The 71,833-nt window shown below is 49.8% G+C and overlaps 1 protein-coding gene across 1 annotated transcript; it reads left to right on the top strand.

Annotated features, from left to right (window-relative positions):
* Window positions 1-38,472: 38,472 nt before the first annotated feature.
* LOC144823128 (CCN family member 1-like) lies at window positions 38,473-55,519 on the top strand. The gene is made up of 5 exons (XM_078681330.1): window positions 38,473-38,672; window positions 42,663-42,876; window positions 50,636-50,959; window positions 52,633-52,835; window positions 53,649-55,519. The coding sequence occupies exons 1-5, from the start codon at window positions 38,622-38,624 to the stop codon at window positions 53,949-53,951; spliced, it is 1,095 nt and encodes a 364-aa protein (XP_078537456.1). The 5' UTR covers window positions 38,473-38,621; the 3' UTR covers window positions 53,952-55,519.
* Window positions 55,520-71,833: the final 16,314 nt, after the last annotated feature.

Here is a 71,833-nt window from a genome sequence, read left to right on the forward strand (position 1 = left end):
CAAAGCAATTACCGAATTTCATACGAACCTAGATGATACTATAGCACAGCGTGCTAATAGTCAGAAGAGCTAACCCTCCAACCGGAAGGGAAAGCTAGGCAACCTCACAAAGTATGAGTAGCAAAGTTATAGAGTCAGGATCAGACAGACAGCTACAGACAGCCAAATAGGGAAGGGACCTCAACACGGCTCTCTCCTCAAATCAATCGCCTTGCCTCTCCTAGCAGAATACATTGTAGCACTAATAATTCTACCCTAAATTATAAAGGCCATCCCTAATTTTGTCGCAAACCTCGATCATTCACAGTTCTCATTGCTCCAGAGACGTAGGGTGTTCAGTCACACCACTTCCATTGCACCTGACTTTCCAAAGTTCTTTGTTAGAAACATGTTGTCGTCATCATCCTACAGCAGAGGAAATCATATTATCCTCCTTCCGAAGCTCTCGCTCATATTCGCGATTGTTGCAACAATTTATTAGGACAGTTATCCACAGGAATAAACATTTCCGAGGTCTGCAAAGAAGTTCCACAGTTTATCTCCACCACATAAAAGAAAAGCAAATTAACCCTAACAGTGGATTTAGGCCTTCTCTGCAAAGTGTGCCATTTCCCTAGGAAAAACAGAACAGGTTTTAATCATTGGTTCACATAAATGCTTCATTACTGTTATTCTAATATAAACGCAAATATTCTTAAACATATATTCTATGTATTAAGCATTAAATTAATTTATAAACATATTCTTGTATTCGTTTTTCACTCTTCACATTTCTGGTGCAATTTCTAACATGGTCAAAGGAAGAAAAAAATCTCTTCTCTCTTATACTTAAAAACTCAAAGCCAAGAAAGCGGAGATAAAATTATCTCCCTATTACCTAGCTGTCGCTAACACCAGTTAGCGACAGCTAGTAGGAGATAGCGACCATCTTGGGCCCCGCTTTGCATGTCAGTGACATTTATCACTAATGACATGCAAAGTGGGCGTGCCAAGATGTTAGCGACTGGAAACAGTCGCTAACATCGCTATCTCCTATTACCAACTTTTGGAAATATTTGCGCTAAGCGTGAATATCTCCAAAAGCTAACACCTGCCCCTGAGCAGTTCTTAGCCATGCTATCCAATGGTAGGTGGATAACATGGCTAAGAGCATTAGCTCGGTAATGCATGAATATCGCTGACTTTTCAGCGATATTCATGCATTTCGGCCGATTTTTATCGCTTAGGAGATAAACCTTGATAATTGCAAGGTTCCTAAGCGATAAAAATCGCCGCAGCTCGGCGATAAAAATATTGCCGCTAAGCCAACATAGCGATAATTATCGCTAGTTGTTGGTAATATGCCCCTCAAACTCTTAGCATTATTTCTCATGCTACCTCGTGTGCAGAAAATCATTTGGGGCCTACAAAAATCATTTGTCATTTTCTCTTGCATGTTTTCACGATTCTCTTTCTAAATACCCCATGTTAATATTTTCTCAGGATTGTTTCACAAATTTTGTTTATAATTTACACACAGAGGGAGGTTTAATCTGAGCAGGTTTATTTTGCGAAAATCCCGGAAGAGATGGCACCTCACACTGTGTCCCTCAAGGGCTCTTAAAGGTCTTTGATATAGCTGGGCATTTAGGTTGTTCACGAAGACGCAGATGCAATGGAAGGCAAGCAGGGAAAACCAATAACATCCTTGAAGGAGCCCACTTGATTATGGAACAAAAAGCCTTTAACAACAAGGGGGTCAGTCATTATTTTTGCTCTTCAGTGCCAGGATCATATGGTACCAGACTGTGTGAAGTGACCATCTGGGACAATATGTTGTGCCACTGAAGAGCAAAATTCACAATAGGGCCCCACCCCCTCCACTTTGTACTTTAAAAGGAAAAGGGACAGAGGTGTTCTCTTTCGCTCCACCTTACAAACACTAGAACCTCTGCCGTTAAAACACTTTTCATAGCATGGGAATCGCAGTTTCGCATGGAACTCCAGTTGTCGCCCCAGGCCCCCATGTCCTGCGATAATGACCTTGAACCTAAGCCCATAGTAACACTTCCAGTTCCACGTAACTCGATGAACTGGGTATCCCACTGGTGTCTAAATGTAGGAAGTATTGTTTCAGTCTCAAGTTGCCAAATGTTTACTGTTTTTTGTCATAATTGTTAATGTTTTTCTTCTTTTTGTTTTCAGTGCACATTGTTAAGCATCGGAATAAACTCGGGACTGCACTGAATGCACGTTATAAGAGAGAAAGTGTAATAAAATAAAAAAGATTTGATAATTGTTGAGATCCAAAAGACAGACATGTACTCTGTGCAGAGAGGCTAAATACATCTTGATGGTACAAGTCAATGATTTTTGGCAGTGGTCCCAAGGAAGGAAGAGTACGAAAGACCTGATGATCATGAACAGTAGTCCCAAGAAGAATGGGTACGCTGTACAGAGAAACTGTCAATAGAACTTGGTGGTATGAATTAATGATCTTTGCCAGAGGGGATGACTGACGATCAGATTGAAACTGGCTCCAAGGAAGGAAGAATAAAACAGGGGGTAGGCAAGCACAATTTGGTACTCTTCAATGATAGTTGACAATAGTCCCAGGAAGATATATATACATATATTTGTGAGAAAGTGGCTCTATATATAATGGAACAGAATAAGGTACAGTGTGTGTATAGAGTCCACAAACCCCAGAGGTATAACAGAGGTTAAAGCCAGGTGTGACCTTAGTCTCTAAAGTGGTAGCTTGGTCGAGCAGTAAGGCAGTACCAGAGGACAGTGTAAAGCATTTGTTGTACACACTCAGTTAGCAAAAGGTTTCACATACACAAAGACTGAACTCCAGGCCAATTGTTTTTATATCAAAAGATATAGTTGTTTTATTTCTAGAACCAACAGGCATAAAAAATATACTGTTCTCAATATGTGAGGTCTCAGATGAGTACTTTGCAGAAAGGCAATACACTTTGTAAAGACAATAGATACAGGGGTTGCAGTAGGCAACACAATTCTACACACAATTTAGCATTGAGCTCAATGGATTCCCTTATATAAACACAGGTGATTACTTTGTAGTTTACTTTGGTAATTCCAGGACTGGCTCCTAGGTTCAGTCGTGGGGGTCTAAGCTGGAAACAGTTTAGCAAAAACGTTTTAGGTATTGTGGTGATTTTTCAGGAATAAAAAGCTATTTTAAAAGTTCACACTTAGAAACTTTTCAACAGAAATCTGGCAATGTTATCCAATGGGAGAATAGTCAGGTTGCAGGTAAAGTACGATCTTGTTACTTTTGTGATCCAGTACTGGTCTTCTGGGGCCAGCACTGGGGTCTCAACTCAAAACAGCTAAGTAATTACGTTTCAGTATTTTGTATTATTTTTAAAGAATATTTCTAGTTTTCAAAAGTAGATACTGAGAAGAAATTTCATAGAAAAGCAGACAATGGATTCCTATGGAGAAAATACAAGTTACTAGTAAACCCGCTAGGGATTACTTTTGCGGTTCAGCACTGGGCTACAAGGGACAGTACTGGTTCCTCTCCTGATCACAGGTGAGTATTTCGGAATTCGGATGATTTTATATGAATATTTCAAGTTTTCAAAAGTAGACACCTAGAAGATTTTTCGAGTCAAACAAGTCAATGTTATTCAATGGCAGGTAAGTGAGTTACCGGTTTCCTGGGGAGTACTCGACTGGTGAAGTTGTGGTTCTGGGCATAGACTCAGGGGTCCCCCAGGGTCAGGTAGGTACAGTTGGTTCACCCTCAGCGGCGCAGGGGCGGCCGTGTGCAGAGGTAGTTAGGCCCAATGTTATCCAATGTGGGCAGGGGGGCCGCTGGTTGGTGGCTGCTGGCTAGCAGGCCACACGGCTGTGGGAGCTGGGCTCCTGGTCACTTGCTCAGGGCAAAGGGGGAATCAGGCTAGGACAAAGGCGGCACAGCCAGCGGTACTCGGGCGGCTGGGTGCAGGGTGCTTTTGAGCCGTCGGGCGCTCAATGTTATCCAATGGAAAAGGTCAAAAGGGAACAAAGGCTTCAGGCTCGGTGGCGGAGACTCTCCAGGGGCGACCAGCACGTTGAGAGGTAAGTTGGGATCTTGGAGCACAGGTAGGTACCCCAAAGGGAGGCACAGGGGGCTGTAGGGCGCCAGGTGCAGGGGTGTCAGAAAAGCTTACCCTCAGCTGGTCGCGGTTGGGGGGGGCCCTGGTTCTGAGTGTGCAGGAGTCATCTGGTTCGTCGAGGGGGTTCTTTGAGCACTGAACTTCGGGACCCAGTTGCCGGGGACGTCATCGTGGTCTTGGATCACTCGGGCACGGGCCGTGCTCGGCGGGTGCAGAGTGGGCTGGTCCGGAGCTTCCTGGCTGGCACCAGTGGGGTTGTTGCAGCAGAGCCTCTGCTGATGGGAATCCCAGTCTTTAAGAAGGTCAAGTCAGGCATGTCCTCTGGGTGTCCCAAGGTTGCTGTCCGCAGGAGTCGCCGGGATTTAGGCAGGAGCAGGTTCCACGATCGACAGGCCGGTAGGGCTGGGGCCAAGTCAGTTGTTGGCATCCTGTTGTTAGCAGCTGCGCTGCGGGTCTTCTTCTTCTTGATCTTCTTTCTTCTTTTGGCATCAGGGTCCGAGGAAGGAAGGTTCAGGGAGCCCCTAAATACTGAATTTAGGAGTGTTACAGGTAGGGCAAGGTCAGGGACCAATAGGTCCCTGTCCTAGGGTGGGTACACCCCCTACCCATCTCCTCTCCTGTGGGAGGGGGGCAGGAGCCTAGCTGGGATTGGGCAGGGCTCCCCATCTTCAAGATGGCCGGAGCCCTGGGTTGTGCTTCACCTCATCTCCCCCACCTGAGGGATGGGGTTGGCACAGGCTGGCACAATCCCTTCCTGACGTAGTTTTTCCCGCCAGGCTTCCCGCCAAAGTGGGGGTCAGAACTGGTGGGGGACAGTTGCTGGGTATAGCAAATGGTCTGGAGAAGCTCACAGAGGCGGTATGCCTTTGAAGCTTCCCCCTGCCTATCCTGGCGGAGGAGACCTAGCACCACACCCAGGATGTGCATTGTTGCAGGCCCAGGAGAGCGGGGTGCTCTCCACCTAGGGGTCCAGCAACGTGTCTGCTGTGTGGCAGCTCTGCAGCCTCTCAGCCCAGACGTGGATTGTAGGTTAGGTTTTCAGAGGGCATCTCTAAGATGCCCTCAGGTGCATTTTACATTAAATCCCACACTGGCATCAGTGAGGGTTTAATGTGCTGAGAAGTTTGGTACCAAACTTGTCAGTCTTTAGTGTAGCCACTATGGTGCTGTGGAGTTCTTAATGACAACCTCCCAGCACCATATACTCTTAATGGCACCACTGCACTTACAGTGCCCAGGAATGGCCCTGGGTACTGTAGGGGCACAGGGCTCATGCACCTGTGCCCACACCTCTGGCATAGGGCACCCAGCTAGAGGGGTGACTGAAGTATGCCAGGGCAGTGGGTTCTGTGGGCATGGCACACAGGGTTGTGTGCCATGTCGTCTCTTGGTTTAGCTCTGTACCTAGACACTCAGCCTGGAAAGGCAGTGTGTGGGTGTCAGGGTACAGGCCCTTGAGGGTGGCACAATAAGTGTTGCAGTCCTCAGGTGTCTTCTCTGGTCATCATGCCCTGGGTACCTAGGGTACCATTTACAAGGGGCTGACAGGTGGCCAGAGATGCCAATTGGGGTTTTGTTTCAACACAGCTTTTAGGTAAGGAACACAGGCCCTGGGTACCTGGTTGGCAGGAACCCAGGGCACACTCAGTCTCAGTCAAAGCACATCAGCAGTTCAGACAAAAGTGGGGGCATACCAGTGCAAGAAAGATGGCACTTTCTCACACAACCCCCCCCCCAACGAAAGGTGATGAGACTAACCTTGCCCTAGGGAGTCTTCATTGTCTAAGTGGAAGAACCTGGAAAGTCCATCTGCATTGGCATGGGCAGTCCCTGGTCGGTGTTCCACTTCAAAGTCCATACCCTGTAGGAAGATGGACCAACTCAATAGTTTGGGATTTTTCCCTTTCATCTGCATTTGCCATCTGAGAGGTCTGTGGTCAGTTTGAACCAGGAAGTGAATTCCAAACAAGTAGGGCCTCAACTTCTTCAGGGACCAAACCACAGCAAAGGCCTCCCTCTCAATGGCACTCCAACACTGCTCTCTGGGGAGCAGCCTCCTGCTTATAAAAGCAACAGGTTGGTCTTGGCCTTCCTCATTGATCTCGGAGAGGTCCGCTTCTATCCCCAGCTCTGAGGCATCAGTCTGCACTGTAAACTGCTTGGAGTAGTCTGGTGCTTTTAGAATAGGTGCTGAGCACATTGCTTCTTTCAGGGTATCAGAAGCCTTTTGGCAGCTAACAGTCCAGTTTACTTTCTTGGGCATTTTATTGGATGTGAGTTCTGTGAGGGGAGTCACAGTTGACCCATATCCCTTCACAAACTTCCTGTAGTATCCAGTCAAGCCAAGGAATGCCCCGACTTGGGTCTGGGTGGTTGGAGTTGCCCAATCCATAATGCTCTGGATCTTGGGCTGTAAGGGTTGGACCTGGCCTCCACCAACAAGGTGGCCCAAGTACACCACAGTGCCCTGCCCTATCTGGCATTTGGATGCCTTGATAGTCAGTCCTGCAGATTGCAGGGCCTGTAGAACCTTCCCAAGGTGGATCAGGTGATCCTGCCAGGTGGAGCTAAAAACAGCAATATCATCAATATAAGCTGCACGAAAGGACTGTAATCCAGTCAGGACTTGGTTCACCAACCTCTGGACTGGAAGGTGGCAGAGGCATTCTTTAACCCATAAGGCATTGCAGTGACCTTATAGTGCCCACCAGGGGTGGAAAATGCTGTCTTTTCTTTGGCTCCTGGGGCCATGCCAATCTGCCAGTACCCTGCAGTTAAGTCAAAGGTGCTGAGGAATTTGGCTGCCCCTGGCTTGTCTATCAACTCATCTGCTCTTGGAATGGGGTGAGCATCTGTCTTGGTGACAGGGTTGAGCCCTCTATAGTCCACACAGAACCTCATTTCTCTCTTTCTACCCTGTTGATGAGGTTTCGGGACCAGAACCACTGGGCTAGCCCAGGGGCTCTCAGAGGGTTCAATTACCCCAAGCTCCAGCATCTTGCTGACTTCAGCTTTGATGCTTTCCTTGACTTGGTCTGATTGTTGATAGATTTTGTTTTTGACAGGGTTACTGTCACCAGTGCCACATCATGGGTACACCAGCTGGTCAAACCAGGGGTCAAGGAAAAGCTGCTAGCAAACTGTTGCAAGACTTGCTTGCAGTCAGTCTGCTGTTGGGTAGAGAGGGTGTCTGAAAAGACCACTCCATCCACTGACCCATCTTTTGGGCTGGAAGAGAGGAGATCAGGGAGAGGTTCACTCTCTGCTTCCTGTTCCTCACCTGTCACTATCAGCATGGTGAGGTCAGCCCTGTAATTGTAGAGTTTCAGGCGGTTCACATGGATAACCCTTTTGGGTGTCCTCCTGCTGGTGCCTAGGTCCACTAAGTAAGTGACCTCACTCTTTTTCTCCAGGGTAGGGTAAGGGCCACTCCATCTGTCTTGGAGAGCCCTTGGTGCCACTGGATCCAAAGCCCACACCTGTTGTGCAGGTTGAAATTCAACCAATGCAGCTTTTTGGTCATACCAGTGCTTCTGCAGCTCCTGGCTGGCCTCACGATTCTTGGATGCCTTGTCCATGTACCCAGCCATCCTGGACCTTAGGCCAAGCACATAGTCCACAATGTCTTGCTTGGGTTGTTGAAGAGGCCTCTCCCAACCCCCTTTCGCCAGACAAAGTGGTCCCCTTACAGGATGACCAAGCAGAAGTTCAAAGGTTGAAAACCCCACTCCCTTCTGTGGCACTTCCCTATAAGCGAAAAGCATTCATGGCAACAGGACATCCCATCTTCTTTTGAGTTTTTCAGGGAGTCACATGATCATACCTTTCAATGTCTTGTCTAACCTTTCCACAAGACCATTGGTTTGTGGGTGGTATGGGGTAGTAAATGTGTACTGCACCCCACCCTCCTTCCACATGTGTTTCAGGTAAGCAGACATGAAGTTGGTACCTCTGTCTGAAACCACCTCGTTAGGAAACCCTACCCTGGTGAAGACACCCAGGAGGGCCTTGGCTACTGCAGGAGCTGTAGTAACCCTAAGGGGAATTGTTTCAGGGTATCTAGTAGCATGATCCACTACTACTAGAATGAATTTGTTCCCTGAGGCTGTGGGAGGCTCGAGTGGACCCACAATGTCCACACCTACCCTTTCAAAGGGTACCCCCACCACTGGCAGTGGTATCAGGGGGTCTTTTGGTTTGTCACCTGTCTTGTCACTGGCCTGACAAGTAACACAGGAGCTCACAAACTCCTTCACCTTTTGGTTCATCTGGGGCCAGTAGAAGTGGCTAACTAGCCTTTCCCAAGTTTTGGTTTGCCCCAGGTGTCCAGCTAGGGAGACGTCATGAGCTAAAATTAGGAGGAACTCCCTGTACTTCTGTGGCACTACCACCCTCCTGGTAGCTCCAGGATTGGGGTTTCTTGCCTCAGCATACAGTAATCCCTCTTCCCAATAAGCTCTGTGGGTACCACTGACCTCTCCCTTTGCTTCTGCAACAACTTGCTGCCTCAGGCTTTCAAGAGTGGAGCAGTCTCGCTGACCGTGGCACTGTTCTTCCCTAGTGGGTCCCCCTGGGCCCAGGAGTCCAGCCTGGTAAGGCTCAAGCTCCATGGGCTCAGTCCCTCTAGGGTTTCCAAGTCCTCTCCCTGAGGAGAAGGGCCCTGAGAGGCTTGTTGTGTAGAAGCTGGTTCCCCAGTCTTCTTGCTTTTTCTATTGGTTGGTTGGGCCATACTTTCAGGCTCCAAACCTACTTGTTCACCCTTCTTTTTGCTCTGTGCTCTGGTTTGCACACACACCAGTCTAGGGATACCCAGCATGGCTGCATGGGTTACTTGCTCAACTTCAGCCCAGGCTGAGGTTTCCAGGTCATTTCCAAGCAGACAGTCAGCTGGCAATTGTGGAGAGACCACTACCAGTTTCAGGCCAGTAACCTCCCCCCCACCCTAATATCACCATATCCAGAGGGCGTTGGGTGGTAATGCTGTCAGCATTGGTGACTGGGTAAGTTTTCCCAACTAAGTATTGCTCTGGGGAAACCAGCTTTTCCTTTACCATGGTTGTGTGGCACCTGTATTCCTCAGAGCTTCAACTCTAGTTCGGTAAATGGAGGGGTATTGCAGATACTTGTTACAGTTGGGTGGCCAACCAGCTACATTGACAACCTCCATTTACCCCAAGGAGACTAGACTAGCTTGAGTGTATTCCCAGATTTGCTCTGGACACTCCTCTGATCCCATCTGTAGATTTACTGTCCCTGGAGTAGCTGTATTGGGTGCCTTAGGGGCTTTATTGTAGGGGCAGTTTTTGTCTACAGTTAAATTTCCCAACTTTTTACAGTTGTTACAATAGGCCTTGTTGGGATCGAAGTTCTTCCCCCTATAGGGCTGAGGCACATAGGGAGTACTTTGGGACCCACCCACCTGGACAGGTTTTTGGGACCCTTTGGAAGACTCAGACTTTTTATCTTGGGGATTCTCATTACCTTTCCCCTGGGGAGGTTTTGTAATCACCTTCTTTTGGTCACCCCCAGTGGCTGTCCTGGTCACCCTAGTCTTGACCCAATGGTCTGCCTTCTTTCCCACCTCTTGGGAAGAAATTAGACCTAGGTCTACCAAATACTGATGCAACTTTTCATTTGTGCAAATACTCAAAATGTGTTCCTTCATAAACAAATTATAAAGTCCAGTAAAATCGTGCACATTGTGTCCAGTTAACCAGCCATCCAGTGTCTTTACTGAGTAGTCTACAAAATCTATCCAGGATTGGGTCTGGGTTTTGTGAGCCGCCCTGAACCTAATCCTGTACTCCTCAGTAGTGAGTCCAATTCCGTCAATCAGAGTTTTCTTCATGAGGTCATAAGACCCTGCATCCGGCCCAGAGAGGGTCAGAAGCCTGTCTCTGCCGTTACCAGAGAACAGTTTCCAAAGGAGTGCCCCCCAGAGAGGTTTCTTTAGTCTTCCGATATCACAAGCCCTCTCAAAGGCTGTGAACCACTTGGTGATATCATCACCTTCCTCAAACTTAGGGACAATCCCTTTGGGGATTTTAGGATCATAAGATTGCTCTTTATCCTTATTCTTGGTATTGCTGCCACCAAAGATGGGGGCTAAGCCCATCTCTTTCCTTTCTTTCTCTAGAGTCAGGAGTTTGGACTCTAGGTCTAATCTCTTGGCCAACTTTGCTAGAAAGTTGTCCTCTTCATTGGGGCTCTCCCCATTGTGTTCTCTGGGGCCTAGTCCACCTGTGTGGTCCCCAGGCTCCCAGAAGCTGACTCCTGGAGTTAAGGGTGTAGAGACCCTCACTTCCCTAGAGATGGGGGGGATTGGTATTATCCTCGTCCTCCTCCTCCTCTTCGTCCTCTGAACTGACATCACCCTGTTCAGAGGGGTGGCCTTTTGCATACTCAGCCAGGAGCTCGTGGAGCCCTTGTTTGGTTGTATGCAGGCCCATGGCTATATTTTAAGTTTACATAGGGACCTCAATTCTTTGAAATTCAAGTGCAAGTAAGGTGTGAGGTTGAGCTCCTCAACCAGGTCCATATTATCTCCACTAATAGCTGGGTTCTGTTGAGACATTCTAAACTGACAGTTCTAACCCTCTACCCTAACTATAGTGACTTTTTATTTTTCTGGAATTCTAATGGGACTTAAGCAAGGCCCTATCAGACTTTTAGTATTTTGGAAAAAACAATCTCAGAATTCTAAAGGCAATTTATGAGTTCTGTTGTGTGAGCAGATGGTAACCACGTAGTAAAACAAATGCAAGTGTGTATCCCACCGCTGATCCACCAATGTGAGAAAGAGGCTATATATATACTGGACCAGAATAAGGTACAGTGTGTGTATAGAGTCCACAAACCCCATACGTATAACAGAGATTAAAGCCAGGTGTGACCTTACTCTCTAAAGTGGTAGCTTGGTCGAGCAGTAAGGCAGCACCAGAGGACAGTGTAAAGCATTTGTTGTACACACTCAGTCAGCAAAAGGTTTCACACACTCAAAGACTGAACTCCAGACCAATTGTTTTTATATCAAAAGATATAGTTGTTTTATTTCTAGAACCAACAGGCATCAAAAATATACTGTTCCCAATATGTGAGGTCTCAGATGAGTACTTTGCCGAAAGGCAATAAACTTTGTAAAGACAATAGGTACAGGGATTGCAGTAGGCAACACAATTCTACACATAATTTAGCATTGAGCTCAATGGATTCCCTTATATAAACACAGATGATTACTTTGTAGATTACTTTGGTAATTCCAGGACTGGCTCCTAGGTTCAGTCCTGGGGTCTAAGTTGGAAACAGTTTAGCAAAAACGTTTTAGGTAGTGTGGTGATTTTTCAGGAATAAAAAGCTATTTTAAAAGTTCACACTTAGAAGCTTTTCAACAGAAATCTGGCAATGTCATCCAATGGGAGAAAAGTCAGGTTGCAGGTAAAGTACGATCTCGTTACTTTTGTAATCCAGTACTGGTCTTCTGGGGCCAGCACTGGGGTCTCAACTCAAAACAGGTAAGTAATTACGTTTCAGTATTTGGTATGATTTCTAAAGAATATTTCTAGTTTTCAAAAGTAGACACTTAGAAGAAATTTCATAGAAAAGCAGACAATGGATTCCTTTGGAGAAAATACAAGTTACTAGTAAACCCAATAGGGATTACTTTTGCGTTTCAGCACTGGGCTACAAGGTACATTACTGGCTCCTCTCCTAATCACAGTTTAGTATTTCGGAATTCGGATCTTTTTATATGAATATTTCAAGTTTTCAAAAGTAGACAAGATTTTTCGAGTCAAACCAGTCAATGTTATTCAATGGCAGGTAAGTGAGTTACCGGTTTCCTGGGGATTACTCGACTGGTGAAGTTGTGGTTCTGGGCATAGACTCAGGGGTCCCCCAGGGTCAGGTAGGTACAGTTGGTTCACCCTCAGCTGCGCAGGGGCGGCTGGGTGCAGAGGTAGTTAGGCCCAATGTTATCCAATGGGGGACGGGGGGCCTCGGGTTGGTGGCTGCTGGCTAGCAGGCCACGCGGCTGTGGGAGCTGGGCTCCTGGTCACTTGCTCAGGGCAAAGGGGGAATCAGGCTAGGACAAAGGCGGCACAGCCAGCGGTACTCGGGCGGCTTGGTGCAGGGTGCTTTTGAGCCGTCGGACGCTCAATGGTATCTTGGAAAAGCTTACCCTCAGCTGGTCGGGTTGGGAGGCCTCTGGTTCTGAGTCTGCAGGCGTCGTCTGGTTCGTCGAGGGGGTTCCTTGGGCACTGGACTTCGGGTCTCAGTCACCCGGGGGACGTCCTCGTGGTCTTGGATCACTCGGGCACGGGCCGGGCTCGGCAGGTGCAGTGGGCTGGTCCGGAGCTTCCTGGCTGGCGCCAGGGGGGTTGTTACAGCAGAACTTGTGGGACACCCCCGCGCCGCATGGCCACCAGCTGCTGCGTGTGCCCCTGTGCTGTGCCCTCTGCCTCGCTGCCTGCCTAGCTGCCGGCTGACCCTGCTGTCGTTTGCTCTGTTCTGTTTTGCCATTCATTTGTGCTTGTTTTATTTTTCTTAGTTTCTGCCCGTGTCAAGCGTTCTTTGAGTGTCATTTGTGCTTGTTTTTATCTTTCTTAGTCTTTGCCCGTGTTAAACGTTTTGACTGTAATTTGTGCTTGTTTTCTTAGTTTCTGGCCGTCCTCCGTCCTGTTTCCCGCCTCCCTCGCCGCCCCCCGCTTCCCGCCACCACCGCCGACCCCGCCCCTTTTTTCCTTCTGTTCCCTCCCCGCTCCCGCCTCCCAGCTGCCCCGCCCACCCGCGCACTTGGCCTTAAATGGCGACCGTGCGACACAGGTGAGTGTGACCCACTTGTGGGACACCCCCGCGCCGCACGGCCACCAGCTGCTGCGTGTGCCCCTGTGCTGTGCCCTCTGCCTCGCTGCCTGCCTAGCTGCCGGCTGACCCTGCTGTCGTTTGCTCTGTTCTGTTTTGCCATTCATTTGTGCTTGTTTTATTTTTCTTAGTTTCTGCCCGTGTCAAGCGTTCTTTGAGTGTCATTTGTGCTTGTTTTTATCTTTCTTAGTCTTTGCCCGTGTTAAACGTTTTGACTGTAATTTGTGCTTGTTTTCTTAGTTTCTGGCCGTCCTCCGTCCTGTTTCCCGCCTCCCTCGCCGCCCCCCGCTTCCCGCCACCACCGCCGACCCCGCCCCTTTTTTCCTTCTGTTCCCTCCCCGCTCCCGCCTCCCAGCTGCCCCGCCCACCCGCGCACTTCGCCTTAAATGGCGACCGTGCGAACGCGCAGCGTTGAAGCGCAGCAGGCGCGCCGATTGTGCGCCAAAGACGCGCCAAAGGTAAGCCCGTCTGCGCCCGTCCGCGCCTGGACCGCGCCCAGTGCCAGGACCCCTGGCCCCCACCGACGGAAGCCGACCCGACGCACCTACAACGCCGCCGAACTCCTCGCACTCAACACCAGCGTCATCCCGGGATGTCACCGAGCCACCCCGAAGCACACCCACGGACCCTTCAGCTGCCACGCCTGCAAGTTCACCTGCATCCGGACCTTCCCTGCACCAGCCAAGCCGAACACCAGCAGCAACCACCTCAAGTGCATCCTGCTCAACACCCGCTCCGTCCACAGACACGCCGTAGAACTCTGGAACCTCCTCGACACCACCGCCCCTGACGTTGCCTTCCTCACCGAGACCTGGATGAACGCCTCCTCAGCCCCCGACATCGCCATCGCCATCCCAGAGGGCTACAAGATCGTCCGGAGGGACCGCAACGCCAACCAGACGGGAGGAGGCATCGCCATCATCCACAGAGACACCATCCGCATCACAACCAACACCGACGACACCCTAACCACCGCTGAACACCTGCACTTCCAGATCCACACCAACCCGAACACCACCCTCAGAGGCACCCTGATCTACCGACCCCCGGGGCCACGCACACGATTCAGCGAGGACATCGCCGACTTCGTCAGCCCGCATGCCCTCCCCTCCGCCGACTACATCCTCCTGGGGGACCTCAACTTCCACCTGGAGAACAACAGCGACCGCAACACCATCAGCCTGCTCGACAACCTCGCCAACCTCGGACTCAAGCAGCTGGTGTCCACCCCCACCCACCTCGCCGGACACACACTCGACGCCGTCTTCTCATCCAGCAAAGACGTCACCTTCAGCCACGCAACAGGACTCCACTGGACGGACCACAGCTGCGTCCACTTCACCTTCAGAAGAACGACGATCCACCACCACCAGCAACAGGTTGCCCGAAGAAGCTGGAACAAGATCACAGCCGACCAGCTCACCGCTTCCCTGAGCCAGCACCCTCCCGCCAGCTCAGCGAACCCCAGCCAGGCCGCCGACAACCTCACGAAGTGGATCAACAACTGCGCGGACGAACTCGCCCCTCTGAGAACCCCACCCAGCAGACCCTGCAGCAGAAAAACACCATGGTTCACCGACGAACTCAAGAGCTCCAAGAAGAACTGTCGAGCCCTCGAGAAAGTCTGGAGAAGGGAACCAACTACGGACAACATGACCACCCTCAAGCTCGCCACCCGGAAACACCACCAACTGATCTGCGCCACCATGAAAAATACATACAAGGACCGACTGGACAACAACGCACACAACTGCAAGGAACTCTTCAACATCGTGAAAGAGCTCTCCAACCCCAACGCCGGAAACAATTACATCACCCCGTCGCAAGACCTCTGCAACTCCCTCGCGTCCTACTTCCACAACAAGATCACGGACATACACAACAGCTTCAGCAACCAACCAACGCAAGCCACAACCGCAACAACGCCACCCACCACCACCCTCCGCACCTGGACTCCGATCAGCACCGAAGACACCATCCGCACAATGAACTCCATCCATTCCGGATCTCCGACTGACCCCTGCCCTCACCACATCTTCAACAAGGCCGACGCTGTCATCGCACCCCACCTGCGGGACATCATCAACACCTCCTTCGACACCGCCACCTTCCCTGAGAGCTGGAAGCACGCCGAACTCAGCGCTCTTCTCAAGAAACCCACAGTAGACCCCACCGACCTCAAGAACTACCGTCCCATCTCGCTCCTCCCGTTCCCGGCCAAAGTCATCGAGAAGACCGTCAACAAACAGCTGGCTGCCTTCCTCGAGACGAATGGATCCCTCGACCCCTCACAGTCGGGCTTCCGAGCGAACCACAGCACCGAGACCGCCCTCATCGCTGCCACCGATGACATTCGAACTCTGATGGACAACGGAGAAACAGCGGCCCTCATCCTCCTGGACCTCTCCGCGGCTTTCGACACTGTCTGCCACCGCACCCTAGTACAGCGCCTCGGCAACATCGGAATCCAGGACAAGGCACTGGAATGGATCACCTCCTTCCTCGACGGAAGAACACAGAGAGTCCGCCTACCACCGTACAAGTCAGAGGCCACCAAAGTCATCTGCGGCGTCCCTCAAGGATCCTCACTGAGCCCCACCCTCTTCAACGTCTACATGAGCCCCCTCGCGGCCATCGCACGCCAACACAACCTCAACATAATCTCCTACGCCGACGACACCCAGCTGATCCTCTCCCTGACCAACGACCCCACCACCGCCAGAGCCAACCTGCACGAAGGGACGAGAGATGTAGCCGAATGGATGACGACCAGCCGCCTGAAACTGAACTCGGACAAGACGGAGGTCCTCATCCTGGGTTCCTCGCCCTCCGCCTGGGACGACTCCTGGTGGCCCCCCGCCCTGGGCACCGCACCCAAACCGACGGACCACGCACGCAACCTGGGCTTCATCCTGGACTCCTCCCTCTCCATGACCAGACAAGTAAACGCCGTCTCCTCGTCCTGCTTCAACATCCTGCGCATGCTACGTAAGATCTTCTGGTGGATCCCCACCGAGACGAGGCAGACGGTCACCCAGGCCCTCGTCACCAGCCGACTGGACTACGGCAACGCCCTCTACGCCGGAACCACCGCCAAGCTCCAGAAGAGACTCCAGCGGATCCAGAACGCCTCGGCCAGACTCATCCTCGACATCCCCCGACGCAGCCACATCTCCGGACACCTTAGTGATCTGCACTGGCTCCCGATCAACAAGAGAATCACCTTCCGTCTCCTCACCCACGCGCACAAAGCCCTACACGACCAAGGCCCGAGCAACCTCAACAACCGGATCAACTTCTACACTCCCAAGCGCCTCCTCAGATCAACCAACCACGCCCTCGCCGCCGTCCCCCGCATCCGAAGAGCGACAACAGGAGGAAGGTCCTTCTCCTACCTGGCCGCCAAGACCTGGAACTCACTCCCAACCGACCTGCGCCTGACCCAAGACCACCTCTCCTTCAGGAAGAAGCTCAAGACCTGGCTGTTCGAGCAGTAACGGCACCCCCCTCCCACCCAGCGCCTTGAGACCCTACGGGTGAGTAGTGCGCTCTATAAATGACCTGATTGATTGATTGATTGAACCTCTGCTGATGGGAGTCCCAGTATTTAAGAGGGTCAAAGCAGGCAGGTCCTCTGGGTGTCCCAAGGTTGCTGTCCGCAGGAGTCAATGGGATTTAGGCAGGAGCAGGTTCCAGAATCGACAGGCCGGTAGGGTTGGGGCCAAGTCAGTGAGTGTCGTCCTGTTGTTAGCAGCTGCGCGGCGGGTCTTCTTCTTCTTGATCTTCTTTCTTCTTTTGGTATCGGGATCCGAGGAAGGAAGTTTCAGGGAGCCCCTAAATACTGAATTATGGGGCATTACAGGTAGGGCAAGGGCAGGGACCAATATGTCCCTGTCCTGGGGTGGGTACACCCCCTAGCCTGCTCCTCTCCTGTGGGAGGGGGGCAGGAGCCTAGCTGGGATTGGGCAGGGCTCCCCATATTCAAGATGGCCGGAGCCCGGGGTCATGCTTCACCTCATCTCCCCCACCTGAGGGGTGGGGTTGGCACAGGCCTGGCACTGCCCCCTTCCTGACGTAGTTTTTCCCACCTGTCTTCCCGCCAAAGTGGGGGTCAGAACTGGTGGGGGCCAGTTGCTGGGTACAACAAGTGGTCTGGAGAAGCTCACAGAGGCTGCCCATCCTGTGGGAGGAAACCTAGCACCTTGCCCAGGATGTTGATTGTTGCAGGCCCAGGAGAGCGGGGGGCTCTCCACCCAGGGGTCCTGCAACATGTCTGCTGTGTGGCAGCCTCTGCAGCCACTCAGCCCAGACGTGGATTGTAGGTTAGGTTTTCAGAGGGCATCTCTAATATGCCCTCGGGTGCACTTTACATTAAATCCCACACTGGCATTAGTGCGGATTTAATGTGCTGAGAAGTTTGGTACCAAACTTGTCAGTCTTTAGTGTAGCCACTATGGTGCTGTGGAGTTCTTAATGACAACCTCCAAGCACCATATACTCCTATTGGCATCAATGCACTTACAGTGCCCTGGAATGGCCCTGGGTACTGTAGGGGCACAGGGTTCATGCACCTGTGCCCACACCTCTGGCATAGGGCACCCAGCTAGAGGGGTGACTGAAGTATGCCAGGGCAGTGGGTTCTGTGGGCATGGCACACAGGGTTGTGTGCCATGTCGTCTCTTGGTTTAGTTCTGTACCTAGACACTCAGCCTGCAAAGGCAGTGTGTGGGTGTCAGGTTACAGGGACCCTGAGGGTGGCACAATAAGTGCTGCAGTCCTCAGGGGTCTTCTCTGGTCACCATGCCCTGGGTACCTAGGGTACCATTTACTAGGGGCTGACAGGTGGCCAGAGATGCCAATTGGGTTTTAGTTTCAACACAGCTTTTAGGGAAGGAACACAGGCCCTGGGTACCTGGATGGCAGGAACCCAGTGTGCAGGAACTCAGTGTGTTGGCAGTGTGCTTGCTGGAGTATGGCTGGAAACTAACTGTAGTTATAAGTGATAAGGACTTAGTTGGTGCAGAGTTTAGTGATGTGGTGGTGAAGAAGTAGACTGAATCACAGGAGACTAAGGGCATCCTTTAGACCCCGACTGAGAGTCCGTGGGTTTACCAGAGGGAGCAGAGGCCATGTCCTCTGCCACAGAATGATCTACACGGGAAACAACCTTTACAACACAACTTTTACATCGCACTACCATTAGAACGCAGTCATTACATCGCAACATCCTTTACATCGCATGCCAATATAACGCAACCATTACATCGCATGTCACTACAACGCATACCATTACAACGCATGTCTTTACAACGCAGTCATTACAACGCAGTCATTACAACGCATACCATTACAACGCATAGTACCCTTACACTATCCAACACTTACCCTACTGTTGCACTCACTGGTGTTAGAACAGTAATTTTTACCCCTACACTATCCAACATTTACCCTACTGTTGCACCCCCTGGAGTTAGAATAGTAATTTGTACCCCTATACTATCGAATACTTACCATAAATGTAATGTAATGGTATGCGTTGTTAAGGTAGTATGCGATGTAATGGAATGCGTTGTAAAGGTAGTTTCTTAAAATGCGATGTTGTGTCATGCAATGTAATGGAATGCGTTGTAAAGGATGTTGCAATGTAAAAAATGTGTTGTAAAGTCATGCGTTGTAACGTCATACAACCATTTACCCTAAATAGAGATTCCCACATGTCATACCCAGATATCGGCGCTGCGAAGGGAGCCATGAAAGCAGCGGCTCCCTTCACAACACTAAACGATTGGTAAATGGGCGCCATGTTTGAAGTTTTAATTCTTTTCAGAAAATAAACCCCCAAAGCGGGAGTATGCTTTCTCAGTGCTAAAAACACAAATTGTTTAATGCGCAGGAAATTTCCCTCCTGCGTGTGGCGCGTGGCAGGAAAGAGCACTGGAAATGAGTGGCGATTGCCATGTCCTCAGTAAGGTGGGATGACCATCACTGTGACCTGCCAGATGGGTCACCAGATTAAAGGTTTAGAGTGGCTGAGTTTTCACAGCCTTAGCAGGTGGACACACGGCACTTCCTCCGAGTCTAATGAGAGGGTGACCACGACAAGTCTGGTGGAGCAGGAGCTCAGTGATGCTTTCATTCAGTCAAACCCTAAACAAGGCCCTAAGTCCACCACCGGTGTTTACTGCATTAAGACTTCATCGACAGTGGTCCTATGAGTTATTTGTATTAAGTAGTAACTTTGCAGGAAGCCTCATGGTTAGGAATGTAACTGGTGCTTGATGATTAGTAGCTACTAGTCTCTTGACTCTGCCACCAAAACACTGAGTATCTATTTATTTATTTAAGAAGCTTATAGAGTGCGCAGCTACCCAAAAAGGTCTCCCGGCGATAGAGGCAGACAGTAAGCAGAGATGCTAAATCAAGCAGGAGCCACAGCAACATAACCAGGTGACAAAGAACTCAGTCAGGGCAATTGAAGAGCATGGTTTTTAGGTTCTTACGGAAAGTAAGCAACGAGTTACAGTTCCTGAGAGCTACCGGAAGAGAGTTCCAGAGTTTCGGTCCTAAAAAGGAGAAGAAGCGCCCCTTAATACGAGCTCGACGAACCCTAGGCGTGGTAAAACAGTGCGAGGTTAGCTGATCTCAGAGATCGGGTAGGGGCAGGAGACACCAGATCTTGGATATAGGAAGGGGCAAGACCGTGTCTAGTTCGAAAATGATAGCTGATGAGAATCTCCTGAGAGATCCCTCCCCAAAGAGTTTGCACCTCAAAGTATGTCGGAGTTAATACATTATATTCCTCAAATGACTACTGCCCTCCTAACAAAGTACTGTATCCTCATGAAGCTACAAATATGCCTCCTTGGACAATTCTATTCCTGGGTACTTTCAGCCAGATGTAATGTATTTTTCCAGACCTTAGGAGATTTAGAGATGTCCTGGTCCTATCAAGGTTGTGTCTCGTAGGTTTCCTGCTGGTGACACAGGAATCTTTGCTTCTAAAGCCGCCTTGATTCTTTTGGGGAGGACATGATCAAGCGGGTAAGGCCTGGTTCATGGGAGGTCGAGTGAAGGTTGAGGTCAGCTACAATAATGGCCGAAGTCCCGGTAGAGTGACTACTTAAATTCAGTATTTCTTAAATTAACACATTCAGCAATGTAACTCTGTGAATTCAGCACCTCAGATAGCTCCAAACCTGTTATTTCTCTGCAACGTTTCGCATGGTAGCCTGGGGACAGCAACCGACCAACACCACTTTTTAAAACTTCCTGAAGGTCCCGCCCTGGACCTGTTTTTAAGTCTCTCTGAGGTTTAATGATTTTTTTTAGAGGTAACAAAGATTGCCAAAAAAGAAAGTTCTGAGCAGTTCTTGCCAGTTGCCACTGGTTGCAATTGTAACATTTGGATGTCCGGTTCAAAGTTACCATGGGCTTAATAGTCCTGTGTCTCAATGCCAGATTTCCTGGTCAAGCTTTTCAGGGTCCTAGCACATGCGAATGCCTTGAAATTACAGTACCACCCACCCCCCTTAAAAAAGTTTAAATCCTGATTTCTTTTGCTCAGGTCATTTTGGTAAAGGAACCCCCTTCACCCCTGAGGTGCCGGACCATAGGCATACCTTGCAGTTAGAGAGAGAAGCCAACCTGCACTTTAAAATCTCAGGGCTGGACAGTTGTGGCCATGAAATTCCTTTCCTCACAATATAGCAGCGGTGGCCGGCACAGGTAAGCGCGGTGGGCACGACAGGGGGGAAGCCGACAGACAACTGAATAGGTATTATTTATTTATTTAATTATACCTATTCACGTCGTAACCCCCCCCCCCCCCGCCACCCCGCCCTCGACCCTCCTCACCGCGTTTACATGTGCTGGCTGTCGCGGAAAAATAGTAAGCCCTAACAAAAGGCGCTAGAAACAGTCTGACTGTGCCTGGTTAGGTTTTCACAGTTCCACTGGGATGCTTCAAGACTTTTTTCGGGTGGTGCCACTGGAAAGCCAGTTGGTGACATTAGGGGTTTGTGGTCAGAATTCCTAACCAATAAAGTGAGTATGAGTGACTTCATGTTCTTGAATGGGAGACAGAAGTTACAAAGCTATGGATCTGTAACCCTCCGGCCTATTGGTGGCTGATACCTGCGCAACCAGATAGATCCACTGGAGGTAACTCAAAGTATGACCAAGAATACTCTTCCCGCCCGCAAGTCAGGGAGAGGGTTAACCCTAAGCCCAGGACTATGTGAGTGCAGACTAGTCTGTACAGGGGTGAGTGTTTAGTCCATTGCAAAACAAAGTTGATACTGGTAGGTGAATTGAGCTTGATAGGCGGAGTCTGCACTCCAGAGCTGGCCATGTCTTTTTTGCCGAGTTGGGGTCCGGATGTTGGGGCGTATTGGAGGTCTGAGGCAATCTGTAAGGGTTCTGATGGGGGGGACCTTTTTGCCGGCGAGGGTCACTGGGTCAGCATACACTCTGAGGCGTGCAGACATGGCAGTGAAGGAGTAGGCAGATCTCTGTAGGCTGTAAGCTTGGTCCCAACCTTGGGTGGCCGGGCAGCATGCTGCTACAGAGACCAAGAAGTACCTCCACAGGTCCATGCTGGTCCTTCTTTGACCCCACAGCTTTGAGATATTGGACCTTTGGACAAGCATGCATTAGTGTTTTTTAGGAGCAAGATGGGAGTTCAGCTCCGATCAGATCAAGAGCAAAGTTCAAACTTTTGGAGGCCAGTCAAACGGAGGGGTTCATGCGTTTGCCCACCACAGTGTGGGAAAACAGCCAATCTTTAACGAATAACAATGCTGCTCGGCGTAGGACGCCTTTAATCCCAATATCGATATTTACCAAATAAAGAGACAGGCACTGGAAATCTGGAAAGCAAGAATGGTTTATTGCTTCAATAGAGAACACAACAGGCCTGACACAAGTGAATGTCTTCAGGAGGTGCTCTAACAACATCTCCGCGGTTCCACATTATATACAGTTTTCAGTGCGTTTATTGGTGGTCAAACATCCTTGGAATTCCCGTCCCCAGCAGGTTCTCACAGAGTCCCAACAGTTGGTAGTCCCCCACCCGAGTATTGATTGGTGATTAGTATCACACAGCCGGACATTCCAATGGGGGCTGTAAATACGTGGGATCGGTCAGATCTAAGAGTTATGTAGATGATAAGATCCTGCATCTCTGTGTGCGCAACACGTCCTGTAGTGTGGGGGCAATAAAGTATGTCCGCGAGGCTTGGTTTACAGCCTGGGACCGGATCGAGTGGCCAGGCGCAATTGGGGGTTATCAGAAAGGCCTGCTCGAGCGGGGAGGATGAAAGGGCATGTGGGTTCGGCACGGGAATTGGCTCCGGGGCAGGGTCGCGCTGAGGATGCTTTATGACTCTATCATGTGTGTTTGGGGGCTGCCAGCGCGCGGAGGATGATTGCGAAGTCAGGGAGACGTGTAGGTGACTCGCAAAACGTGAGATGACCGCGGCACCTAAAATGGATGCCGTTTACATGCGGCCGATGGCTCTTGTTAAGCAAGATGGCGTCGGTGATGTCCATGTTTGTCGATTCTACTTTTAACAACAGCCTACAGCGTGGAGCGATGGGTCATTCCAATTCAGCCTTTAACTTTCTATGCTGTTAGTGACTGCGTTTCGCTCTTGCTCGCTTGTGTATCACATAGAACATCGTCAACTTTAGTGCTAGGCCTGGTAGGCCTATCCCTGCTTTCATTTATTTCTTTTTAAATAATTTTTATGACGGGTCGCTTTTTACTTCCTTTTTTTTGCAAACATTTGAAATTCCTTTTAGACATTTCTATATTTCCACGTTTTATTGCTTGTCCACTGATAATTTATGGCATATGTTTGAGAAAAATAAAGGCTTGCCTAGCGAGGACCTCTGGCTTTGCCTGTGCTTGTTTAAGGAGATAATCTACGAGTACTTTGATCTGCTTGGTAAATTTGAAGGCCAATGACCATCAAGGGTTTTAATCCTGGCAAAGGCATAGCAGATAATTCAGAAATGCATAAAATTATGCACAGTTATGGGCACAGGAGGTACCCTTTTGAGTGCAGTCTGGTACTTAATTACCTACAAAAGATAAAGGGGCATATGCATCAACAATCGGTAATACATGTCGGTAATAGCGAAAAATAACGAATCGCTATTAAGGACATGCAAACCACGATGCATCAAACTAATCGGTAAAAATTACCGAATCGGTAATAATCGCTATTAAATAGCGAAAGTACGACAGCGAGAGTAGCAAATACCGAGTTAGCTAATACCGAATCGGTATTAGTGATTCCGGTATTAGCGAAATCGGTAATAGCGAAAACGGAAAAATTACGCGACGCCTCGGAAGCAGGCCGATGACATCACAACCAGGAAGTAGGACAGCCACGCTGCATTCAGTGTTCGGAGTAGCACAGAGGAGGAGGCAGAGCACAGGAGCTGAGGACCCTGACAGAACCAGTAGCAACCAGGACAAGGCAAGCAGGACAAGATGGAGAAGGAGGCCCCCCAGCAGGGAAAGGACACACCCCGAAAGCGAAAACGCAAGTTTTCTGATAAGGAGCTGGAAATCCTAATAGCGTGTGTGACCAGCAACAATGACCGACTGTTTGGGAAGTTGTCGCTGAAGGTGCCAGAGGCAGAAAAACAAAAGATGTGGCTGCGCATCAAGGACAAGGTATATGCCTGCGGAGTCACCCACCGCAGCATCGACGACCTAAAAAAACGCTGGTACGACCTGCGTAAGAGGGCCAAGGAGAAGATAGCGCAGAGGGTCAATGATGCTGCTGGCACAGGAGGGGGCACATCCAATGTGACGCCTAACACAGCCCTGGAGGATCTAGTGGAGTCCACCATAGAACCGGAAGCTGTTGTGGGGGTCACGCGTCTGGACACCTCTGGTGATGCGGAAGGAGGACAAGGTAAGAAGCATGGCAGCGTAACAAAGCAGCGTGTACTAAGTCCCTGCCCAATCCCCCATGCCAGACCCAGTGCACATGTAGCGTTGCCCTAAACACATACCCTCACCACTGTGTTGCACCATGGGAGTTGTAGTCAATACATGAATGGGTGCATGCCAGAGCCCAGAGAAGAATACAGCAGCCAAGGGCCAAATGTCAGTCAGAAAAAGTAATTTAATGTGAGATGCCACAGCTATTGTCACATACTATACCATGATAATAACTATGCACTGTTTCACACACAGATGCATCCCCCATCGATTCAGACGACAGTGCCCGCCTCGTCATCTCAGAGACGCCAGTGTTGTCAGATGCGGAGTGCTCACAGGGAGCTGAAGCCATGTCCTCCCCTTCACCACCACGGCGGACAACACCTCCACCATCCTCGCGGTCCAAGACACCACCACCACCACCACCATCCTCGCGGTCCAAGACACCACCACCACCACCACCACCATCCTCGCGGTCCAAGACACCACCACCACCACCACCATCCTCGCAGTCCAAGACACCACCACCACCACCACCACGCCAGGCTGTCGTCACTCCAACCAGCCAAACTGCAGCACGACAGCGCATCAGGCAGAGGGTTGTGCCCCCGGGTCGGGCTGCTGCAAGACCAGTCGATCTGTCCGAAGGGTACGGAGTTGTGGAGACCCGGATGCTGCGTTTCCAGCGCCTGCAGGGGAGACACATGGGTGCCATGAAACTTTCCATGACCAAACTTTGCAACAAACTAGGCAACATGACTGACGCTGTGCGTGAGCACACCACTGCCGTATCTGCCGGCAACAATGAAATCAAGCTTTGCCTGCAAGAACTGACACGTGCCGTAGTCGCAGGCCAACAAAGTGAGCGCCGGCGTCACAGGCAGATCATGCTGGCAGTGAATACAACTAACAAGGCCATTAATAAGCTGTGCAACAGCACGGCTGTGCTGTCCTGCAGGTCCGTGTCCCTGCAAGTGGACCTAGGTCATTATTGTGGGGATGTGGCAAAGGCCCTTGAGAGGGTGACCACTGCAGTGGAGCAACTGCAGCCTGGGTCAGCCAGTGTCAGCAGTCTGGGAGCGGAAGAGGGGAGTGAGGCAGCCTCCAGTGTCAGCAGCGTCTCCCTGTCGGAGACCAGCGGGAGGAGGCGCAGTGGCCGCAATGCAACTGCCACTGACTCCCATCGTGTAGAAGCCGAGGAGTCACAGGACAAGAGACTGGGGGTACGCGGCAAACGGAAATGAACATGTGGCAAAGTCACACTGTCCTTGGTGAGGTAACCATGGCCAGACTAAAGTGCCGCACTCATCACCCGTTCTGAGAAGGGACATTTTTAGTTTTACTTTAACTGCAGCAGCAGCATGTTTGTGTTACGTATTTCTGCACCAGTCAGGTGTCCATGCCCATTAAACCCTTGCAAATCTGATCCTGTTGTCAAGTCACTCTCTTACCTGTCTCAGAAATGATTCGTGTGATGTATGTCCGCCTCCTTTGCCCTTCAGCTGTGTTGGGCACATGCGCCTGTCGGTGTTGGGGGGGTTGCTGTGCACGTAGTTCATCCTCTCCGTCCACCTCTATGGGTATCCCCCTGCGTGTGGCGATGTTGTGCAGGATGGCACACACAGCAATGATCTGGCAGCAGGTCACTGGGTCGTACTGCAAGGCACCTCCAGTCTTGTGCAGTATTCGGAAGCGGCTCTTGAGGATGCCGAATGTTCGCTCAACCACATTCCTTGTGCTGATGTGTGCTCTGTTTTAGCGCTGCTCTTGCGGTGTAGCTGGGTTGAGATAGGGAGTGAGGATATATTCACGCAATGCGTATGCGCTGTCACCTGCAGGATGGGGAGAGAATGGTAATCTGCATGAATGAAAATATACATGTGGGGATGGAGTGGATGTAGAGTACGATGATGCATCTATATGTACCTAGTAGGTGTCCCTCTCCGAATTCACCGTTGATCAGGCGCCTGTGGAGGCCACAGTGACGGAATATGTAGGCGTCGTGTGTTCTCCCTGGGAATTGGGCTACAAGGTCCGTAATGATGTACTTGGCATTGCACACCACCTGCACATTAATAGAATGATATGACTTCCGGTTGCGGAATATGTATTCGGTGGCTGATGGAGGACAGATGGGGACATGCGTGCAGTCAACACACCCTATGACATGGGGGAATTGTGCCACCTGGTAGAATTCCCGTTTGGTGCGGGTTAGCTGCTAGGGGGTTGTGGGGAAGGTGATGTGACGATTAATTAATGTCAGCATGGCCTCTAGGAACCGGTGGAAGAAGCGTGATAAAGCACTTTGCGACACGCCTCCAGTCTCAGCTATTACCCCTGGAAGCTTCCAGACGCAAGCAGGTGCAGGCAGCATAGGACCTGCACATGGGCTGGTATGGCGTTGGTCCGACTGGTCTCGTGCTGCAGTAATGGTTCCAGGTCTGCTATTAGGCCCATTATCATGGCACGGTTGAGTCTATACTTGTCGTACACCTGATCCTCGGTCTGCCCCAGCAAAGTGATGCGCACCCTGAAGATCCTGTCCTGTATCATCCTCCTGCACTGGGCCTGGGCGTTGATCCTCCTCCTCCTAGCAAGCACGTAGGGGGCAGCCATTTTGGTAGACATGTGGGGTTTCCCAGGGCATTTATGAAGGGTTACTGATTGTCAGCACCTGCTGATGGGGTTAGAATTTTTTTTTCTGTCCTTCAGTTAACTTTACCTCCTGATTGTGATTCCCCTTATTTTGCTCATGCTAAATAGCGATTTTTGGGATTTTCGGTTTTAGCGACTTTTCATGCATACCATTTCGATTCGATAATGGCGATTCGGTATTTCCGAAGTCAGCTTTGGGGTTCGGTAATTCCGATTGTCTGTTTAGCGATTCGGTAATTTACCGCGGGGGATTTTAGCGATTCTTTATTTTTTTCCGAATTATTGTTTGATGCATAGCATTTTCTGGTTTTGCGTTCGGTATCGGCCTGTTTTACCGATTCGGTGTTTTACCGGGAGGTATTTTCATTGATGCATCTGCCGGAAAGTTATGTTAGAGTAACCCCATATATTATTATCTGCTATTTATGAAAAGATATATGCTGTGCTATACACTCAGGTCTGGAGATTTTAGTTTATGGTGTTTTTTGAAATTGTAATTAGCAAATCAGAATCCTTCCATCTCAATGATAGGAGCCAGCCAGTAAAAAGAAAAGTACAGTTGTCTTTAACCAGTCCTTTATCACAAACAAGAAGCATTCTACAAGGTTCCTTTATAGCCTTAGAGTCCGCTGTAGCAGGCTGTACCGGCTTTTAAAACCCCGCTCCTTCGGCTTGGGCCTTTAACAAGGGACTGGGCCGTTAATGGCCAGTAGACCCCGCTACGGAGGGCTCTAAGGCTATTAGAACTTCCGCCCCTAGAGGGAAGCATGCTCTAATTTGTAAAACAAAGGCCTCACGGAGCCCGAGGGGAGCTCTGTTAGGCCTTTTGTTCACAGCAACACCCGTGAACAAACATTGGAATGTTGGAGCTCCGGGCTTCTACCGCCATTAGAAGCCCAGAGCACTCCATTATCTTCAATAGAACGCTCAGCATTCCAATGTTTGGGTTTTGTGGCCTACTGTGACTTCATTCATCAACTGACTCATTGAATGCAAATGTTTGGACACAGACCCATACCTCGTTCTTTCACTCGGATGTCTATGAGAAACGGGTGACTCAGTGCATCTGAAGTGCATTTCCAAATGGCATCACACCCACTGGCACTGCCAAATCCTAGGGTAGAATCAATGGCAGTAGGGTGAAGATGTGTTGTAATCTAAATTGAAACCTCTGCACGGATGTTGATAATTTCTCTCAAATTCCCACAGCACAGAAAGTGTCTAATGCTGGAAGAATGAGAAAACCGGTCTTGGATAGGCCTGTTGAAACTCTTATTAACACAGGTTTTCACCCAGAAGAAAGCATTCAACTCCACCCCAAGGGAAAGAAAAAAGCAGCCACCTGCCATCTCACCCAGCTCTCCTGGCTGACACCCAATGTACCCGGTGCTGCATAGTAACTCCCGCCCTCTCTGCAGTTCCTCAGGTGAACGAGCATGCCAGGGAATGTCAACAAGCTGTCTCAATGCTTTCACGCCCCATACTTCTAGTTCATAGTTTTTCAGTGTGACTAACACTTCTCGACTTGTGGCAACCTATCGCCCTGGGATGAGCTCCCCCAGAACATCCTCAAACAAATCCATCAGGCCCCACTATTGTAATTGTAATTGCATTTATATAGCACTTACTACCCATACTGAGGCATCTAAGTGCTTCTCCAGCGAGTAGCACCCTACTCTGGAATCCGAAAAGGATTAGTGGTGAATTAGTATAAGAAATGTATTTGAATAGTGGACATGTTAGTCTGTTATTTGGATTGAAAAGGATAGTGGAGGGATAGAAGAGGGAAGGGTTTGCATTTATGGACCCACATCCCCTTTGATGTGTGTGAGTGATTCAAAATGATACGTTTTTCAAGGATTTTTTGGCAAGAATTGCCTTAGATATGCAATGAAGACATGTCTTTAATGAAGTGTACCCATAGGTATAAGTAGTGGTGCCTAAAGTACATTCATGTGAGCTGGATCTTTTCCAGATTTTCATATAAGATAAATTTGTATAGAATAAATCTGGATGGATGTCATCTACATAGTTAGTGATTATACGGAAAATCTGGCTTAGATCAGGATCTCTTTTGACATCTGTGTTCTATAGGCTGACAACCACCCGGTTTACCAGGCATTCTTTCTCTTCCTCAGATCCTGACTGCAAGAAATTTGCCTTTTCTCCTTGGCCACCTCCAATTTTTCACCTGATCTCTGATTGTATATTTTTGTTGGCTTTAGAACTGTATGCACTTTACCCCTGCTAACCAAGAGTAGCACACCTGTGTGCCCCCTTTAAACATGTTTTAATTGTCTTGTTCCTAATTGGCACATTTAGCTTGCCTGTAGGTCCCTAGTAAATGATGTAGAAAGTGCACCCACGGCCTGTAAGTTATACGACACTTTTGGACTGTGGCACCTTTTGTGCCATCCACCACAGTGGAGAACAACATGGCTTCAGGCCTAACCTCTGTATCCTGACTGCAGCAATCTAAACCCTGCAGTACAACCTGGTAAAATGAACCTTTTTGAGAGTTAAAAGCCTCCCTTTTTAATATTATTAAGTCACCCCTATGCACGTCTTGAAGGTCACAAGGTAGGGTGCATGGTATTTAAAAGTGAAACATATAGAAAATGAATATTACTATATCCCTACAGTGGCAAGGTCAAAAAAGCTAGTTTTACATTGTCAGGCCTAGCTGTCCTATGTAAAACACTCCATCCCCTTAGAGGAGTATCCGTCCTCCGAATCTAGAGATGTCCACTGACTCTATGAACATATCTTACATTGGCAGAAACCGCCTTCCAGGCGATAAATGCCAATGTATTAAAAGTTTGAAAACAGCTCTGTCAACATGACGGTACCATCCGTCAAATGTTATACCTGTGTTTTTTATCTTTAAAACAAAATGGCAAAGGAGGACGTTGTTTTTGAAAATAAAAAACTCACGACCACCAGACCATGAGAGATGTATCCCATGGTGTGGGAGCCATTTTGTAGTTTTCACTACCCCTTACAGCTATGGTTTACCTGGCGGTGACAGACAGTGAAGCTGACCATTTGACCTCGCACTCTATATCGGGTGAGTGGTCAAATGGCCAAACCTCCGAGGATCCTTACTCCAACGAGCCATCAGAAGTGTATGTCAGCAGTGAAGGCAAAGTAGTCTCCTTCGCTGACAGACTGAAATTTCACCGGACTCTAAATGAGGTTAGGAAGAACTTCAGTTTAGCAAAGAGTGTACTCCGTCGCTACTGCGATGAAGCACCCTCTCCGAGAAACTCTAAATCAGGGCCTGAGTCAAAATGAGAAATCTTTTGCTGGGACCAACCTGGTTGGTATATCCTACTTGTGCTCCATCGCAGTCAGCCTGAAATAGTTCTTAGGTCCTGGTCAACCGCGACCAGAAGACTATTCTTTGCACCTATCACTTTTTTGCCCCTTTTCTGATTAAAACTTTACAAATTCATATCTCTGGTCCCTCTTATTGGATTTTTTTGTCATAATGTTTATTACATTTTATTTTATTTTCCTAATTTGGTTAGGGATTTTTAATGTTTTTCATTGTGACTTTATTACTGTTTTTGTACGGCATACACATTACCCAAAATTAAGCCAGCCTTTCTGTGCCATTGCTACCAGGGGGTTAAGATCAGGTTAAAATTAGTGACTTAAAGGATTCACCCTGATAAGAGTTGTGATTATTCCTTGAGGTGTGGAGTCGCCGACCCCACATAACAATCCAGTATCTCACGCTGACATTTACTCTTCGAGTCTGGCATTTGACCAAGGCATGAAATTCAATTTACATCCAGTAAAGCATAATCTGAGTTTGATTTTTCAGGCAATGCACTGACTATGTAATTGAGTTCAAATAGATGTATTGTATAAAAATGTATCACATGTGGAGAATGTGAAACCTTGGCACGGATTCACTTTACGATGCCTACTGTATTAAGGTCTGTGCCATATCTGCCTTGTCAGAGAATACATTACCTCCTCTCATGATTTACCAAAGTCTTCCCTCTCAGGGGCTGCGTAATGTGTGCCCTCTCAATGTCTCCCCTCTTCTTTACTGCACAGTGGCTGCCCACTCAATGACTTTACCATGTCATTCCTTCCCTCTCAGAGACTTTTCCAATTCCATCATCTTACTGGTTGTTCAATCCCTGCCCTCTGGCAGGCTTTACCAAAGTCTCCCCTCTCAGTGTTTGTGCAATATGTGCCCATTCAGGTGCTTTGCCATGTCTGCCCTCTCCTTGTCGTACTATGTCTGACCTCTCTTAGGTCTGAAGTTGCACTGTACCTTAGGGTGAGGCTGTCTGGCACAGGATGGAGTAGGAAAGATGGAGCCTGCCTCCCTGCCTGGGGGGCATGTTCCGCTGCTGCCGCCAACGGCCAGCCATTGGTCTGAAAAGGGCACCCGACAGTCTTGGCAGAGATGGGCAGAGGCTAGCTGGAAAGTGCTGAAGGCAAGCCTTCAAAGAGGCCTTTATGTACCTGGGAGGGACTGACGAACATCTTGCCACATGAAAGAGTCTTAGAGGTGTCTGACAACAGAGGCAGGGACTATTCTCTAGTGTGCAAAGTGAAATTCAGGAATGGCAGCGCCCATACCCTCCAACCCCTTACTAAGGGCCACTAGAATTATATGGCAGCTGTGGACCAAATTATACAGCAGGGTTTACTAAATTATACGGCAAGGAGATAAATTATTCAGTGCAATATGGCACATTTTGTGATAGTATTACCTCATTATTGTGTCATTTTTATATACTTTAATACTATCTGGGCAAATGTTTCAATTCATTAGTACCAGTCTGACACCCAAATGCAGCAATAAGCAATAGAAAGATGACCAGTCAACCTTTGCATAGAGCTTCGACTGCGCAGCAACATTTGTTGCTGTGTTGTTAATGACTTTTGATTAGGGGTGGGAGGAATGTTTCATTCCGCCCACGGGATTGGCAGAATTTGGTGATGCTGCGTTACTTTTGTACCGCGGAGTCCAGCCAAATTCTGCCTATCGCCACTTGGCATAAAAAAATTCCCGCAAGGCTCCAGAAATGCGAGTTGGCATGCGAGATTTGGCATCCGCTAGCGTGAATTTATAACATGGGCAGTCGTGGACAGCGGTTGCAGTCAGAGGGCTGCTTCTCAAGTAGATTTGCTGAAGTTCGAGTAGATTTTTCTACTCTAACGGTAGCAAAATCAACTTGAATGTCAACACGCGCTTGTGCATTGCATGGTGCCGTTCACACTGATTTTTCAGTGCTGCTCATGCTACTATCACTAATTTACAGTGCAAGCAGCGTGACATGCATATTTTATGCCCATTGGCTAAACTCTGTTGAATCTCTGGGAGTTTTTATGTACCTCCACGGAATTCCGCGAACTGAAATTCTGCAGAGTGAAACTCACCGCTACGATCCGTTTGACCTAAAAACATCTTTGTCGTTGAAAACTTCAAATTGTGCAGCAGATGATAGATTATGTGGCAACTATGGAAAATACATAATTATATGGAAAACGCAGCAGCCGCAGAATCACATCATTCTAGTGTCCTGCCCTCACTACACCCTTATCTAACCTAGAATTCAGTGATGTCCTTGCCAATACCCTCACTGTCCTCTCATCTCCACTGCAAGTCAATGCTAGTCCCCCATATCCCTCACTTCCCCCTCTGCAGCTCTTACCCTCTCACTGCCCCCTTATACCTGACTGCCCACCAGCAGCGGCCTGTGCAGGTAAGAGCAGTGGGACGGTAGAGCCGGGTGGGGGTGGATTTTGACAGACGACGACGAGGGAAAATTAATTATGCTCTCTAATCCCTCACTGCCAGGGTCAGACTATGACTGTGAGGCGCCAAAATAAAAGTGGCCTCATTAGTGAATTAGGTATCGATAAAAGTGGTCCATGTTTGCAAACTGGGGCAGTTTTAAAATTGCACGGTGTGGAAAACTGCATGGATTTGGGCTTCCTTCTGGCAATGTTTGTTTTAATAGCAGGGAAGTCAACAGTGAAAACCAGCAGAGCAGACCATAAAACCGGCCTACAAATAGCCAAAAACCTGCCCTCACTGATCTGTCAGACCAGCCTGTGGGGCACTGCCTGATTGCCCTATGAGCCAATGCAACCCTGCTCACTGCCCCTATAGTCACTCTAACCTTTTCACTGCCACTTATCTCTCACTGCCCCTTTCTTTAAGTAATGTCTGTACCACAGCCTTTTTACCCTCTTACTGCCCCTTATGTGGCATATATTTGAGAGATGCCTGCACCCCATGTGCACCCCCCTCCATTCTAATGCTTCATAGGTGAAAGTGAAGTCCTTCTCTGTGGCACCCCACACCTTCAAGGACAGCGAGGGCACGGGGGTGGAAGGGAACATGACAACGGGCACGACCCCACAGGGGAGGGCGGTGAACAATGACCACTCTATCCATTATAATGTGTAGGTCAGCATCCCCTTAGGAGAAGCTCCTACGACAGACCGTATCCGACAAAGGAAGAGGACAGGGAACCTGTGAGTAAGACAACCTTCACCTCCAAGACATCCTGCACTTGTGAGTCTGTCACGACTGGGGCTCAGTGGCGTCACTAACCACTTGTATCTGAGGTATGCCAGTACCCTGCTAGTGCCAACTCCCTCACACGCTCAGCCCTGACACACCCATCCTTTCATCTGGCCCCTCTGTGACCCACTGATCGCTACATTTTATAGACACCTTCACGTGCCCTTCAGTGGTCCCCACCCCCGCTTCAGCAGTGTCGGGCATCACTCTCTTTCCCCAGTACCTCTGTACCTCCTTACATTTCAAGACGACCCCCTTACATTTCAGGAATACAGACCAGTAGTGCAAAGGTCCCCTGCCTTCACTAGCCTCCTCGCATCATGTCCGCCATTACCATTAATATTTCGTAAGTATTTATTCAGATAGAGTTCTCCAATACTACACTGCTGCCGTCACTTCTGCCTTCACCAACGTTCTGAAGCGAGCGCCCATGTGAACGTTCTAACTTGGAACGGAGCATGACAACGGCAGGGAATGGGGGGGGGGGTAAAATTGTGGGGAGGTAAAGTAGGGAAGAAGCACCGGGGAATGTACTAGGCCTGGTCGAAGCACTACGCTATGCTCGCTTAGTTTGAGAAGTTTCCGCAACTTGGCACTACGCGAACTGCACGTAGCACAGTGCGAACGCGCATAGCGTAGTGCAGCGGTCATTTTTTGCTTGCTCGCGGTCCTCAACGTCAAGTTGGCGACCGCGAGCAAGCAAAATGACATCCTGGCGAGACTTTTTCCTCGTTCGCGATCAGCAACATCAAGTTGCCGATCGCGAGTGTGGAAAATAAACCTCCCTGTGAGATTCTCAACCCGGGGAGGTCTGGTTTCTCATTGCGAGTGGTCACGTATGCTCGCGACCGCTCGCGATGAGAAACTACCAGTCCGTGTTAAGAAAGCTACAGCTCGAGTAAAAATCTCCTCGAGCCGCAGAAAACTACAGCTAGCACTGTGCAAGATGCCGTTTTCAATGATTGCACAGTGCTGGATGCTTGTCCGCACTGTGCAATCATTGAAAACGGCATCTTGCACAGTCTGAACATACTACTACGCAGTTCACGTAGTGCTACGCGTAACTCGCGTAGTGCGAAGTGCACTTCGCACAGCTTTGCGAAGCGCTACTTTGTAAACTACGCCCAGCCCTAGAATGTACCATTCAAATATAGATTACAACACCCTTACACCTCCTAACTCCCAGCTCAGTCTTGCTCTCCGTGGCCATTTTAACAGGCCTAATGCGACCAAGGACAGGGGGCCTCATCCCCTGATCTGGTGGTAATAAATACCAGTGACAATTGGGGCGCAGTGGGCCTCTCACACCTTTAGGGCCCCAGTGCCACTACACCTGCTGCACAACTGATAGCTCTGCTCTTCTCTTCTCTCCACTCCTCCCCAACCACGCCTCCTCCTTCCCTCTTGTGCCTCGCCTCTGCCTTCCTTCTTGTCCCTCACTCTCTGTCACTCACTTCCTTCTCTCTGGCCCCTCGTGCCCCCTCGACACTCTTGGACCTCCTCCTTCACTCCTGCACCCAATCCCCTTTTCCCCAGAATCCTCCATCTTTGGGCCTACGAGCCCCCACCCTCTGGACCCCGAATAGCTGGTTATAAAAGAGCCTTCCTTGTGTACTGAGGGCTGGCCTCCTGCACCTGATGGAAACCATGGATGTGAGTATAGCGCTTCTCTCCGAGACCCACCTCCAAGGAAGCCAGGAGCTCAACATAGCAAACCACAGGGTGTACCGCACAGATCGCACCACTGGAGCCAAGGGCGGAGGAACAGCGGTGATTGTCAGAACGAAAGTGAAGCACCACGAGATCTCTCTACCACCAGTGGGGAGTATTGAAGCAACTGGCATACAGATCCAGACATCTGCAGGCCTGCTACGGCTGATTGCCGCCTACTCACCCCCAGGCAAGCTAAGCCCAAAGGACTTGGATGCTTTATTGGACCCCAGCATCCCAACACTAATTGGAGGCGACCTTAATGCCAAGCACCAGTGCTGGAACTCTCGCACGGGAAACAGCAAAGGACACGCCCTACTTGCCCACTCAAAGAAGGAGGACTTTGTAGGGGCCGGCACGACTCAACCAACATACTATCCAGGCTCTGCACTGCATAAACCGGATGTTCTGGACATCGTCGTCATGAAGAATCTCTCACAGTCTACGGAGCTTGAAACCCTAACAGCGCTGACGTCCGACCACAACCCAGTGTTGATCACAGTTGGAGACGTACTTGAAGACCAGCAACAGGGCACCAGGCACAACTTCAAGAAGGCGGACTGGTGCCTATACAAGAGATGCCTGGAGGAGACACTGGTCCCTGGCCCCCTACGCGGCATTGAAGATATTGACCAGGCGGTTCACCACGACACAGCTTCAATCCACACTGCTATTGAGCGCAGCATTCCTGAGCAGAAACTCCAACGTTGCTCTATCTACGACCTCCCGAAGGGCATCAAGCAGTCAATAGCTGACAAGAACAGAGCCCGCAGAGAGTGGCAAAGGAATCGCACCCCGACCTGCTGAAGAAGTACAATGAGCTGACAAGACAGCTGAAGATGCAAATAAGCCAGCACATAGGTGAAAAATCGGAAGCAGCTACAGCTAACTTGAAGGACTCAGACAACTCTCTCTGGAGAATGACCCGAAGCTTGACTGGGAAGAAGGAACCTAACCCACCGATACAAGGGAAGACTCACTTGGCATGCAGCAACAGGGACAAGGCTGAGGTTTTCACCGACACACTGGAGGCATCCTTCAGGCCTAATCAGGCAAGCAAACTGGCAACCGAAGTCGAGCAAGAGGTCGCTAAGCACCACCGGGAGCACCCACCAGAAACAGAAGCTGCAATCATTAAGAAATGCTCAACGGGCGAATTACTGGCCCTGGTAAATACACTAAAAAATGGCAAGGCACCAGGAAAGGACAGAATAGCCAACCAAGCCATCAAGATGCTCCCAGATACCGCAGTGGATCATCTTGCTGAGATATTCAACGTGTGTATGCAGCAGCAGTATTTCCCTAACGCCTGGAAAGAAGCAAGAGTCGTCGTATTACCCAAGGCTGGGAAACCACTGCGAGATCCTGCAAACTACCGCCCCATAAGTCTGCTATCTGGCCTATCAAAGCTCTTAGAAAAAGTTATCCTTGCCTGTCTCGTGGACTTTGCGACAAGGGAAAACCTCCTTGCCAAAGAAAAGTTTGGGTTCCGGAAAGACCACTCAACCAACCACCAACTCCTCAGAGTTGTGGACATCATTAGCCATGGATTCAACATCAACAAGTCTACTGGAGTAGTCTTTCTGGATGTAGCCAAAGCATTCGACCAAGTATGGCATGAGGGACTGCTTTACAAACTTATCAAGCTCAAGTTTCCAAGCTACCTGGTCAAGCTGCGTTCTAGCTACTTGTCAAAATGGACCTTTCACGTGGCGGTGCGAGAAGAATGCTCAACGCCACGCACAATTCTTGCTGGAGTGCCTCAGGGATCAATCCTAGGACCATTCCTCTTCAACATATTCACAAACGACATCCTCACGGACCTAAAGAAGACTGATCTTGCCCTTTACGCAGATGATGTTGCAGTCATCTCCCAATCTTTCAGCGACAAAGAAGTGGCTAAGAACCTTGAAACATCGCTCTGCAGACTCTCCGAATGGTACAGCGACTGGCAGATCACCCTGAATACAAGCAAAACCACAGTAACACTATTCACCAGGAAGCTGAACAGGAAACATCCACAGATCCTCCTCAATGGGGATGAGATCAAATGGGAAAACAGCAGCTCCTACCTGGGGGTGACTCTGGACTCTAAACTCAGCTGGAGAAACCACATACAGAAGACCTGCCAGAAAGCAGCAGCCAAACTGACTGCATTATATCCACTCCTGAAGACCAAGTTGATGCCCATGCAGAGCAAGGGGCGAGCAATCACTTCAATAATTCGACCAACTATGACATACGCTTCACCAGTTTGGAGTGGCTCCCGCCCGCAGCTTCGGAAAGACCTACAGAGACTACAGAGCAAGGCCTTACGGATTGCAGCAGGTGCTCCTATGTTCACACGAACAGCAGACCTCCACAGAGACCTAGACGTTGAGATGTTGGACGACCATCTCCTCAAACTCAACAGGACGTTCTACAAAGGATTGGATCAAAAAGAGAACCCACTGATCAGGAAACTCGCAGACATCGCTGCAAACCCATTTGACCGCTACCCGTGGCCCATCGAAACGCTAACCTTGTGAAACTGAAACAGCAACGCAGCATTCAAATACTCATCACTGCTTGAAGGCAAACGCCCGGCAGGTACGCAAAACTCACCACTGCCTGACGGCAACCGCCCCAGCAGGCAACTAAAACCCTTTCACTGTCTGACGGCATAATCGCCTCGGCAGGCACCCAAACCTCAACACTATCAGAAGGTACTAGATAGACAAAGACGAGACTCTTTGAGGAAACATGCTGACAATTCTGCAAACTCAATTGACCGCTACCCGCGGCCCATCACTGAGCTGACCCTGTGATACAACCTCAACTGTGACAATGCGTCACACATCAATAAGACAACTTAAACAGCGACAAAAAAAAATTTGAAATGAATGTGGAGTAATGAGGGTACTGCCTCGGTATCCAAAAACTCACCACTGTCAGAAGGAATCTGACAGACGAAAACAAGACACAGACTGAGGGCTGGCACTCTGGGGTTTGGCCATCGCCCCCCCCCCATTCCTTCCCTCTTCCCCTCACCCCGGCCTCCTACCCAAACCCCCCCCCCCCCCACCGCCACCACCGACTCCTCGTCCTTTAGCGGTAACTGCCAGTGTATTGGGGCCTGGCCCCATGAAGTTTAGCCCCCGATTCCTCTTTTAGATCTCACTGCCTCTCGCTACCTCATCTTGTTGGCTGGGGGTGGCCCTTAAGTGTGGCCTTCGCCCCTTATTCCCTCAGGCTCCCCAAGTTCCTGAGCCAATGTGCCTGGTATAAACGCTCTGTGTATTGGGGTCCCCCCCCCGTTGCCCCATCTCCTTCCCCCAGGCCCCCGCCTCCTCTAGCCCCTGCTCACTGACACCCCGTACCCCCGCGGCTGGCCATGAACGCGCCTGTGTATTGGGGGGCTGGCCCGGTGTGTGCGCTCGCTTCTGTTGGGTTTTATGAATGGCCCCATTGAGCGGGCCCCGCCTCCTCCCAGGAATGTCTGCTCAGATGCAGGGGTTGATCTTGGCTGCGCCCGGGCTGGAGCCGTGCCCGGGGCGGGGGGCGGGCAGGGCTGAGGTATGCCAGCCCCTATATATACAGGACAGGCCGAGTGCAGGCTCAGAGCAGGATTCGCTGCGGACCAGGAGACACCCACCGGATTCACGCGGGTACCTGGGCTTATTTTTGGGTTTCATTTTTGAGCATCCGTTCACCGCCTTTCGCTGATTACTATCCGAGGGAGGAACTCGGGCGCGCAGCACTTCACGACAAGCCGCACTTTGACACAAGGATGGACTCTGTGGCCGTGCTGCTTCACCTGCTGGCGGCGTGCATGGCGCTGGTGAGTACTCGGAATTATGCACTATTCCCTGCGTGTGTGTGTGCGCGCGCTCCCGTGGCACGGAGTGCGCCTCCCGTGGGAGACGGGGGCAAGCGTGCACTTGGAGTGACAGGCAAAGGTGCCTACCTGGGAAGGAATGGAGACACATGTATGCCACGTGCGCACACCTGCTTACCTGGGTCATGGAGTTGTAAGTGTGCAATGCGGGCACAGATGTTGGAGCATGTGTGCGCGACGGCCCGAGCTGCCGACTTTGGAGCTGGGGAACGGGGGCATATTATCAAGACAGGCGATACCATTATCGCCGTTTTAGCGGCAGAAAACTGCCGCTAAAACGGCGATAATGGGCTTGATAATATGCTCTATGGAATCCCAATTGAAGCCCATGTTAGATGTCCTTCGCATTTAACATGGGCTTCAATTGGAATTCCATGGAGCATATTATCAAGCCCATCATCGCCGTTTTAGCGGCAGTTTTCTGCCGCTAAAACGGCGATAATGGTATCGCCTGTCTTGATAATATACCCCTGGGTTCCAGTCTGAGTCTCGGCGTCGGCTCAACATCCTGTGTTTCGGGGCACATCACGTAATCTTCCCGCGCCTACTAATAATGAATTTGTCTTTGTGTAATGTAACTGGTGCTCATGTATAGCGCTCCAATATCTTCGGGTCGACTTCGCGCTATATAAAACCGCAAAAAAATAATGGTTCATGGAGGCAAGGGGCGCAACGAATGTGCATTTTTGGGGGACGGAGGTAGTTGTATAAGGGGGAAGTGATGGACCTATGTGTATCTGGGGTAATTGAGAGGCGTGTCTACTTAGGGGTCATACACCCGTGTGTGTGCACCGGGATTATGCACTCGTGTGTAAAGTGTGAACACCTGCGAGGCATAAGGCTTGTATGTGTCGTTTAAGAGTACCTGGGGGCGAAGAAGAGTGTGTGTAGACCTGTGGCTGTCAGAGGCAAGTGTGTACACGTGTGGCACAAAAGGGCTGTGCGCAATTAAATGTGACGGAGATGTGTACCATGCGTGTACTCTCAGAGATACAAAGGTACATCCGTGAATATGAACATGGGCCAGTGAGGCTTGTATTTACTAGCAATGCAGGATAATGTGTGCATGCCTACGGGCTACATGTGTCGTGTGTGTGCATCTACACGTAATTATGTTCATGCGGGCCCTAGACCGTGGGAGAGGGAGACACGTGTGTGTCTATGGGGTTCTCGAAAAATGCATGTGTACATTGGGGTGATGGGGGCGTGTGTCAGCATTAATGCGGTACCTGTGTGTGTGTGTCTGCAGGGTGTATCGAGGTGTGTACCTGAAAGTGATGGAGGCGTGTGTATGTGAGGGAGGGCGAGGGGGAGAGAATGAGACAGAGAGAGCGAGGGACAGAGAGAGAGATTAAAGTGTGCGTCTGGGGTGAAGGGGACGTGTGTCAGCATTAATGCGGTACCTGTGTGTGTGCCTGCAGAGTGTATCGAGATGTGTACCTGAAAGTGATGGAGGCGTGTGTATGTGAGAGAGGGCGAGGGGGAGAGAATGAGACAGAGAGAGCGAGGGAAAGAGAGAGAGAGATGAAAGTGTGCGCCTGTGGTGAAGGGGACGTGTGCATGTGTTGGTGGTGGAGACATGTGTCAAGGGGTCTGGGAGACGTGTACATGAATGGGGGTTATCGAAACATACGTGAGCCTGGGAAGGGAGCGAAGTGCCCGGGACACAGCTTCCAATCCCTTATTGCCAATGGCTTCCAAGCCAACAAAAACAGGCGCCAAATCCGTAGACGCCTTCACACCCAGAAGAGGGGACATTAAATAAAACCCGCGGAAATACAGACAAATTCACATTAGGGAAAGTCACAAATGTGCCCTCACTCTTAAAGGTTGGGACTTGTCCGACCCCACACGTAAACCCTTCTTTCTCCACTTCCCGGCTCTTTCTGCGTCTCCCTATCCGTAAAATCACAAGAAAATCCATGTTACACCACACACAAGTCTAATACTAGAGGAATCAATCAACCGAGGAACGGCCTTTGTGTGCACTCAGCTTGTTTGTACCCTTGCAACACTCACTCTGCAGATTATGTCCCTCCCTGTGGCAGGGGTGATTTTTTTCATTTCTCCTTTCTGTCTGGCTTAGTTTCATCGCGTGCACTTACCTCTCCATGCCGACTCAGTCAGAGCACACTCAGCTACCTGTAAGCCACTGGCAGCTCCACACTCAGAAAACTCTGGGCTGGAAATGCAAGATTGCAGAGGCTCGACTGGTCTGTAGAGGTAATCCACAGACGTCAAGCCAGGCTGCTGCCACTGAATGACCGCTGGGGGTGGCCATAGTCAGTCACGTCTCTTGCTCTCCTGACATATGTCACTGACTGGCTCTGCCCCAGCACAACCTGACTTTTAGTTTTCCTCGTCGATGTTACGTGTTTTACGTTTGGTGCTATATATTATGTCATTATCAACACACAGTGTGCAGTGAAGGGCATGATTCGCTGTACTGAGACTGTTACAATGATACTTCATTAGAGATCATCAATAAACCCCCCACACTTGCCTGATGTGAAGTAGTGTGGCTCACTGGTTAGAGGCAGCAGACCTGTAAGCAGAGAACGGCCCGGGACCAGGGTTCGATTCCCGGCGCGGCAGGTTTCTGGACCAGGGTCAGCGGACTCGATAATTCTCTCGCCTCAGTGCCCACTCTGATCAGCGTTCACACTCGGCAACTCTGGGCATTAGCTTGCCTCATCTTCACTAACGGCCCCACCAGACCGCCGGGGATGCCTGGTCTCACCCTGGAGATACCCATTAAGGGACCATCTCTCAGGGAAGCCAGGAAGGGTTTCGCAGCGGTCGAAGCGCCTTGGGACCCTACGGGTAAGTAGTGCGCTATATAAATGCCTATACATTTGCCACACAGCAGAGGAACACGTCACCCGGAGCTCACCTTGTATACGAAGAGGCTGCTTAAATACTTGTATTACGTCATTTCACAAGCACGCGCTCTTCTGCTTTCTCTGCCTATCACGGTGTAGGGTACAGCAAAAATGCTCACAAAATGATCGTTTTACAACCATTTGTTACTCGTTATTAGTGGGTTAAATAAAAACCCACATGTATGTTTGTCAGTAAACTAACAAGATCGCTAATGGCGTCTGGCTCAAGAGTGCTGGCTCTCCTCAGTGGCGGCTGGAGGCACGGGGCGCTGGAGGCGTGTGTGAGTGTGTTTGCAGGTGGGGACATGGGGGTGCCTGGGAGCGGTGGAGATCGTGTGGATGTGGCGCGCAGGCGTGTGAGTCGGCGGGTGCTGCATTACAGGAGGGGGCAATGGTGACACTTGCGTCATGGTGGGGAATAGAGGTACATGCTCATTAGGGGGGGGCGTGTGCAGGGCAATGGGGACACGTGCATCTACAGCTGATGGAGAGGTTCTGGATTCAGGGGATAGAGCGATCAGGGACCACTGGAAAGAGAGGGGGGACACACCTACGTCATAAACTAATGATGAGAGAACTTGAAGGCTGCCGTGACAGGGGGTCATGGAAGAACAGGGGTGCAAAGGGTGGTGGAGGGCGGAGGTGTTAGAAATAAGACTTGCCTACACCAATAAGAGGTCAGATACAGAAGCAGGCCCTGTGCACTCTTCCCCTTGTCCCACCACGTGGTACAGCCCGCCCCTTCATTAGTACTACAGTTAAACGTTCCCAGATATGCGAATTACACCGCGAGGCAAGAATGTGGCAGGCAGCTACTCTGTAATGTAGGCGAGAGTTAGGGGGTCCAACAAGCGGGAAAGTAGAGAGGACTGCAGCCCTGGTGATGAAGGTGATTGGCTGGATCCGGGAATGACCTTGAGCGGAGCCCCCTGCAGACACACCGAGTGACCTTGGGCAGGTTGCCAGTCGGCCCCCATTGCACTCGTCATTTCAGATGCTCTTGGAAGCTGCTGGCTTTTGACGCCCTCTCTGTCTTTCCTCCCCCCTCTAGGTGTCCTGCGCCTGCCCCAAGGAGTGCACCTGCCCCCCGAGGCCGCCCCGCTGTGCCCCCGGGGTCAGCCTGGTGCTGGACTCGTGTGGCTGCTGCAAGACCTGCGCGGGGCAACTCAACGACGACTGCAGCCGCCTGCGGCCCTGCGACCACCACAAGGGGCTGGAGTGCAACGTGGGCGCCGACCCGCGGGCTGCGCGGGGCATCTGCCGAGGTGAGTCTGGGAGGCGGCCTGCCTCTGTTTTGCGGTCTTTGGGGGGAGGGGTCAGTCGCGTTGGACATACAGTTGATTCCACTGAAGTCTTTCTTCTACCTGATCCTTTCTGCTGGACATCCTCTCGTCTTATAACGTGGAGGGCTGGGGTTATACCATTTAGAGGCGGGCGAGGGGGGAGCCAGGCGTGGTGTCCACGTGCTGAATACCGCACACCAACAGACGGGGGTTGAGGTTCACTGTCAGCGATGTCTGTTGTCCCAGATCTCAAAGGGTCTAGAGTGAGTGCGTCGAGAAGCTGTTTATAGACCCCGACGTAGGAGCATCTCAGGACACCAGCACTCCTCTACCCCGAGCCTGCAGACACCAGCACTGCCCTAGCCAGAGCCTGCAGACACCAGCACTGCCCTAGCCAGAGCCTGCAGACACCAGCACTGCCCTAGCCAGAGCCTGCAGACACCAGCACTGCCCTAGCCAGAGCCTGCAGACACCAGCACTCCTCTGCCCCGAGCCTGCAGACACCAGCACTCCTCTACCCCGAGCCTGCAGACACCAGCACTGCCCTAGCCAGAGCCTGCAGACACCAGCACTGCCCTAGCCAGAACCTGCAGACACCAGCACTCCTCTGCCCCGAGCCTGCAGACACCAGCACTGCCCTAGCCAGAGCCTGCAGACACCAGCACTGCCCTAGCCAGAGCCTGCAGACACCAGCACTCCTCTGCCCCGAGCCTGCAGACACCAGCACTGCCCTAGCCAGAGCCTGCAGACACCAGCACTGCCCTAGCCAGAGCCTGCAGACACCAGCACTGCCCTAGCCAGAGCCTGCAGACACCAGCACTGCCCTAGCCAGATAGATCTATCTATCTATCTATCTATCTATCTATCTATCTATCTATCTATCTATCTATCTATCTATCTATCTATCTATCTATCTATCTATCTATCTATCTATCTATCTATCTATCTATCTATCTATCTATCTATCTATCTATCTATCTATCTATCTATCTATCTATCTATCTATCTATCTATCTATCTATCTATCTATCTACTATATCTATCTATCTATCTATCTATCTATCTATCTATCTATCTATCTATCTATATGTCTGTCTGTCTGTCTGTCTGTCTGCCTGTCAAGAGTGAAGACTAGTAAATCTCTTCTTACCTATAAATACTTATGTTGGCGATATAGTGGTAGTCAGCACAGCATAGTGCTAGTTGACAAGCTGCTGGTGGGTCTCCTGCACTCAGGGTTATGGTAGATCTCCCTGGGCTCGAAGGACACTGAGAGCCATGCGAGTGGGCCTCCATCCAGAGAATGAGCAGCAAGGTCTAAAAGTGGCAGAGGGTGGCGATGACGGGTGATACTGCAAACAGGTATGCAGGACATCTCACCCATCACCAACCCTTTGAAGTTGGTGTTTATTTTTGTCCGCCACAGTCTCAGCACGTTCCTTCTGTTCTCACCACAGCCCTAGCGGGGGTCCTTTCTAGGGGGGCATTATGTGGGATGTTACACAGGAGATCATTGCACCGTCGTGTGAGTGCATGATGAGACTAACTCCACCTGCATAATGATTTTTTCCAGTTTTGTATGGTCCTTCAGAAGGTTCTAGAACAGCCGAGAGGAGATCATGGTACCCAAACTTTGGCCAAAAAAACAAGCGATGGACTTCTCGCTTTCACTTCTTCGACTTCTTGCTGGGTTCGGCCACCTTTTTACCACAGACCAGAACTCAAACACCCTGGGTGGGCACATCTGTGCAGTATTCACTCACAAGCCCACTCAACCTTCAGAAAACATGGCACCCGAAGAATTGGGAGGCATTGGTTGCTTGTTTCGGTTGCACCCTCTCTCCTCTGCTCCAACACATATCCGTACCATTGTTACAAAACTTGTCTGAAAACTGGTGTCCTCAAGTCCCCTCTTACTGCCTACTTAGGAGTAAGAGTCCAGCGTCCAGTCTCTGTGTGAGTGAGGCTTGCATTGCCGCTGCTTGCACAGTGTCCAGTCTCTGTGTGATTGAAGCTTGCATTGCGGCTGCCTGCACAGTGCCCAGTCTCTGTGTGAGTGAAGCTTGCACTGCCGCTGCCTGCACAGTGTCCAGTCTCTGTGTGAGTGAAGCTTGCACTGCCGCTGCCGGCACAGTGTCCAGACTCTGTGTGAGGGAAGCTTGCACTGCCGCTGCCGGCACAGTGTCCAGTCTCTGTGTGATTGAAGCTTGCATTGCCGCTGCCTGCACAGTGCCCAGTCTCTGTGTTAGTGAAGCTTGCACTGCCGCTGCCGGCACAGTGTCCAGTCTCTGTGTGATTGAAGCTTGCATTGTCGCTGCCTGCACAGTGCCCAGTCTCTGTGTGAGTGAAGCTTGCACTGCCGCTGCCTGCACAGTGTCCAGGCTCTGTGTGAGTGAAGCTTGCACTGCCGCTGCCAGCACAGTGTCCAGTCTCTGTGTGATTGAAGCTTGCATTGTCGCTGCCTGCACAGTGTCCAGGCTCTATGTGAGTGAAGCTTGCACTGCCGGCACAGTGTCCAGTCTCTGTGTGATTGAAGCTTGCATTGCCGCTGCCTGCACAGTGCCCAGTCTCTGTGTGAGTGAAGCTTGCACTGCCTCTGCCGGCACAGTGTCCAGACTCTGTGTGAGGGAAGCTTGCACTGCCGCTGCCTGCACAGTGTCCAGTCTCTGTGTGATTGAAGCTTGCATTGCCGCTGCCTGCACAGTGCCCAGTCTCTGTGTGAGTGAAGCTTGCACTGCCGCTGCCTGCACAGTGTCCAGTCTCTGTGTGAGTGAAGCTTGCACTGCCGCTGCCTGCACAGTGTCCAGTCTCTGTGTGAGTGAAGCTTGCACTGCCGCTGCCTGCACAGTGCCTAGACTCTGTGTGAGTGAAGCTTGCACTGCCGCTGCTTGCACAGTGTCCAGTCTCTGTGGGAGTGAAGCTTGCACTGCCGCTGCCTGCACAGTGCCCAGTCTCTGTGTGAGTGAAGCTTGCACTGCCGCTGCCTGCACAGTGTCCAGTCTCTGTGTGAGTGAAGCTTGCACTGCCGCTGCCTGCACAGTGCCCAGACTCTGTGTGAGTGAAGCTTGCACTGCCGCTGCTTGCACAGTGTCCAGTCTCTGTGTGAGTGAAGCTTGCACTGCCGCTGCCTGCACAGTGCCCAGTCTCTGTGTGAGTGAAGCTTGCACTGCCGCTGCCTGCACAGTGTCCAGTCTCTGTGTGAGTGAAGCTTGCACTGCCGCTGCCGGCACAGTGTCCAGTCTCTGTGTGGTTGAAGCTTGCACTGCCGCTGCCTGCACAGTGCCCAGTCTCTGTGTGAGTGAAGCTTGCACTGCCGCTGCCTGCACAGTGTCCAGTCTCTGTGTGAGTGAAGCTTGCACTGCCGCTGCCGGCACAGTGTCCAGACTCTGTGTGAGTGAAGCTTGCACTGCCGCTGCCAACACAGTGTCCAGTGTCTGTGTGAGTGAAGCTTGCATTGCCGCTGCCGGCACAGTGTCCAGACTCTGTGTGAGTGAAGCTTGCACTGCCGCTACCGTCACAGTGTCCAGTCTCTGTGTGAGTGAAGCTTGAATTGCCCCTGCCTGCACTGTGTCCAGTCTCTGTGTGAGTGAATCTTGCACCGCCGCTGCCTGCACAGTATCCAGACTCTGTGTGAGTGAAGCTTGCACTGCCTCACCCTGCACAGTGTCCAGTTTCTGTGTGAGTGAAGCTTGCACTGCCGCTGCCTGCACAGTGTCCAGTCTCTGTGTGAGTGAAGCTTGCACTGCCGCTGCCGGCACCGTGTCCAGTCTCTGTGTGAGTGAAGCTTGCACTGCCGCTGCCGGCACAGTGTCCAGTCTCTGTGTGAGTGAAGCTTGCACTGCCGCTGCCGGCACAGTGTCCAGTCTCTGTGTGAGTGAAGCTTGCACTGCCGCTGCCTGCACAGTGTCCAGTCTCTGTGTGAGTGAAGCTTGCACTGCCGCTGTCGGCACAGTGTCCAGTCTCTGTGTGAGTGAAGCTTGCATTGCCGCTGCCTGCACAGTGCCCAGTCTCTGTGTGAGTGAAGCTTGCATTGCCGCTGCCGGCACAGTGTCCAGACTCTGTGTGAGTGAAGCTTGCACTGCCGCTGCCTGCACAGTGTCCAGTCTCTGTGTGAGTGAAGCTTGCACTGCCGCTGCCTGCACAGTGTCCAGTCTCTGTGTGAGTGAAGCTTGCACTGCCGCTGCCTGCACAGTGTCCAGTCTCTGTGTGAGTGAAGCTTGCACTGTCACTGCCGGCACAGTGTCCAGACTCTGTGTGAGTGAAGCTTGCACTGCCGCTGCCGGCACAGTGTCCAGTCTCTGTGTGAGTGAAGCTTGCATTGCCGCTGCCGGCACAGTGTCCAAACTCTGTGTGAGTGAAGCTTGCACTGCCGCTACCGTCACAGTGTCCAGTCTCTGTGTGAGTGAAGCTTGAATTGCCCCTGCCTGCACTGTGTCCAGTCTCTGTGTGAGTGAATCTTGCACTGCCGCTGCCTGCACAGTATCCAGACTCTGTGTGAGTGAAGCTTGCACTGCCTCAGCCTGCACAGTGTCCAGGCTCTGTGTGAGTGAAGCGTGCACTGCCACTGCCTGCACAGTGTCCAGTCTCTGTGTGAGTGAAGCTTGCACTGCCGCTGCCTGCACAGTGTCCAGTCTCTGTGTGAGTGAAGCTTGCACTGCCGCTGCCTGCACAGTGTCCAGTCTCTGTGTGAGTGAAGCTTGCACTGCCGCTGCCGGCACCGTGTCCAGTCTCTGTGTGAGTGAAGCTTGCCCTGCCGCTGCCGGCATAGTGTCCAGTCTCTGTGTGAGTGAAGCTTGCACTGCCGCTGCCGGCACAGTGTCCAGTCTCTGTGTGAGTGAAGCTTGCACTGCCGCTGCCTGTACAGTGTCCAGTCTCTGTGTGAGCGAAGCTTGCACTGCCGCTGCCTGCACAGTGTCCAGTCTCTATGTGAGTGGAGCTTGCACTGCCGCTTTCTGCACAGTGTCCAGTCTCTGTGTGAGTGAAGCTTGCACTGCCGCTGCCGGCACAGTGTCCAGGCTCTGTGTGAGTGAAGCTTGCACTGCCGCTGCCGGCACAGTGTCCAGTCTCTGTGTGAGGGAAGCTTGCACTGCCGCTGCCGGCACAGTGTCCAGTCACTGTGTGAGTGAAGCTTGCACTGCCGCTGCCGGCACAGTGTCCAGGCTCTGTGTGAGTGAAGCTTGCACTGCCGCATGCCGGCACAGTGTCCAGGCTCTGTGTGAGTGAAGCTTGCACTTGCGCTGCCAGCACAGTGTCCAGTCTCTGTGTGAGTGAAGCTTGCACTACTGCTGGCTGCACATTGTCTGCTCTGTGTACAGCAGGGGCATCGCACTGCTGTTATTTGCACAATGTCTCTTCTCTATATGACTGAAGCACGCACTGATACTGACAGCTCAGTATCTGTTCTGCCTGTGCTGGGTGGTTGCATCACTGCTGCCAGTGCTATAGCTGTTGTGTGTGTGATTGAAGCTTGCACCGCTGCTGCCTTTGCCTATGTGTTGTATGTGGGAGGGACTTTTGCACTACTGTTATCTGCATTGTCTAGCCTGTGTGTGAATGATGCTTGTGCTGCTCCTGTCTGCATAGTGTCTTTTCTGTGAGTGAGGTACACTTGCATTCTTGTATGTGTGTGTGTGTATGTGAGAGAAAGAGAGATGCAGAAGCTTGTACTGCAGCTGCCTGCACTCTGCCGCTAGTTTGTGTGGGGTAAGGTTGCATTTCTGCTCCTTAAGTAGCTGTTCTGTGTGAGAAGGAAGCTTGCACTGTTGCATATGGTAACTGTTATAGCTGTAGTCCGGAACATCAATAATAGAATATCGAGTGACTACAATTTGGTGACCAAAATATTGAAAACCAAAATACTGAGGAGACAAGTTCATATAGATGAGTATAGATTTACTGTTCTTAATGTCACATCTACAAACCTTGAAGAAATATATGTGTGTGTGTGTGTACGCACACAACAATGTGCATATATGTGGAGTTAGGTATAAACAAATCCATAAATGCTTACCTGTCAATATTTTTGAGCCCAATGTTGTGGTCACGATATTGTGGCTGCACCGTATTCTTCTATGCGTGATATTCCGGATCTACGCTACTGTTAGGTTATGAGGAGGCCTTGGACTGCTGCTTCTTAAGTATCTGTCCTGTGTGAGAAGGAAGCTTGCCCTTTTGCTGCCTGCACAGGTTCTGTGCTGTTCTCCAGGGATGCTTGCACTGCTGCTCCCTGAAAAATAATGCAAGTATCTACACAGCCCCAAAAAGTAACCTCGAAACTGTGCACCCCAATGTTACCACATACATGTTCAGCTATGTCATATTGATATTGTCGACATGTTCACGTATGTTCCTGTACATCATGCTATCTAGTGACCTCAGTCTAACCCCCTCAGCAAAACCATCAAACATTCAAATAAACATTCCCACGTGGGCATTCTCCCCCACCCTTTCCCCTCCTTGGCCTTTGGACTTGTGTCGTTTACAGACGCTAGTCGGAGGGGTGCCGAGTGTGGGTACAGTGGCCCAGTTCTAGTGAGAGATGCGTTGTATTTTCTGCTCTGTACCTAGATCGCCCCACCGTCGTCCCGAACCCCTTCCTAGTCCCGGGAGCTGGGGACGTCCGTGGAGCCAGACAAGGTTGCTTCAGTAACGCGATCGGCCCTTCCTCCCCAGGAGACATCCTGTTTTCCAGAGGTTATTTAAAGCCTTGCGTGCCACCCCTCCCCCTGCTGGCAGCATCCAGCTGTCTGGGTTCTAAAGGGGGCAGTGTGTGGGGGCACGGGGGGGGGGCACGCACAGAGAGGAGAGGAGGTCAAGTTCACTGAAACCTTTATTCATGGCCGGGGCCACCCCTTCCCTTTGAAAGTGGAGTCTGCCGAAACATCCTTGGCTGAGTAGGAGTCGGGCTGCTCGGCCAATGAGGAGTCTCTGGCCGGGAGGGCGGGTTGTTTGGACTGACAGAGCACCCCAAGGGTGTTTCCCAGACGTCGAATCAGTCTGACCACGAATCAAGTCTACCCCGTGCCCGCACGCAGTCACCCTGCCCCTCCAAGGGAAGGTGTGAAACTCCCGCTCGAGCACGTGGCGTCTTGGCATGGTGGGGGCGGGGAGAGAGTTATACAGAAAGGTAGACGCCAAAAGAGCAGGAGCAATAAGGAAGAAATGTGCTGATGGAAAAGAATTGATATTATGTGAATAGAATAAAGAGATTTAGATTTTTTTTTTATAGATTGTGCTAAATGTGTTTTTCGTTAAATGTGTTTTCCATAGAGGCTGAGAGGGATTGTGTTTGGTTATTGTAGTTGTTTGCCTTTCCACCACCTTAAAGTATAATTTGGGGGTCCCCTGTTGTCCGAGTTCAACCTCTCAAACTCTTTGGGTGAGTTGGGTTGGGTTCCACATTCACAACAGCTGCCATTTTGTGTGGGAATTGATATGCAATGATGCATCAGAACCTATGCCTATCACAATATTCAAGGAGAGTTAGAGTCCAATCAGGTGTGGGCAGTGTCTCCTTTCTGACATTCTTCAGATGCAGCCATTGGCTAATACTTCAGCCACATGACCACCTCAAAAGTTCTGTTGTGAGAATTCGCTGATCAAGCAAAGTGACTGGAGTGGGCATTTCTGGATTCAAATTGAGTTGGCCTTGGTTGCACTAGGCCCCATGTCACTGTGCTACTGTTTTTGCTGCTTGCTTTGAGACGCACTAAGGGTGGCTTCTCATTTTGTCTCCTTGTAGCCAAACAGGAGGGCCGGAGTTGCGAGTACAATGGACGCATGTACCAGAACGGCGAGAACTTCCAGCCAAGCTGCAAGCACCAGTGTACCTGCATCGATGGGGCCGTCGGCTGCTCCCCACTCTGCCCCCAGGAACTTCCGCTCAACACTCTCAAGTGCCCTCACCCCCGCCTGGTCAGCGTGCCCGGCCAGTGCTGCAAGAAGTTTGTGTGTCTGAAGGGGCCGAAGAAGTTTGGAGTGGTGACAGAGGACGTGCTGGGAAACAAAGTCAACAGCAATGAACTTATCTATGTGGGCAAAGACAGCCACTGGAAGAACATGCCTGGTGAGTGTTCATGGCCTGGCTCCTTATCTAAGCAACACCCCTTCCTGTACAGTCACTTCCTGTCCCATCACTTTCTATTCCATTGCTTCCAGACTCTTCAATTACTGTCTCAAGACTTCCTTTCCCATCACTACTTTTTCCCATCACTTTCTGTCTCCCTGACAGTCTGCTGGTCATCCTACATTTGGTAATGTGGGGAGTCAAGGCTAAAAGGGTTAGATACCTCTTGTGCTTACCGTGATCATCACATGCATAGATTTTGACCTACAATCTACCTGAAAATGTATATATATCTTTTTTTTGTGTAAATCAATGTAATGCAGATGGCTTCTGTGTCTGTTAAATTGGTACACTGAACACAGACTCAGTTGACTTTAGTAAATTCTCTGGTTTCTAAGGAGACAGTAATTATATACCGCTGATCATAGATGGTCCTAAAAACAGAAAAGAACTAAACAAGTTAATTAGTTGTCTTTCCTACTAGAAAGAATTTGCTAAGCCAGGCACTGCTTCCCGGCCAATGTCCCATTGTTCTTTGCCGAATGGCAAGCGCAGGCATGTATGCCTATACCATACAAAACCATGGGATGATTAAGCACTAGGGTTCTCTTTTTAGATTTGACAAAAACTGTATTTGCACCATTCAAGACAAGCGTGTTGTCTCCTACACAGATTTGGAATCCCTTGGATCAGTCTCCTTTAAATATTGGCTTCTTTTGCTCTTGAAGTACGGCCACTGGCTTGAGACATTAACACATATGGTAACGGCGCACAGGAGTTTTTTACATTCATCATTTTCCTATTGGCTTTTTGGGTGTATTTTTCCATCTCCAGTGGTTTTGTGAGAGAAACCATTTTAAATCTAAAATCAGCCGGCAAGCGGCCTGGTAGCACCAGGGAGTGAGCGCTAACAAAAGTATCTAAAAATGGGAGATTCAGCGATATGTGCTTTGAGCTTCCTGTCTTGTTTCCCACCTCATTAGAAAGCTCATTGGGGTATATATTAATGCACTTTTCTTTTGCCATATGTAACATTTTATGTAATGATCACAAAAGAGGTGCCATCAACCAGAAACAAAGTAGCATACAAGAGTAGTCTCACTTTTTGTGTTTCCATGTTGGGGTTGGTAGGTGTGGGAAAGATAGAAAGCAGGACTCATGAGATGAGGAAAGAGGCGGTGGTAGATCTAAAACCAACACCACGCACAAGTTACATGTTTAGCAAATCAGACGGTTATTCAGGAGCTACTGAAGGCGCATTAAAGATGGGGTTGTTTTCCTACCTCAAGAAAGTTGAAATTCCAGCCATAAATCCTTAACTCAGAATTTCCAAGCACGAATTAACAAACCAGTCCTCTATTCCCTGACCAATGACAGCCAGACTCCATGGCTAGCTTCCAGTTAAGACTGGGCAGTGGGAAGGGGTGAGTCACGCTCGCTACTGAAGAGAGCAGTAAAAGCTTTAAGCAAAGCTATAATGCTGTCTGCTCCTGGGTTTTCTGACTCCTGGTTCTTCTCTCCGGTGGCATTGCCCAAGGTTCATTAATGTTTTCTAATGGGGAGTAAGCAGAGGATGGCTTTGAAATTAGTATTTTGCTGTCTATAGGTGGTGATTTGCTATTTCCATTGGCCCCAACACCCAATAGCAATGTTGTCTTGTTTTTATTTTCTAGCTTGGAGACCGCTCTTCGAAAGCCGAAATATTGGGCAGAGAAAATGCCTTACCCAGACGACGGAGTGGTCTTCTTGCTCCAAGACTTGTGGAATGGGGTTGTCTACTCGGGTCACCAACAACAACCCGATGTGTAAACTGGTGAAGGAAACGCGTCTGTGCACTATTCGGCCTTGCAGTCGCCCCAACTTCGCCAAGCTAAAGGTAAGAAGATAATAGATGTTGGGTGCACAAAGTGCATCATGAGCAATGCATATATACTCGAATACAGAGACACTAGAGTGAGGATGGTAGGGCACGCTTCCCACACATGCACAAACCAGGTAATTTATAGTCTGCAGAGGTGCAAACCTAAAGAGACGCACATGCACACAGAGCACAGCCTGCAACAGAACTCGCTTCCTTCATAGACACAAGTGTGAAAAAACATGTACAGTATAAGCAGCAGTGCTAGTCTTCCTCTCAAACAGAATATATACAGCATGGACAGGTATAGGAGAGGCAGCAGCGACAAAGCCTCCTGCACACAGAGAACAGATATTGTGCACATAGCAGTGCAGGTGTCCTTCACACACGTGACACAAAACAGTTACAGCACAGGACTCCATTGCATACAACATGTACAGGGCAAGTAGCAGAGCACACTCCTCCCTCACACACATAATAGATACAATGCGGGCAGAGGCAGTGCAGACAACACAAGCATCAGGCATGCAGGCTTCCGTCAGGCAGGAGACACACAGCCAGGGTTGCAGTTGTGCAATCTTCCATCACACTGAATACACAGAGCAGTTGTGAAGGCTGGCCAAATGCCATCCTCTCTCTGTTGATTCTCAAAGGTGACTAGACAGATCTTGGGTTATATATATTCCCTTAATAATGTATTTACACTTAAACACTGCCTTGTAAGAAAAATAAATTATTTTCAGTTGGGCTCAGAAAAATGTTGCCAAAGATAAATTCTCCAATGACTGTAAAATGAAGAGTTTCATTTAATAATTTCTATTGACCTTTCAGAAGGGCAAAAAGTGCCTGAAAACCCACAAGCCCCGCGAGCCAATACGCTACACCTACGCCGGCTGCAAGAGTGTCCAGCGGTACCAGCCCAACTTCTGCGGCACTTGCATTGATGATCGCTGCTGCGTACCTCAGCAGACCCGCACCGTCAGCGTGCGCTTCCGCTGCCATGATGGCGACACCTTTTCCAAGAACGTCATGACCATCCAGTCGTGCAAGTGCGGCACTGAGTGCGGACACCTGAACGAGGCCTCACAGCCAAACTACCAGCTATATGGAGATATGCACAAGTTCAACGAGTGAGGGGACCAGGGCGGTGTGATGACCTCCGCTAAATACAGCAATGCCCCACACTGGAACGGGACAGTACAGAATCAGGAAGCACCTCTGAGAGTGCCTCAAGGCATGGGGGGGACAGAGAGCGTAAATAATCGAGAACAAAGCGCTAAACTTCAGAGGAAGCCCCTTCCCCAAACTGCTGTAAAAATTATCCTGCCTCCATAGAACAAAGATGTTCGCAAGCCACATCATTTGAAGAGTGGCGATAAGCCACATGACCAACAGGGGTGTCTACTGGACATTCTAAGGCAGTTATGGACATGTGCCCAGGATGGACAAGGGCTGGGGAGGTGGTTGCGTGGTGCGTAGATGAGTAAACATGCCACCCTGTAGCATCGACTTAATTGAGGGTATGATGCGGCACCGTTTACAGTCTCAGCACAGTGCCAACATTGGGCGACGATCAAAATACTCAACAAGTTTAGTTGGCAAGGAAAAGACAAGATGAATATCTTGTTTTTTAAGTCTGCGTCTATGACCAGTGACTAAGTTTGAAGCGTTCCTGTTCAACTTATCAGTTGGTAGGTTGTTGGCTTTAGTTTTCGGCGCCATGCTCCCAGGATATCCAGGCTATTTTAGAACCCGCCTCCGCATGACGCGTTGGATGCTGCCTTTCTCAAGTTGCGCAGATGTTTAGATCGCAAAGTCATCAAGTTTTAAATTAACCTGATATATATAGAAATATATATATATATATAAATATTTTAAATCATTTGAAAATGATGTTTGAAGCTCTTTGAGTTAGTCGAGACGTCAAACGATACTGTTGCCATTCAGAGATGACAGCTATGGTAGAGATAGCAGCCAAGCTGCAGCGGTGGACCGAAACAGAGATTTTCCCTCTTTAGGGGGTTCAGAATGAACTTTATGAAGGTTTGCACAAAATCAGCTTCACAAAGGGAGCTCTTGGCTAAGTTATGGCTTCGTTAAAGGAGCGTTGTTTTTTAACATTTTAAACCATTTGTACCAAATGTTTAAATTAGCCTTTGTGTTATTTTTTACACTGTTCAAAAGTCAAGTGCAAACTGTATATCTAAGTATTTAAATGTATTTTTTCTATATTGTCGTATGTATGTTTATGTTTTGAGAGACTATGTTTTCTAACACAGTGTGAATGAAACATTCAGGTGTTGCAAAGGAGGGATTGGATTTCTGTCTTTGCTCTTGAAAATGAGGTACATTGTTTGAAAGACATTGAAGTCACTGAAATAAACCTTTTAGGAAAGGCAGAATTCAACCACAAGAATGCATGAAAGTCCAGCCAGAGACCCCATGTTACGGTTCCCAGTATGGAGACCAAAAGGATTCATAAGATTCAGCTCATGTACTCTCGCAACTCTCTTCACGTTGGATTTGCAGCTCCCTCTTTAAGTTCCGACCAGTCCAAACTACGCCTATTGCTGACTCCTGCCATCCTCAGCCCATTTGCCTATCCAGAGGTTTCACTCCTTCCCATATTCCTCGCCTCTTAGCCTATCATAGAACCTCACTCCAGCAAGCACTACAATCCTTGTGAATTCAATTGCTATTTGAGCTCTATTTCACAACCCGTTCCTAATGCGCTACCATGGTGTTTGTTTTTTTCCTAAAAAAAGTCCCTTCCCTCCATCATACATTCCATTTTTCCTTTTCCCATGGACTGCCATGGAGCATCATCTCTCTGCCCACAACCTACTCCTCCTCACACAGGTCACATCACTCCTGTCCTCGTGGGTTGCAATGACGTCTATCTACTTCCCACATGCCTATCTTCACGGGTTGCTGTCGTGTATGTCTTCTTCTCATGGTCTTCCATAAAGAATCTGCCCACAACATTTGCTTCCTCACATGAGATCCCATTGTTCCTCTCCTTGTAGCCTGCCTTGGGGTCTCTCTTGTCCTACACCCACCTCCTCACACAGATCCCATCACCCTGCTGCCATGAAATGTACCTACATCACTCATCCCTCACCTTATCTGGGTCGACCGTGGTTTCTCGCTATTTCCTCAGCGAGGTCCTGTCACCCTTCTCCTGAAAGGTTTATTTTAGGACATTCTTAGGGAGAGGAATTTAGGGGCAGCACTCCTAAGCATGGTGAGGGTGGCACCGGAGAAGCAAGATTTAGCAAAACCAGGGCAGACGGTGGCTGAAGCAGCTATGGCCAGTTCAAAAGCCGTGCCACATGCTTTCACGACATATGTGCCCTAAATGTCTCCAATCCTCCTGTTCAGTGTGTTAGAAACCTGTTGGCTCAGAAGAGTATTTATCGAGAAGTAGTGTCTACCATGTCCATTTTGGTTCTAATAAGATGGTATCTATTTGCAGTTTTTAATTATTTAACCATAAATTTATTTTACTGAACATTCTCTCCTTTGTCTTGATTTTTATTTCTATAGTTTTAAACTGGTGTGAGATGGTTTTTACATACACGGTGTATTGAGGTGGCGGGATTAAAAACCTGCGACATTTCATCACTGGTTTTTCACTCCACAGCCATGAGCATGAGATTGGATCCAAGAGCAAATTTTCAGAGTTGTAAAACAATGGAAAGTATACAATCCAGGGGTTGCACATTATTTTAAAAAGGCGCTATGTGAGGCTCGCCCTATGAACGCTCGGAGAGACTTCACTAGCCTCTGTGGGCTTATAGGCACTATGGAGACAACAGTTCTCACCAAGACTCTACACCACAGAGCTCAGTTATTTTCTGATTCAAGACCAGCTGAGGGACCATCGTCAAAACGAAAACAAAGAGAAAGGTTAACTCTATACAGATCTATGTTAAAGCTTCAGACATTGTAGGCAGAAACGTTGTGCAACTCACTATTTTGGTAACAAGGAGGCATGCATTCCAAAGTAGCACAGATGTCCAATAATTACATTTCTTCATAAATCCCTGTGGTCCGAATTAGATTTAGGAAGACGTTTCTGGTTACAAGGATCAGTTCTTGCAGCATCATTGGGTTTGGGTTATTTCCAGAGAGCATTGATGGGGCGTGCAGCTGCAGGACCCTTGCAAAGCGCATTATTCGGGCTTGAGGGGAGGTGGGAGCTGATGACTAGGGAACTATTTATTCCTTCGTGATGTGGCAGAGTTGACCAGTCTTGAATACGCTCAGAACTGAGTGGTACAAGCTGCTTTAGGTCTATCCTACCCACCACTGAAAGCCCTGGGTGTTTCCTTGACTCTCATGGCGTCAACTTTGAACCTTCATGATCATGGCTCGCATTACAGGCCTATTTCCCTCCTCCCGGTGCTGGCTAAAATCACGGAGAAGCATGTGCACGGCGCACTCTCGAGCTTCTTAGAAGCCAACGACCTGCTACACCCCACGCAATCTGGTTTCCGCCCTAATTTAAGTATGGAGACGGCACTCTTGGAGGTGTCAGAGGTCATCAGGGAGACACTGGATTCAGGAGGCAAGGCCATGCTTGTCATGCTTGATCTGTCGGCGGCCTTTGACACCGTCCCCCATGAGGCGCTCCTCGCCAGACTTTATGACATCGGTCTGAGGGGGACGGTGTTCAACTGGTTTACATCTTTTCTTGAGGGTCGCCGACAAATGGTCTGGGCCTCCCCGAGCTCCGCTGAGATGCCGCCATTGGGAGTCGGAGTTCCGCAGGGCTCTGTGTTTAGCCCGACTCTTTTTAACATCTTTATGACCCCTCTGGCGGCACTGGTGGAGTCCTTCGGGGCCCAGATCGTTTCCTACGTTGATGATACCCAGCTGCTTTTCTCGTGTAGGAAAGATCAGGTTTTTGATGGAGAGAGCATTCGGGGCTGTTTAGGGATGGTCTTCAACTGGTTTCAGCAGAACAGCCTCAAAGCTAATTCTAACAAATCGGAGGTGCTGTTCTTTGGTTGTTCCTTAGACCCTGATTGGCGGGCTTGGTGGCCAGTGGATATGTGCCCCCCTGCTCAGGCTTCCCTGGTGGCAAAAAATCTGGGAGTCAAGATTGATAATAATCTGACGCTGAGATCCCATATCCTTGGTCTGACGGGCACTTGCTTTGGCATTCTTAAGATGCTCCGGAAGTTCTTGCCTCTGCTCACAGAAGAGCATAGAAAGATCACTGTGCAAGCCTTAATTGGCTCCAGATTGGACTATGCCAACGTCCTCTATTTAGGTCTCCCGGACTATCTTGTGCAGCGGCTGCAGGTTGTGCAGAACTCTGCGGCTCGCGCTATTTTTGGCCTTCATAGGCGAGCTAGAGCGTCCGGTTTGGTGCAGTCGCTTCACTGGCTGCCCATCCGGAAGCGGATTATGTTCAAAGCATTGACCCTGGCTCACAAAGCGCTTTTTGGCTTTGGAGCAAAGTACTTGCAGCGCAGGCTTGTCTTTTATTGCCCGGTTCGATCTCTGCGGTCGGAATCTTTGTTTCTGGCCGTGGTTCCCCGAGTGACGAAGGCCCGTATCGGGGGGCGCTCCTTTAGTTTGAGGGCCCCTCAGCTTTGGAACACCTTACCTCTGGCCTTGCGACGTACATCTAATCTGCTCTTGTTCAGGAAGGGCCTTAAGACCTGGCTTTTTAACCTTTAGTGTGTCTTTTTGTCTCCTGTTTATGTTTGTTTTTATGGTGTTATGTTTTTTTCACTGAGCTGCCTAAATAAAGCGCCGGGACACTCTTATTGAGTAGCCGTGCGCTATAGAAATAAAATTTAACATAACATAACATAACATAAGTAGTGTGGTCCACCTCAAATTGGTGGTTTCCACTGGGACTGGGAGGAGTTCCGCGAAGTGACCAAAAAACTCCACAGCGCTACACAGAGTTCCGCAAGTGGCAGAGTGCGTTAGGTTGTTCCGTTCGCGCTGATTCTTAGTGGCTGCTGTTTTGTCCCATTCTGGAAATTCTGCAGAAATGGCACCATGCGAAGTGCAAGAAGGCACTGCTTGTTTCTGCCGCTCGAGCAGATTTTCTACTTGAGCGGCAGCTTCCTCAACGCAAACGGATGGATGCTCAATGCGAGTGATCGCGATCATTCGCGACCGCCCACGCTGAGAAATCTCGCTGGGAGGTGGTCTAGCGTTGGATTTTTCTGACTCGGGCTCACCAACTTAATGTTGGCGAGTGAGGAAAAAACTCCACTCCCGGAACTCTGCGTGCTCCGCGGAGTGCGGAAAACTCTGCAAACCCCACAAATGGATCAGGGTTCACCACCCAGGCCTAGTTTCAATTGCAAAATGTAGGGCGTGTTCCCAAGGAATCCAACTTCTCAAGCATTCACAAAATGTTTTAGGCTTCACCACCCTGAGAGTGTGCCCGCCACAGGAGCTGCTGTGGGCATCGTTGTGTCTTTGGCAATGAGTTAGTCCTTTCTATTTTGGGGGGGGGGGGGGGGGGGGGGGGGTTGCAGGGTAAATGGTGATGGGTCACCAACGTCTCTTGCATGCTCCACACCTGGTTAGCAGGCACACAAGGGTGCATTTCCCATAACACAGGACTTCGGTGTTGCTGTCACTGGCGCTGTCGCTGTGTGTGCTCGTTCACATACATGGAGCAGAACCAAACACGCTCTACACGTCCCGTGGACCACTCAGTGTGCAACCAGAGTGCTTTGAATGATATTCTCCCAGTGACGCAAAGCGGGGCCAAGTTTTGGGTATGTCTATAGCCCTACCCATAGTCCCTGCAAGGCCTGCTGGACTCCTGGATGCCCTCGATGTGCATGTTTGAAAGGCTGTTGTGTATTGAATGTGCTCATTGCAGAAAAGTGTGAGAATCGATACAGCCACACATACAGATAACTTATTTTGGGTGGACAGTGGTATCCGGCAGGGTGGGACTGGGACAATAAATCTACCCAGGCACTAAAATAAAAGTGGCTCCCAATATTGAATGATATAGATAAAAAAAAGTGAACCAGTTTGCAAATTGGGGTAGTTTTGAACTTGTAAAGATGCATTCTATAAGTGGTTTGCAAGGTATGAAAGACTGCATGGATTTAGATTTGTTACAGGCAATGCTTGTGGTAATATCAGGGAAAACAACAGTAAAAATTGATCCAGAAGACGATAAGACAGGCCCACAAACAGCGTAAAATTCGGCCTGTATACTGACCCATACCCTACACGATTGCCCTATGGGCCAGTCCGACCCTGGTATCAGGCGCATCTGGGGCCGCATTACAGAAAGTGCCCTGGGGGCGCAACAGGTGTTTGTGCCCGCTTTGCACTTTGGTATTACTGAAGGGGCCGCAAATTCTTGCGCAGCTCCTTCTGCAATACTGAAAGCACAGGTGCAGATACAGCACCAGCGCTTTGGCAAGAGGGCGCTCCCTCATTGGCATGGGGGCTTGGCCCCATGCCAATGAGGGAATCCGTTTGTCTGTGCAGCTGTGATGCATTAGAGATGCGGGTGCAGAGGCAAAGAAGCTGTCAGGAAGTGCACTGACAGTGAGGCCCCCTGATAGCAGCCCTCTGGAGGGGGTAAGGAGGTCCTATTGACCCTCCCAGACTTCCCCTTGCAGGCTGGTGCAGTCACTGATTGCACCCACCAGCAAGGGGATCTTTAATCCACTTTAAAAGTGCAGACAGGTTGCTGCCTGCACAGTGAAAAATGGTGGCATATTTACAAATAAATGGTGCTGTGCTGCGCTGTAAGCAATTTAACTGTGTCACGCTGCGTCATTTAAAAACGGTGGGATGCGCCATATTTACAAGAATACGGCACACCCGTGGATGCACTGCTGTTGCACACCCGGACAGTTGTCGGAGTGTGGTGGGAGGCGTCGAGGTATGTAGGTTGGGAGGGGAAATTGACAGCCTTGAGCCTGCTCTGGTGCAGCCAAAATCCGCATGAAGTAGGGGCCCTCATGGGCATTACAAAATGAGATGGTGTCATTTGGCACCCAGCAACGGGATATGATATGGCCGGGTCTGAGCACGACAAGTATATACAGCTAAGACATTCCCTTCATAGACACATAGTGAAGGGGGAGCAAGTGCTGGAGGTGGCCCCGCTGGAGGATCTTCTTATTTTATCCCGTTGGAAAGTACAGCAGTGTCCATGTCCTATAGGAAGATAAAGAATAACTCTCCTGACCTCTTGGTTGGTCTGAGGGTGTCCTGGGAGAAGGACATGGGGTCCCTGGATGATGAGGACTAGATGGAAACCATTCAAAGTCCCAGGAAGATAGCCACACGGGCATGATTTAGATTGATCCAACTCACGGTACTCCATAGTGCATACTATTCCAGGGTTCTCTTACATAGAATGAATAGGGGAGATACGCCTTTCTGTCTGAGGGGTTGTGGGCAGGAGGGCACCTTCTTCCACATACTATGGGAGTGCCCCATGATTCAACTGTCCTGGAAAAATGTCCTGTAAGTTATGACTGAGGTCCTGGGTCAGGATTTCAGCACGGATGCCAAGTTCCTCCTTTTGAATGCATCTGGGGAAGAGGTGTGGCCCAGGTACCAGAGGATTTGTTTGGCGATAGTGGCTAAGCGCAATATAGCGCACGCCTGGGGGTTGGGAGTCTCTCCTCGACTGGAAAATAGTTCTTGACTGGTGCCAAAGGGTGGAATGGGTAGTCTACCGAAGAAGAGGCTGCCCTAAGAAACTGAACAAAGTGTGGGGCAAATGGTGTGCATATCGGGGTGAATGACTGTGGGAAATGGGGTGGATGAAGACCACAACAGGGCTGTTGTGGTCATGTTTGTAAATATACCCCTGTCGTAGTCGCTATCTGTAGCTGACCTGTGAGAGAAAAGCATTGCATTAACACCCGTATCCATTGTTTTATGCATTATTTTTGGCTTGTACTCAAAATAGGAAGATCAAAGATTATGGCGCACCCCTGTGTTTTCCCTTTTGCTGGCGCTCAAAAAAGCTGCCTAGTGCCAACACTAACACACTTGTGCCATGGTGCCAGGGTGCCTATGTTGCAGGGATGATTGTTTATGTGCATGACGGGACACCTTTCTGCACATAAACAATATTTAAAGGGGATTTGCTCCTCTTATATGTGCTGCAGAATGCATCATCATTCACAAAGAAGGGGAGATGGTCAAACATAAACTCTACCACCCTTGAACCCCCTAGGTAAAGTTATGCACACACAAAGAGGGTGGCAGGACTAGAACACACGTATAATAATACAAAACAGAGAAAAATTCATCTGTTTTGAAAAACTGCCCTCACTCACACACCGAGGTGTGTGACATGCTTCTTCATCGGGTCTGCTTACAATACGCCCTGGTGTAGCCACACACAGGGTGGAGCATAAGGGAGGGGGTAAAAATAAAAAATGGTACAGAATCACAAGACACAACACGTACAAAAATATGACAAACACTGTGGTCAAGTGCCAATTCTCACCCTGTGACTGGGAATGGTGATACGACAAAAGTGCAGTTAGAGGGAAAGTGCTCTAAAACTGGTTTGGGGATACCAATCAAAACCTTTATTCATAGGTTCCACAACCAGGTTTAAAAGAAGAAAAGGATGGGTCGTGTTTAGAGGAGAAATAAGGTTCTCAAAAACCCCTCCTGTTACTGCTTGTGCCAACATGCAGAATGCATCACACATAGAAAGAACAAAAATGAGGGAAAATAAAACTATTTCTCCTCATTGGGCCAATTTAACGCCATCTAATCAAGTGACTTTAGTTTTGGGCTCTGCCTAATATTTACAAGTCCTCGTAAATCTCAGGCAGCATCAAAAAGCAATGGGTGTTGCTGTGGGAACACCCACAGCAACACCTATTACACTCCTCTTTCACGCAGACATCTGTGTGAAAGGGTACAATACTTACAAAGCGGCGTTAAGCCACACAAAGTGGCTTGACGCTGCTTTGTAAATATTGAGCAGGACATTGACTCACCGGAGTGTCCTAAAAAGTGATGTGGCACAATGCACTTGTAAATATGCCCCACTGAAGAGCTGCTTCAACATTGCTTCGTTTTTCACCTCAATGCGCTGTTTTAATGGTGCACCAGGTGCAAATAGGGAAAGTGCGCCCTATACATAATAGGGCTCCTGGGGTATGCCTCGGAGATACAGACATGCAACAGATTGGAGTCCTTGTTAAACCACCATGGGTGTTATGTGAGTCAACTCATTCATGTGGTCTCATCTGCTCTTACTCCAAGGTGGCTATGATGATTGATGTTCAGTAGAATTAAGGCATTTTCGCTGGTAAATGCACATTATTAATTTTCAGATGATTTCGTTGTTTTATTTCTATTTTTTATATTTGCTACTGTAGCACCAAACAAATGAGCCCGTTACCTGGTACCTTCCCTGTTCAGATTATTAAATGCATTAATTAACGAGAGAAGCCACCTGTGGCCTCTCCTCTGTGGGGTGTATTAATTGCATCCCCAGAAGATGCCCCTCCACAGTGTATTGTTTACATTAACAGGGAAGGGAGTGCACTGTGTGGTCTCCCCCCCCAGAGCATTGTTTACATTAACAGAGAAGGGAGTTCACCGTGTGGTCTCCCCCCCCCCCCCGCAGAGCATTGTTTACATTAACAGAGAAGGGAGGGCAATGTGTGGTCTCCCCCCCCCCCCGCAGAGCATTGTTTACATTAGCAGAGAAGGGAGTGCACTGTGTGGTCTCCCCCCCGTAGAGCATTGTTTACATTGACAGAGAAGGGAGTGCACTGTGTGGTCTCTCCCCCCCCCCCCCGCAGAGCATTGTTTACATTAACAGAGAAGGGAGTGCATTGTGTGGTCTCTCCCCCCCTCAGAACATTGTTTACATTAACAGAGAAGGGAGTGCACTGTGCTGTTTCTCCCCCCACAGTGCATTGTTTGCATTAACAGAGAAAGGAATGCATTGCGTGGTCTCTCCACCCAGAGTGCATTGTTTACATTAACAGAGAAGAGGGGGCATTATGTGGTCTCCGCCCGCAGTGCAATATTTACATTAACAGAGAAGGGAGTGCACTGTGTGGTCTCTCCCCAAAAGTGAATTGTTTACATTAACAAAGAAGGGAGTGCATTGCGTGGTCTCTCCACCCACAATGCATTGTTTACATTAACAGGGAAGGGAGTGCATTGTGCGGTCTCTCCTCCTCAGTGCATTGTTTACATTAACAGGGAAGGGAGTGCACTGTGTGGTCTCTCCCCCCACAGGGCATTGTTTACATTAACAGAGAAAGGAGTGCACTGTGTGGTCTCTCCCCCCCGCAGTGCAATATTTACATTAACAGTGAAGGGAGTGCACTGTGTGGTCTCCCCCCCCCCCGCAGAGCATTGTTTGCATTAATAGAGAAGGGAGTGCACTGTGTGGTCTCTCCCCCCGCAGGGCATCCTTTACATTAACAGAGAAGGGAGTGCACTGTGTGGTCCCCCCCCCCCGCAGTGTATTGTTTACATTAGCAGAGAAGGGAGTGCTTTGTGTGGTCCCCCCCCCCCGCAGTGCATTGTTTACATTAACAGAGAAGGGAGTGCACTGTGTGGTCTCCCCCCGCAGTGTATTGTTTACATTAGCAGAGAAGGGAGTGCATTGTGTGGTCTCTTCCCAAAAGTGCACTGTTTACATTAACAGAGAAGGGGGTGCATTGTGTGGTCTCTCCCCCCGCAGTACATTGTTTACATTAAGAGAGAAGGGAGTGCACTGTGTGGTCTCTCCCCCCCGCAGTGCAATATTTACATTAACCGAGAAGGGAGTGCACTGTGTGGTCTCTCCCCCCGCAGTACATTGTTTACATTAAGAGAGAAGGGAGTGCACTGTGTGGTCTCCCCCCCCGCAGGGCATTGTTTACATTAACAGAGAAGGGAGTGCATTGTGTGGTCTCTCCCCGCAGTGCATTGTTTACATTAACAGAGAAGGGAGTGCACTGTGTGGTCTCCCCCCCCCCCGCAGGGCATTGTTTACATTAACAGAGAAGGGAGTGCATTGTGTGGTCTCTCCCCGCAGTGCATTGTTTACATTAACAGAGAAGGGAGTGCACTGTGTGGTCTCCCCCCCGCAGGGCATTGTTTACATTAACAGAGAAGGGAGTGCACTGTGTGGTCTCCCCCCGCAGTGCAATATTTACAATAACAGAGAAGGGAGAGCAATGTGTGGTCTCTCTCCCCCGCAGTGCAATATTTACATTAGCAGAGAAGGGAGTGCATTGTGTGGTCTCTCCCCCCGCAGTGCATTGTTTATATTAACAGAGAAGGGAGTGCATTGTGTGGTCTCTCCCCCCGCAGAACATTGTTTAAATTAACAGAGAAGAGGGGGCCTTGTTTGGTGTGAGAAGTTGGCCTGATATATGATGTTTCCTATTCTGGAACCACCTTGTATCAGTCCAAACAACCCTTATGGTGTCTGGTTGTAAGTCAACCTTATTAGACAAGCTATCCTAGGGGTAGCATGGACTAAGCAGCCTAAAGGCTTAACTTAAGAGGTCGTGTTAAGCGAGCTGTTTTACCAAATACAACCCTGTAATATCAAATGAAAGGACACCACACAAGTATATAATATAAAAATATATGTATTTATTACTAAAAACAATCCCCAGTATTCTTTATGAATGAAGGGGCACAAGCGTTAAATCAAAAGCACAGTATAACATACAAAGTTGCACAATTTTGGATGAGGCCTAGGGGCCACTCAAACCATATACTAAAAAAATGGTATACGGGATACCAATCGATCAGTGGTTAGGCCTAGGGCCTAGGGAATCGCTGGGAGCAGTCAGGACTAGCAATGCTGAAGTCGGGAAAAGCCCGCTGGATTCGGGTGCAACACGTAAAGTGCGGCTTGCATCAATGTAAAGTCAATGGTGCGTAAAAGTTACAAAGTTAGAGATTAAGGACACTTCCGCTGAACCTAGAGGAACAAAACTTAAGACACAGACCCTAGAGGTGTGTACCAGTGTGGGAACACCGGCGTTGCAATGTTACCTCACCCACAGGAAGTGGGTGCACAGGGTCGAAGTTGAGTCGGGTTTCGTCACGCAGGTTCTTGGTGCTTGGAGCTGAAAGGGCTGCAGGCGCTGTGAAAGAGAAGTGTCCGGGTGAGTCCAAGGGTGGACTCAAGTCGAAAAGTACCTGAAAGCAGAGGGGACAGAGTCTGGGTCACTCAGCAGTGACCAGGGTGGAACCAGGACGGAACCAGGCAATGTCGGGCGCAATCAGGTGGTTGTCGAGGAGCTTCTCTCCGCTGCCACGTGGGCTCTGGGGCATCTGCGATGTCCAGGAGCAGGTCACGATCTGTCCCACGTAGGCTCTCACCGTCGGCGCTGTCGGCTTCAAGATTGGAGCAAACAACACTTAGCAAGAGCAATCCACGCGAAACCGGGAGATTGCTTCTCACTCGAACCAGGAGGGTCAGAGTGGAGGCTCCTTTTCAGGGGAGCTGGTGCAAATCTGGAGCAACCAGAATCGCAAGTTGAATTTCAAGGTTCGTCGGTACAGGGGCCACAAGCCGGCTGGCAAGTGACCGGACCAACGCGTTAAGCCAAATGGAGCAGAAGGGCCCCACGCAGCACTCGTCGAGTGTGGAGGGCTGAACTTCGGTGCAAGAGTGGCTCAGGGTTGGGGCTTCTCAAACCCCGGTGCACAGCTTCAAGGGTCACTCGTGGGCTGCACAGTCAGCGTCTCGTGGTCAATTCAAGATGGCGTGCCCCACGCTTCCGGTCGCCTCCACGGGTCTCAGCTCTGCAGGGACTGTGGATCGGGCTGTTGGAAGGCAGGCAAGCTTGATCCCGTCGATCTCTGTTGCTCGAGTTCCGGCGGGAACTGCAACAAAGCAGACGTCGAAGGCTGGATGGTGCCTGTTTGCACAGGGTGGTCACTCCTTGACCACAAGGGAGATTCTTCAGTCTTCTACGTTGAGTAGGATGTCGAAGGGTCCAGAGTTTCGTTTCTTATGTTTCATCAGGATAATCTGAAGTGCATTGGCACTGCTCCCACTCTTATTCGAATCTGGGGGGCTGGATTACCTGCTAGGTCCCCTCCTATGGGTGGGACCCAGGAAGTGGGTGGATACACCCCCTTCCTTTGATCCTGGCCGCGCTGGGACGGGGGCTGGAGTGCCCCAGAACCGGTTTGGCCGGATTATGCAAGGGGCAGCCTTGTGCTCCCCATGCAGTGTCGGGTTTCTTTCAAACCTCCCTGCTACAATCCACTATCTCCTGTCTGAGGGGGTGTAACACCACCCTGCGACAGGAAACCCTTTGTCCAGGCCCCCTTGGCTGAGTTTCGGTCAGCTGCAGGGGGTCAGACCTGTGTCTGTGGCAGAAGCATCCATTTTGTGGATGTGAGGCTCTTTTAAAATTAACCGCATTTCAGTAAAGTAACATGTCTTCTCCCTCTAGAGGGGTGGAATGCTATCCCCGTCGCCAGAACTGGCGAGGGGATAGTATTCCAGATCGTATGACACCTTACACGACATGTTTTGATAAAGCCAAACCAAAGTTGCTACATAACCGCGAGGATTATAATGCACTTAATAGTATATGGTATGGCATTATCCTGAAACAGCTTAGGGAGTTGTTCCCGACAGCTGCAGACAGGCTCAGCTCATGCTAGAGCTCCATCTCACATTAAACCACGCACTCTGCCTCCAGGATTGATGAGGCCTTCCATAGGAGTGGCTCACAGGTTTATATGTGTCCAGATATAGGTTTAGATATAGGTATACTATACCTAAGCAAGGGGTGATTACACCACCTTGCCCCAGCTGAGTGATCAGCCAGTTGTGTCAATTTAAGAACCAGCCAGGGGTGGCAAAAGATATGCTGCAGCCCCTGGTAGGCCTTGGTGGCACCTATGCCCTGAGCACCTATAGTGCATGGTACAGGGGCTGACAAGGGGTCCATTTCCAATTGTGGTATGTACCTATAGCACATGTATTAATAATTTAGAGAGAGAACAGCAGGCTGGGGGTCTGATTAGCAGGCCCACAGCCTCAGTAGTCGAAAACCAGTGAAGCAAAAAGCAAAAATTTGGGGTGACCATAGGATAGCAGACCCTACTCTCCTACACAACCCCCCCCCCCCCCAAACGCAGGGACATTAAACTAACCTTGACCAGATAAGTCTTCATGTTCTAAGTGGAAGTACCTGGAGAGACCATCTGCATTGCCATGGTCAGTCCCTGGGCGGTGCTCCACTGTAAAGTCCATCCCCTGTAGGGAAATGGACCACCTGAGCAGTTTGGGATTTTCACCCTTCATCTGATTTAGCCACAAGAGGGGCTTATGGTCTGTCTGAACTAGGAGGTGAGTTCCAAACAAGTAGAACCTCAACTTCTTCAGGGCCCAAACCACAGCAAAGGCCTCCCTCTCAATGGCTGACCAGCGTTTCTCCCTGGGGGTCAGCCTTCTGCTAATAAAAGCAATGGGCTGGTCTTGACCATCTTGATTAAGTTGTGAAAGCACAGCTCCCACCCCCAACTCAGAAGCATCTGTCTGTACAATGAACTGTTTGGAGTAGTCAGGACTCTTCAGGATAGGTGCAGAGCACATGGCCTTCTTCAGGTCATCAAATACCTTCTGACAGCTAACTGTCCACTAAACCTTTTTTTGCATCTTCTTGGATGTCAAGTCATTTAATGGTGTCACAATGGACCCATAGTTTTTCACAAACTTTCTGTAATACCCAGTCAGGCCCAAGAAGGCTCTGACTTGTGTCTGGGTAACTGGAGGAGCCCAGTCCTGTATGGTCTGGATTTTGCTCTCCAGTGGTTGAACCTGACCCCCACCTACTAGGTGGCCCAGGTACACAACCTTACTCTGCCCTATCTGGCACTTAGTAGCCTTGATAGTCAGGCCTGCCTTTTGCAGGGCCTCCAGAACCTTCTTCAGGTGGATCAGGTGATCCTCCCAGGTGGAGCTAAAGACAGCAATATCATCTAGATATGCTGCACAAAAGTCATCCAACCCAGCAAGGACTTGATTCACCAACCTTTGGAAGGTGGCAGGTGCATTCTTCAAACCAAAGGGCATCACCACAAACTGATAATGTCCACTGGTGGTAGAGAATGCTGTCTTGGCTTTTGACTCCTCAGCTAGTCTGATTTGCCAGTAGACAGCTGTCAAATCAAATGTGCTCAGAAACTTGGCAGAAGCCAATCTGTCAATGAGCTCATCTGCTCTTGGAATGGGATGTGCATCTGTCCTAGTGACAGCATTGAGGCCTCTGTAGTCCACACACAACCTCATTTCTCTCTTTCCATCTTGGGTACGAGGTTTTGGCACAAGGACTACTGGGCTGGCCCATGGGCTCTCTGATGGCTCAATCACTCCAAGCTCCAACATCTTTTGCACCTCAGCCTTGATACAATCCCTGACATGGTCAGGTTGCCTGTAGATCTTATTCTTGACAGGCAGACTGTCACCAGTGTCCACCTCATGGGTGCACCAGTTTGTCCGGCTGGGTGTGAGTGAAAACAAGTGTCTGTGGGCTTGCAAAACCTGTCTGCAGTCCATCTGTTGCTGGTCAGTGAGGCTGACTGCCAAGGCTACTCCATCAACTGAACCATCATCAGGGTTCTGAGAAAGCAGGTCTGGGAGAGGGTCACTCTCTTCCTCCTGTTCCCCATCTGTGGCCATGAGCAAGCTCATGTCCTCCCTGTCCACAAATGAAATGCTTTCAAACGATTCACATGGAGCACCCTGTGGGGGCTCCTAGGGGTTCCAAAGTCAACCAAGTAGGCGACTTCTCCCTTTTTCTCAATGATAGGGTAGGGTCCAGTCCACTTGTCCTGGAGTGCTGCTGGGGCCACTGGCTCCAACACCCACACCTTCTGCCCTGGCTGGAACTCAACCAGAACAGCCTTTTGGTCATGCCAAGCTTTCTGTAATTCTTGACTGGCCTCCAGGTTTTTGGATGCTCTTTCCATATACTCAGCCATCCTGGAGCGGAGACCAAGTACATAGTCCACTACATCTAGCGTAGGCTTTTTGAGAGGTAACTCCCATCCTTCCTTCACCAAACATAGTGGACCCCTCACAGGGTGGCCAAACAAAAGTTCAAAAGGGCTGTAGCCAACCCCCTTCTGTGGGACCTCTCTGTAAGCAAAGAGCAAGCAGGGTAAAAGAATGTCCCATTTCCGCCTAAGCTTCTCTGGTAATCCTTTTATCATTCCCTTCAGGGTCTTGTTGAATCTCTCCACAAGCCCATTGCACTGTGGGTGATAGGGTGTGGTAAACTTGTAGTTTACTCCACATTCCTTCCACATTGCTTTCAGATAACTAGACATGAAGTTAGTACCTCTGTCTGATAATACCTCCTTTGGAAAGCCCACTCTTGAGAAAACTGCAATGAGGGCTTTTGCCACCACAGGTGCTGTGGTGGTCCTCAGGGGAATTGCTTCTGGGTACCTGGTGGCATGATCCACTACCACCAGTATAAATCTGTTCCCAGATGCTGTTTGAGGATCCATGGGACCCACAATGTCTATTCCAACACGTTCAAAGGGTACCCCCACCACAGGTAGTGGTATTAGGGGGGCCTTTGTTGTGCCACCTGACTTACCACTGGCTTGGCAAGTGACACAGGAGCGAAAAAACTCCTTGACATTTTCTGACATATGAGGCCAGTGAAAGTGTGAAAAAAGCCTGTCCCACGTTTTGTTCTGGCCTAAGTGTCCTGCAAGGGGGATATCATGGGCCAAGGTAAGAAGGAAACCCCTAAACTTCAGAGGTATGACCAACCTCCTGGCTGTACCAGGCTTGGGGTCTCTAGCCTCTGAGTAAAGGAGTCCATCATCCCAATACACAGTATGGGTACCTTGGGCATCCCCTGCAGCCTCAGCAGCAGCCTGCTGTCTGAGGGGTTCAAGTGAAGGGCAATCTAATTGAGCCTGCCTCAGGTCTGCCCTTGAGGGTCCCCCTGTCCCCAGAAACTCAACCTGGTCAGGTTCAAGTTCCTCAGAGACAGTCTCCTCTTGGACTGCAGAATCAGTTTCCTGTGAAACCTGATCCTCAACCTGGGGCAAGGTGGAAGGCTCAGCCTTTCCTCTCTTGCTCCTTCTCTTGGGTTGTGGTTGGTCTATTGTTTCCAGATCCACCACTGGTTCAGGAAGGCACTTCTTAGCCTGAGACCTTGTCACTGCAAGGACATGAGCTGAAATCCCTAGCATTTCTGCATGAGTCCTGTACTCCACTTCTGACCAAACTGAGCTTTCAAGATCATTGCCTAACAGACAGTCTACTGGGAGGTCTGCACTCACAACAACTTTCTTTAGGCCATTTACCCCTCCCCAGGAGAAGTTCACAACTGCCACACTATGGGAAGTAGTGGAGTTGCTTGCATTGGTCACTAGGTAACTTTCACCTAGTACAATCTGTCCAGGGTCCACAAAGTCAGGTGTCACCATTGTGACACTTGCACATGTGTCCCTGTAGGCCTGAGCCAGTTTCTCATTGATTAAAGGCGTCTGCCTATATTTGCCCAGGTTACTGGGACTCACTGTAGTGGACAAAGCTAGGTCCACATCATATAGGAGAACTGCCTGAGTAGGGATTCTGACTAGGCCAGATCCTACTTCAGTACCCAGGGTTAACCCTACTACACCCTTTGGCTGTGTTCCACCACTGCTTACTGAACTAGGGGGTGCAGGTGCTTTAGGAGCTGCAGTGGTGGGGACTGGATTTGTCTTGGTGCATTCACTGCCCCAGTGTGAAACTGATTTGCAGTTATTACACCAAGGTTTCTTTGGGCCATTATTCTTCTTTTTCTTGTTCCCATTCCCATTTTGGGGACCACCCTCCTTATTATTAGTTTGGGGGCCTGAAGACTTCTGGTCCTTTTCTTTATCTTTCTGATTCCCACCCTTCTGGTCTGTTTTCTTCTGGTCACCACCTTGGTTCTGGGGTTTCTGCTTAATCCTTGTTCTGACCCATTTGTCTGCCTTCTTTCCCAATTCTTGGGGAGAGGTCAGATCAGAGTCAATAGGGTATTGATGCAACAGCT

The sequence above is a fragment of the Lissotriton helveticus genome, chromosome 1_1 (assembly GCF_964261635.1).
Source record: "Lissotriton helveticus chromosome 1_1, aLisHel1.1, whole genome shotgun sequence".
Lineage (NCBI taxonomy): Eukaryota > Metazoa > Chordata > Amphibia > Caudata > Salamandridae > Lissotriton > Lissotriton helveticus.

Excerpts from the sequence above, each read along its gene's own strand:
- LOC144823128 (XM_078681330.1), top strand. The coding sequence starts at position 38,622 with ATGGACTCTGTGGCCGTGCTGCTTCACCTGCTGGCGGCGTGCATGGCG. Across the intron at positions 38,673-42,662 it reads TGGCGGCGTGCATGGCGCTG|GTGTCCTGCGCCTGCCCCAA; the intron begins GTGAGTACTCGG and ends TCCCCCCTCTAG. Across the intron at positions 50,960-52,632 it reads CCACTGGAAGAACATGCCTG|CTTGGAGACCGCTCTTCGAA; the intron begins GTGAGTGTTCAT and ends TTTATTTTCTAG.